Source organism: Pterocles gutturalis, unplaced genomic scaffold (assembly GCF_000699245.1).
Source record: "Pterocles gutturalis isolate BGI_N339 unplaced genomic scaffold, ASM69924v1 scaffold18720, whole genome shotgun sequence".
In the NCBI taxonomy this organism is placed as follows: domain Eukaryota; kingdom Metazoa; phylum Chordata; class Aves; order Pterocliformes; family Pteroclidae; genus Pterocles; species Pterocles gutturalis.
In genome coordinates, this window is record NW_010138739.1 from 617 (window position 1) to 64,079 (window position 63,463).

General features: G+C 41.4%; 1 protein-coding gene across 1 annotated transcript; it reads left to right on the forward strand.

Moving 5' to 3' along the window:
- Positions 1 to 3,294: 3,294 nt before the first annotated feature.
- ZZEF1 (zinc finger, ZZ-type with EF-hand domain 1) lies at positions 3,295 to 55,215 on the forward strand (the record flags this gene model as incomplete). Its single annotated transcript, XM_010083127.1, has 54 exons — positions 3,295 to 3,439; positions 4,531 to 4,725; positions 6,136 to 6,307; positions 6,993 to 7,192; positions 8,262 to 8,472; positions 9,944 to 10,060; positions 10,296 to 10,474; positions 11,421 to 11,519; positions 12,615 to 12,706; positions 13,641 to 13,789; positions 14,302 to 14,413; positions 15,910 to 16,125; positions 17,019 to 17,119; positions 17,455 to 17,624; positions 18,425 to 18,558; positions 18,863 to 18,933; positions 19,382 to 19,496; positions 20,109 to 20,268; positions 21,177 to 21,298; positions 21,385 to 21,495; positions 22,139 to 22,305; positions 22,888 to 22,969; positions 23,532 to 23,733; positions 24,713 to 24,861; positions 25,226 to 25,466; positions 26,995 to 27,074; positions 28,272 to 28,365; positions 28,938 to 29,454; positions 30,082 to 30,246; positions 31,465 to 31,584; positions 32,534 to 32,695; positions 33,355 to 33,484; positions 33,739 to 33,877; positions 34,078 to 34,243; positions 35,036 to 35,298; positions 36,310 to 36,479; positions 37,043 to 37,190; positions 37,757 to 37,896; positions 38,332 to 38,609; positions 39,668 to 39,842; positions 40,349 to 40,481; positions 42,152 to 42,348; positions 42,953 to 43,072; positions 44,335 to 44,523; positions 44,870 to 44,970; positions 45,503 to 45,638; positions 46,790 to 47,149; positions 48,957 to 49,100; positions 49,964 to 50,132; positions 51,916 to 52,014; positions 52,790 to 52,955; positions 53,939 to 54,089; positions 54,567 to 54,638; positions 55,141 to 55,215. Coding segments are annotated over 54 exons (8,571 nt in total), but the record flags the coding sequence as incomplete, so codon positions are not given.
- Positions 55,216 to 63,463: the final 8,248 nt, after the last annotated feature.

Below are 63,463 nucleotides of genomic sequence, written 5' to 3' on the forward strand. Positions count from 1 at the left end.
GCTTGTGTCTGAATTTCTTGCACGGCGTGCAGTTCCCGACTCTCCCCGGTGACTTCCTTCTGGCTTTGTATCGCTCCCGAGTAGGAGAATAACTCGGTAAGCTGTTAAACCACACATATGCTCCTTGAAATCAGTGCTGGAATATTAACAAGGAAACTGGGATGGAATTAATTTTGTTGTACAGAAAGGTATGTTCATACCAGAGTGTTTTAAGTAGCTTACTAAAGTGCTGCCTCCATTTCCAGCACTGTGACTAGAGCCCGTCAGGAGCACTTCTTCATTTGTAACGACAGTCTGAGTGAAATTAGTGCATCGGGGTTCTTTCTGTTCGTGCAAACAGCTGAGCTTTGTGGGCTGCAGAAGGATTTTGAGGATTGTCCATATTGCACATCCTCCTCTGCATGAAGAGTATAGGTTTAGGTTGTGTGCTTTTTTTTTTTTTTTTTCCTCCCCCTCCCTGCCCTTAGGAGTGGGGAAAAACCTTGTCAGAGGATTTGTCGTGGTGCGGATATGTGGTCACATCTAATCTGTTCTGCGAAACTGAGATGTTGGGAGTTGTGGGGAAAACCTGGATGTCATTGTTTCTATAACTGGCACTAGCCCATGGGCCGTCGTATTTCAGATTTCCAGGATGTACTTACACTGATGAGAAGTTCGTGTGTGGGTGGCATGTCAGTAGGTTTCACTTTTCAATGCTTCCAGAATCCTGACAGACATGGACTAAGTTTTGATCTGCCCATAAAGTTTTTCTGTTCTCGGTGTGGGGCTTGTGAACCGCACACTTTGAATGCTTTATGGACAACATGAACTTCTGTTTAAATGCAAAATCTGTTTTCTAGATAAACTGAACCTCTGAATCCTTTTTTATTCATTAGAGCTTCAGCAGCTGTCATCTAATGTGTGCGGCTTTTGTGTGAATCATTGATGTCTCAGTTCTGCTGGGAGCAAGGGATGCAACACCGTTCTCCTAGGTCAGACTGGAGGCATTCCCTCGTGCTGTCCGACTCCCGAGCTGCCCATGAGAGCAGGAGGTGGTGTTTGACGGGCGTGTTTCCTAGGGACTGCCTTAGCCGTCATTTCTCAGGAAAGATGGTTCATGGTTCTTCATGTTCAGGGTTGAACTGGGTGGGAAGCATGTGGACCTAATGCCTTTCTGAAGGAGCAGGAGGCAGTTGGGTTGTGGTGGAGCTGCTGCTGCATTCGTATCCTGTCCCAGTCACGAACACAACTCTAAAGCTCTGAGTACGGGTTGGCATGCTGATTTATCTTTTTTCTTTTTTTGTTTATACCCCCATTGTACAGGGCAGCTTGTCTGAGCAGTGGGAATTGTGTGTGTTTTGTGTCAAATATAGAATTTAAGTCATACTGAACAGTCAAAAAATAAAAATTCTAAGAATTCTAGGGTTGGTGCAATCTCCTGAGATCATAGAAAGAGTTTAAAAATAAAATAACAAAACACTGCAATAAGATGCAAAGAAAAGCCTATATGTGGTTCTCTCCTTACATGAAAGTGTAAGAAATGGGTTTAAAGCAGCTGTCGGCAGATCCGCCCTTGGCGTGTGCTTTGTTTTCACTAGTAACAGCACAAATCCTGCTTGCTTGTTCACTTTGTATTTTACTAATTGCACGGTTTGACCTCAAATATGAGGAGCAGTCGTCAGAATGGCAAGAATGGCGTGGTACAAACTGTACATTAATTTTTTTTTTTTGGCACCTGAGTTATGTTGTTAACATTAATTCCCTCTGTGTTGTTGTCCTCAAGCAAAGCTCTTTGGGTTTTGCTTCGGTATCTGCCTGATGCCCAGCACCAGCGTCTGTGCGGGCTGTGCTCCCTCCTGGATGCCCACACAGCTCCTCTGTGCTGCTGAGAGTAAGGTTTTTAAAGGTGATGGGTGTTAGCACGGGTTCAGCTGGGTGTTTAACAAGAGTTTATGAAACCTCTAAGCTAAACTTCAGATCTGTGCCGCAGAAGTCTGTTCAGCGTCTGTCAGCTAAAATCCGGCATCTCGGTTCTCTTGTCTTCCCAGGACTTTGCTCCCATTTAAGTGGTGTAATTATGTCATGGCTAATTGGCAGGTTATTTTGATCTAATCGTTTTGGATTATTTCTCTCTAGGATAGTGCTTTTAATGGTGCATCAAGATTGATAATCAGGTGAGGAACCAGGAGAGTCAACGTAAGCTTCCTCCCCAGCAGCAGGGGTTTCTTGACTCCGTCAGATGCTTGTGGGATGATCTGTTCCGAGAGGCCAGATTTGCTCGGCTGTGGAGCTGAACTTGAAATACCAAGTTCAGGACTGGGAGACTTAAGTCTTGCTTGTAAAAAAAAAAATATCTTTTGTAAGTGCATTCCCAATTCATATGAAAAAAATGGATGTTTCTGAAATAGTGCATTTCTGTTTGGGGTACATGAATTTTTTTTTAGGAATTAAACAGGAGTTTGTTTCAGAATTAAATATGAGTATAAAATATAGCTAGTGGTGAGTCACTGGATCATGAGTTCTCTGAAGGGGCTAGTTAAAAAAATTTACGCTTATGAGCTTGGTTCTGTTTTATAGGCTTAGCTGAATAAAAATATCTTGTACTTTTGTTATTACGAAGATGTGAAATGCATAGTTGTGCGACTTACATTTTATACACACCAAACACACCTTTTTATGTTAAAAATTAATAGTAGGGTCAAAGCTAATAAAGGTGGCAATGGTTCCCTTCAGTAAGGAAAAAAAATGATCTTTTCTGCTGCTCTCTGTTATTTTCACAAGCACTTGGACAAATTCTGTGAAAGTGATATTTTGTGTAGGAGGACAGTATGTGGAAGGAGATACACATCTGAAAAACCATTCTAGTTCTGAGGACACTTTCTTAAATAAAGGAAATATTTAACACCTGAAAGAACTGGGGTGGATGCGGTGTGAGGTGGGTGCAGTAGGGAGTGACGGGCGGTGTGGCCCATTAATGGAAGAGCTCTTGAGTGTTCTTTTGTGAGCACCTTCTTCATCCTCCCAGGTGTCAGGTGGATGGATGCTGCTGATTCACTGGTGTGGGTGATATGCGCTCTCCACCTCAGCACAGCGACAGTTGGCTTTCCTAGGAAGGCAGCGCAGGTGCCTTAAAGCTTCCTAAAGGCTGCAGACTTCCAGCCAGGCTGTTTCCTCTTGTCACAAATTCAATACTATGGAAAACAGATGATTTTGAGTGTTATTTAATGGTTACTGCTGTGGTTTCTAGGAAATACCTTGAATTTCTGCTTGAAGTAAATATGCTGAAATGAGTTTTTGTTCTTTGTTCCTCTTCAGGCCTTTGCACAATTTGATGCTGAAGGCGATGGCACCGTGGATGTGGAGAACATGCTGGAGGATCTCAAGAATTCTAGTGGAGCCAATCTTCAAGGGGAGCTTAGCCATGTAATCAGGCAACTGCAGGCTTGTTCCCTAGTGCCAGGTACGAGAACAGAGGGACAAAACAACTGGTTTCCCAAGTCTTGCTGTATGTAAGGAGCATTGCTTCAATAAATCACTTTAATAGTGGTGTTTGTACTAATCCTCTCAAAACCATAGTCCAAGTCATTCTCACTTCTCTAGGATCAAACAAGTGAAGTTGCTGTAAGTTAAAAATTTCCCATAATTTCCCAGCTAATTAATTTCATGAATAACCAACCTTTTATTTTCTCAGTGACTGGGGAGCTTCTTGTCCTTGTTTAGTTTCTCACAGACAGAAAACAGTTCCTTGCAGAATTTTGCTGAGTGTCTAACTAATGCTGTCTTGTACTTAGTGCCTGGAGGGGTAAATCCTCCATTGAGTCTGTTTCAGGTGATGAGTCATACACTTTATTATTGTTATATTGTTATTTAGCATTTGAAATCCTGCTAAAACATAATTCATGTTTTATAGCGTATGGTTTGGAAAGCATCACCAGAATTTGATTTCTGGGATAAGTATCAGTTACTGGCTTTCCTTCCAAGCTTTTGATGATAAGTGGCTAAAGGGGATTTGCCTTAGAGGATCAGACAAGAAGTGTTAGAATTGGCTAGGAGATAAGTCAGAGGAGAGTACTTACGGGGTAGTATTCTCTGCATCTCAATGCACAGTGATTCAGAGTACCACTGTTCAAGGGCTGAGATTTCTTATGAAGTTGATGGAAACCATTAGGCATCTCTCTGGGGATAATCCACAGTGCTAAAGTGAGACGCTTGGCGTAGGTCATGGTGAGTGATGGGAGTACAGCAGCTTGTTTCACCTGGATACTGAAGGTAAGAGTTTGGAACTTTTGGGACAGCAAAATAAGCATAAGAACTAGGATTTTTGGTAATTGTTTTGAACAACTTCAGGCATTTCAAGTAACTGGCAAAAATATTTGCCTGCACCTTTCACAGTCCTGCTGTAAAGGTTGCAAACTTTATATGGTGGAATGTAGGTCCAGTATTGCTTCCCTGCTTAATTTGGATTTAAGTCGTCATAAGATGTAGAGGAGGAAACAATGGCTTGGTCAAGTCAGATGGTGCAACAAAGGTAGAAATATTGTCTCTTCCTAGGTTTTATTGATATATTTTCTGAATCAAAAGAGCGTCTTGGACTTCATGCTTCAATGATACTGAGATTCTTGCACCGGAATCGGATTTCTAGTACTGCCATCCCTTACCCAGTGTTGGAGTACTTCAACAATATCTGTACTATGCGCTCGTCTGTGTTGAAGGAATCTTTAGATCAACTTCTCCTAAAAGAGAGAGGTACGTGTCGTGGTTTAACCCCAGCCAGCAATAAGCGCCACGCAGCCGCTTGCTCACTCCCCTCGGTGGGATGGGGGACAGAATTAGAAGAGTAAAAGTGAGAAAACACATGGTTTGAGATAACTACAGTTTGATAGGAAAAGCTGAACGCATAAGCAAAGCAGAACAAGAATTAATTCACTCCTTCCCACGGGCAGGTGGGTGTTCAGCCATCCCCAGGACAAATGCCATCACTCCGAACATCCCCCCCTTTCCTCTTCTTCCCCCAGCTTTATATGCTGAGCATGACATCACCTGGTGTGGGATATCCCTGGGGTCAGCCGTCCCAGCTGTGTCCCCTCCCAGCTCCTTGTGCACCCCCAGCCTCCTCGCTGGTGGGGTGGGTGAGGAGCAGAAAAGGCCTTGGCTCTGTGAGCACTGCTCAGCAGTAATGAAACATCCTGGGTTATCAGCACTGTTTCCAGCACAAATCCAAACACAGCCCCATACCAACCACTCTGAAGAAAATTAACTCCATCCCAGCCAAAACCAGCCCAGTATGTAATATCTTTCTTTTTTCCAGGATGGCTGTGTAACCATAACTTGGAGATAAAATAAAAAAACCTTTATTTTCTGTTTAGTCTTTAACAGACATGACTTTTTGTGGAGTTGATCTGCATGTTTCTGGGTGGTTTTCTGGTTTTTTTGAGGCACATAAATTGATTTCCTAGCTGCCCAGCAATCTGAGTAACAGTCTTGGGTGTTTTTCATCTTTCTCCTGACCTGTTGAAGGGTGATGATTACTAATTCGCAGTATTGTATATTCAGTCAAATATCTCTACTTGTTGCTGAAAACTTACCGTCCATGTGAAAGTGAATGTTTTCTGAAGTTGATTGTTCAATATTAAAAAATAATTTTTTTGTTTCAGGTCGAGGTATTGAATCTTTTATTGCGTTTCAGGTGTCCTGGTGGTCTCCCAAGAGGGAAGACTCCTTTTCTTCACAGCTTGACTTGATATTTTCAGATCTCTGCACTTTTATTCAAACAGATCAAGTTACTTGGGGAAACAGTCTGCTTTGTCCCTTCCCTAGGATAGCTCAACTGAGGTTTTCTCCATGGTACTTTACTTTTTCCTCTCATCTGTGGTTTGTCGTGATAATAATAAAGCGCTGATGAGGCCAGTAATGAAAGGAGGAGATAAAGGCTGTTGAACTCCAGGCACAGTAGGTGTTTCATACTGCAAGTGGTAGGTTGAGTTTATTGTGACTTCATCTGAAATGAAACTTTGCTGTTCTAGGTTCTGTCAGAAACATTTCTTCAGGAGCTGTGTTCCATGCCAATAAGTGAATTTTTACGAGATAATTATTATAAAGCTATAATAATTCTCAAAACCAAGCAGAAGAAGAATGTTGTGAGTGATTTCTTTGCAGAATACCCCAGTGACTTGAATGGTAACGAGGAGTCGGACAAACTGAAGTCTGTCACAAAGTGCTATACCCACATAGAAACCTCATCCAATTCTGCTGACATCGACAAGATGACAAACGGAGAAACGACGTCCTTCTGGCAGTCGGATGGGAGCGCTCGCTCGCATTGGATACGGTGAGCGACACAGCTGAGGTCGGGGGTGGTTAGTCCTTGGGTTTTACAGCCAGTGGTGTGTAACTGGAAAAAAACTGTGGAATTGATGAGTGACAGTTGAAAGCACATGTCATTGATCTCTGCCTGAAGCTTAAAGGCCTAATCGCCATGTAAGAGTGTTCACCTGTGAAGTGCAGCACCTTCCATGCTAACAGGTGCCCTTGTTTTGTGGTTAAGCTTTCCAAACTGTGTTACAGATGCGGTGGTGAGTAGTTGAATAGAAGCGCTTTGCCACGGTCTGAAAAGTTACTGCTCCATGGAACAGAAATGTTTAGTGGTTTTTCGGTAGTATGTCTAAGAATGTATACTTTAAAAAAAAAATTCTCATTTTGGTCATTATTGACACTACATTTTTTATTACTGAGGAATGATTTCTCAGTTGAAAAGGTGAACGCTAAAAAATTCTACATCCTCACTATCAGAGGTGATGGTCTTTTAAGTGAATGACAAGTTTTCCAACTTGTCCACCAGGATATGGGGTGGGAAGCATTAGGTAATTTCCAGTGGATTTATTTATGTTTGTAGAAGTGGAAACTAAGTGAAGCTTAGCTAAAAGTGAAGTGCTTGACTGTGGGCTTAAGCCACGACATTGACTTGTCTTTTTTTTTTTATTTGCAAGAACTGTTTTATCTTCTTTGCTTTGCAGTTTAAAGATGAAACCAGATGTTGTTCTGAGACATCTGTCCATTGCGGTGGCAGCTAACGACCAGAGTTACATGCCACAGCAGGTGACAGTGGCAGTGGGAAGGAATGCCAGCTGTCTTCAGGAGGTCCGAGACGTTCACATTCCGAGCAATGTCACTGGCTACGTAACACTGCTGGAAAACGCTAACATCAGTCAGATGTGTGAGTCAGTAAAGATACTGTTGGGATATTGTTTTGTTGCTTTTGTCGAAGGTGAAAGGTTGGCTAGATCACAGACCGATGTGTTGAAATGCCAGTCATTAGAGCAGAAACTTTAGACCTTGTCCCTGGGTCAGAGAAATTGTTTTAATTGTAGTTTAATTTCTAGCCTATGAGGGAGAGTCTCTGAGTCTTTCTCGGGGCATCTGTCTGTAACCTGGGCTAAGGGCTGAAGAGCTGGAATGACTAAAGATGCAGTTTTAGCCTCTCATTTTGAAGACACTGGGCAATTTTAAAATATCCTCCCTTGCAGAGTGAAAGCATATGTTGGAGGATAGGATCTAGCAAAAAATCTGCTTCTGAGCAACTTTTTTTTTTTTTTGGTAGCAAAATGCTGAAGTTGGTCAGATGGTTTTTGTAAAGCAGGTTTTATGCTAATGGTTTCAAAGAAGTGTTATTTTTAAGTCTGTTAGATCTATGGGTGCTATGTTGGAATAAATCAGAGGAAAGCTGCTCCTTGCTAAGGTGGTTTCTGCAGCTTCAGAAATTTTGTCCCTTCAGTTCAAATAGGCGCTTTTCACTAAGGGAAACTTTTGTGGCCACAGAAGCGTGCAGCAAGGATGTGGTTCCTCAGAAGTAACTAGGATGATGTAATCTGTGCATAATGGTCAAGAACTTAAGTGAAAATTTTTTATGTAACGTAAAACTTTGCTTTTAGGCTTTGCACTTTTCCCCTATTCTCTCTAGTACCACTCCCAAGACATGTAGGTAAGAACATACTGGTGAAATAATCTATCATCTGTTTTCCACTTTGAGGGTCTTTTACTGCTTCTTTCCTAATTTCTAGCTGTACAATATGTGATGGATCACATAGGCCATTCAACGGCTAAATTTCCCAAATGTAGGGTGCACGATGAAGAAACAATGTGTAGTATGTGGGAGTACTGTTACATAGCTGCTGCTATTTGTCTAAGAGGTTTTGCAGGAATTATTGTTTTGAATATCTGGATTCTTCTAGATCTCATCCAGCAGAAGAAATGGAAAAAAAAATTTCTATTTTATGTTTTGACAGATGTACAAATAAATATCAAGCGTTGCCTTAGTGATGGATGTGACACTAGAATCCATGGACTCAGGGCTGTGGGTTTTCAAAGAGTGAAGAAGGTGGGCGTCTCCGTGTGCGATGCTTCGGCTATCTGGTACTGGTCTCTGCTGACCTCTCTGGTAACAGCTTCCATGGAAACAAATCCAGCATTTGTTCACACTATTTTACAAAATACTCAGTAAGTACCAAACTTCTGTGGTGTGTGATTCATTTATTTATTTATTTAGTACTTCCAGCTTTACTAAACTAATCTACCTTGTGTAACTGGTTTCCACTCCCTCCTTTCAGGCGTTTAAACATCTCTTTAGCTGTCCCACTGTTTAAGTTGTGATATTTCTCTTTTATCTGTTCACACGTACACCAGAACAAGTGTCATTCTCCCAGCTCTTTTGTCTGATCTAGTTGTTAAGCCATGACTGAACAGACACAGAAAAATACATTTTTTACCTATCCTTTGGCTTGTCATATTTTTGAGAAGCCTAAGAATAGTTAAATTTTCCTTGTTAATTTTATTGATTATAAATATTGGATAGCTTCCAATTAAGGAGCTTAATTAAGCTTAATTTTCAGCAAATTTTTGCTTGTGTGATGCCCTGCCATGCATTGCGTGGGGATATGGTTGGGTATATGCAGTACCTCTGGGCAGATGTTTGTGGCGGTTGGATGTTTTCTGTGTAACGTTTCCTTGTTTGACTGCCAAACCCTTCTGCTCGATGACTTGAGGGATTGGAATCCTCATGAAATCGCTACACGCCCACATCAGCTTTTATAGAGCTTAGTTAGCACGATGCCACCGCTGGAGAACACGGCTGTCAGGAGGTTAATGAATGCTGTAGGCTAAAGTCCATTAAGCCTATCCTTAATTTGTGTCATCTGTGAAACCTCTTTAAAGTTTAAATAACTTTCTACATGCTTGCATCTGAGGGAGGTTCATCGTTCCAAGCTTCACTACAACCGAGAGCCTTCAGCCTTGCTACAGTTTAGATATTTATTAGAAATATAACCTGGATCCTGAGATAGTAAAGCCTAAAAAAGTTGTGAAGGAGAAGTCTTGACTACAAATATGCATTCGGGAATTACAAATTCAGTGTTTGGAATTATAAAGTGAAACCCCAAACCTTAGTATTGGGTAGAATGACTAATTAGACCGCTTCAGAATTCCAATTTTCAGGGGTTATTACATTATCGTAGGAAATCAAACAAAATTTCTCATTCTCAGCTGACAGGTTTCTCTCTTAGCTTCTGGAATTGTTCTGAAAGAATTTAAAAGCAATTTTCCCTTTAATAACAGGGCTGGTACTCAGTTCTAAAACTATTTAAAATGAAGCAGTACTTGGCCACTAAGCGGTTTCTAGTGCTGCTGCAGATGTAATTCAAACCCCTTTGATTTATTTGTCTCATTAAATCCGAGATGATGAGGCTAAGATCCAAGATGACCTCGCCATCGTTGAACTTTCCCACCTCGAACACAACACTGGTTTTACCTTTTGAACAGATTCTCTGTGTAAATAAATTTTCTGCATTCAGAATCTATTTGTAGAGACCTGCTGATATAAAGCATGAAGGTTCAAATGTCTCATTCATTTCAGAAGGCTGTTTGCTCGGATTCTGTGTGGTTTTCTGCTGTTACATCCTCTCCTTTTTACTAGGAAAGCACTGCAACACATGCCACCTCTATCCCTAACGCCGGGCTCCACAGATTTTTCAAGCTTCTTGTCTCCAAATGTTTTGGAAGAAGTCGATAGCTTCCTTATAAGAATAACAAGGTGAGATTGTGTTGGATGTATTTTGATGTAGCAGACTATGGTTTAGAAGAATTTGTATATAGCAAACATATCTAATTTTTACTAATCTGCTCTTTTTTTTACTGCCTTGAAAAATTAAAAGACATTAGAAAACAGGCACCTTAGATTTTTCCATGTGAGCATTATTTTTCTTTATTTATAAACAAAGTATCCTGAGTTTTCTTTTCATACTGTTTTATTTTTTTTCCCTCCCCAGTTGTTGTACTACTCCAGAGGTGGAACTGACACTCTTGGCCTTTGCCTTAGCCAGGGGGAGCATCGCTAAAGTGATGAGTTCCCTTTGTACGATCACTGGTCACCTGGACACTCCATACAAGGCTTCATCGCTTATCGCTTCCATGGCAACAGTTAGACAGAACCTGCTGTATAAATACGGTAAATGAATAATTGTTGGATCCTCTACGTACTTAAGACAATATGTGGCTTTCTGAGTTGTTTTACTTGTTGTTCTGCTGGGGTTTAAAATTATACAAGACTTCGAAATTAACTGTTATGAAGAAGATCTCCAGTGAAGCTGAGCTGCTTTAAAAGTTGGGGATTAAGTCGGCTTTCCATGATCTAGGAATTGAACCAGGTGGCATCAAGCTGGAGGGGAAAACATGAACTTTGTCGGTAGCGGCCCCTCTGTCAAGATGGTGATAGTGTCTGTATTATATAAAAGGCAAATGACATCAAGTATTTTTATTCTTCCAATAATGCACTTTTTTGTAGGTTTAGCCTCAGGAAGTGGTCTCTCTGGCAGACAAGTGCACAAATTTAAAATGTGTTTTAAATGGAATGTCATTAGCACCTATTTACAGTTCTTTTATTGTCACTTGTATAAATTAATCTAATAATAAGTGTCAACTTCTGAGATTATCATTAGTCTCTCAAGAAGAATTTTTCCCTTTGTTGGCCTTTTAGCATGCTTTGTCAGGACTTCTTGGCTTGTGCCAAAACATACAGTAATTATTTTATAATTATAATATCAGGGTTTGCTTTCAAAAGTTTTGAAAATTGCTTTGTTTTTCCCAGATTAGTTGCTGCTTTTTGTAAGACAAGTGTGGTGTTTCATGTATTGTGAATTCCAAAGTGTGCAAACAGTTGAAGGAACGTTGGTTGTCACGGTTTTTGTTGCCCTTCTGGCTGTATCTAAAACTTGAACTCTTTTAGATTGACCTATCTTTTATACTCCAGTTTCTTCCCCCTTTTTTGTCTGACAGTGGTAAAATTCCCATAGTATTGTAATTTTTTCCATTTGTTTTCTGTATGAAGAACTTTAGAAAGCATATTCTCCAGGTTTGTTTATGAATCTGATAAACCTGTTGATTTTCTTCCTTAGGAAAACCCTTACGACTAACTCTGCAAGCATGTGATGTAAAGGGGAAAGAAGATAAATCAGGGCCTGAAAACCTCCTTGTAGAGCCGTGGACTGGGGATGGTAAGAGCCTGGACTTAAAATTCACAATATTCAACCACATCCAAAGGCTGTTAACGAGGCTGCGATGCTGTTTCGTATATATTTATCTATATTTGGTGCTGCTCAGTAGTTTTACAATATGGAAGATCTGTAATTACAAAAGAAAAAACAAAGCAAACCAGCAACAAAATCCAAAAAACCCCAAACCGAAAAACCAAACCAAAGCCATATGTAAATTCTGTTTTACAACAAGGTGGATTTCTTAGGAGCCAGTTTATTGTTAAAACAAAGCAAACAGGAAAAAGATGGATTTGGGGGAGAATTATTTATATTCTATGTGGAAGTCAGCAATGAGCTGTTGCATAGAAAATTGTACTAGAGGACATTTTGTGGGTTGAAGTCCTGAATCATTCACTGCTAGTTTCCCAAATATTGATGGAGAGATATGGTAGAAATAATTAAAATTTTCACTGAGTGCATGTAGCTGTTTATTGTGCTTTGAAGCCTGTCTTTGTTAATGCAATGTTTTTATGTTCTGGATACAACCTAAACAAAGAGATTGGTGTTTCTTGACTTTCTTTTAAGAGAAATGCAACCTAATCTTTTTTTAAAAAAATGTGTATTGACTTGTGCAGTGCTTCTGGTAAATGAAAGCTATTGTGATAGAAAATCAGGCACATTCTAAATGCTCTGTTTGCTTGCATGTATTGTTTGAGTTTGTTTTTTTAGTTATTTTGTGGATTGTCCTCTGTTGTTTCATGGATGATAGTTTGGGGAACAGCGAGTTCTATCAGCGAGTGGAGCCACGAGCCAAAGTAATATTGGGGAGTTACTAATAACCTTGAATGGGAAAACTCTTGAAACTGCTGCAGATATTGCAGTCCCAGGAGAGGTGCTGGCTGGGGAGATCTGTGTATGCTCTCGTGGGAGCATATACCAACACTATACAATCTTTTTACTTGTCTCTTCAGTTTGGAAACATTTAGTAATGAGCATTTAACTAGAAGAGCGTTGTGGTTTTATTTGCCCCCCGTTAGTCCCCAGTCCTGGTATTCTCTTTCAAACAGCTTGCCCTAGCAGTCCTTCAACCTCATTCTATTCCCACTGTTGCCTTAGGTTTTCTTACTGAAACTGGGAAAACCAGAGCAAGTATCATTCTTTCTACTGGAACTGAATCTTCATTTCAAGTGACACAAATTAGGATAAAGGTATGTGGTTCCTCGATGCTTTTGAAGTAGGCGGCTTGCTTTTTTCCCTAGTGGTAGAATTGAATCAGAATCTTTTTTGTATGAACTGGAATTTTAAATTTATCATGAAATAGTGTTATTTTAGGGTTCTACTTTGGTGTAAGCCAGAGGGGACTTAAGGAAAGGGAGGTCTTAAATTGTTCCAGGGTGCCACAAGCATGTAGTAAAAACATTTGTGTTGCTTTTGCCTATATTTTGCAATACACTCAAGCCAGTGACTCTCAGGTGTATGGTTTCTCTCTAAAGAGTATTGATTTATATGTAAGATCTTATATTTAAAATAATTTTTTTTTACTCTGTGAATAGCAGGTTTCAAGATATGAGTTCAAATTAGATGTGGGTCACAATCAAGATCTTGTGATTAAATCTCATGGCCAGGACAAAACTGCAGTGAGATCTCTGCAGCTGATTTTATTTATTTATTTAAGGCAAAGCAGTAGTTTAATTCCTGGAACAAGGATGCATACATATTTCAGTGTCAAAGAGAATTAAACATGGATGGACTTTTGACAAGGAAATGCTAACTGGGGCTGGAGAGGCAGCTAAGCTGTTCTGCAGTGTGGTGATAGTGGGATCCATAATTGTGGTTTTGTTTCTTTTTTCAGATAAAAAAGGCGTATAAAATTAGAATAAGAATTAATATGTGGAACTCTAGTTAATGTTAGGGTGCTAGCAGGGTGATGAACACAGCAAATATTAACCGTGCATGTGATCCTGGCTCAGTGGGTTACGAAAGCTTTCGTAACACTTCCCTAAATGTCTTTCATTTTTCTGTGCAATTCCGGAGATCAGTGTTGTTGGTACTTAGCTACTTTCCATAATTTTTTTCTTTCTGTGAAAGCAACACCTTCTTCTATGGTCAACTTTTTAATCCATTGCTCTGGATTTGCTCTAGGTCCGAAGAGGTGCCATTGGGGCCCAGTGTGGGCTGGTGTTTGCTTATAACAGTCCTTCGGAAAAGTTCCACGCAGATGAACACTTCCGAAGGTTTGAAAGCTATGACAAATGGAAGCTGCGGGAATTCAGGCAATTTTTAAAAAACAGGTATAGTGGACTTTTTGTAATCAGTACGTGGAAAATAAATCTTACATTACATCTCTTCGCAATGCCACTTGAACGGCTGAGAATTGTTCTTAAAGATGATGCATCATTGACTTGTTACTTTTTTGATTTCCGTGAGCCTCAATTTGATATGTTTGAGAAAATATGTATATAGCTGTTGTTTTCAACCTGTTTAAAAAGGGAGTTAACAAAACTTTCTACCTGATGTGCAGATCGCTGATAACAATTTATGGGAAGAAATTAGCTTTTATTAAATTACTTTCTCAGAACTGTTGCTTAAGAGTGAGGGGAGGTTAGAGACCATGATTAAAAGACTTCCTTAATTTTCTTACCCTGCATCTGATGCAGTTTGGGTATGTGAAAGTTTCTGTTCTCTCTCTTCTCATCTGTATAGCTATAACATGCTAAAAATATTTTGTTAGAATATCAACAGCTTTGCACTTTCTCTAAACTTTTTATTTTTTACAAAGTTTGTTACATTCTTTTATACGTAGAAGCAGTCGTTCAAGTGACGATTTGGGAGATGATGATCCTATTGGCTGGTTCGAAGTGGAAGAAGAATGGGATGAAGTTGATGTCAAAATGCACCAATGCAGAATTTCCCAAGTAAGAACCCGTGGAAACCCATTGGCCCAGTCACAGTGGGCAGAGGCTCATCTCTGTGCTTTGTTGTAATGACAGCTGAAATAAACGGAACCCTGTTTGGTGCAAGAACTCTTCTCCATCTTTCTGCAGGAGAGATGGGGAGGCACTCTTTACCAGGGACTCTAGCGGTAGGATGAGGAGTTTGAAGCTGGAAGAGGGGAGACTGAGATGAGATCTGAGGAAGAAATGTTTTCCTGTGCAGGGGGTGAGGCAGTGGCCCAGGTTGCCCAGAGAAGCTGTGGATGCCCCATCCCTGGAGGGGTTCAAGGCCAGGCTGGATGAGGCTTTGGGCAACCTGGGCTAGTGGGAGGTGTCCCTGCCCATGGGAGGGGGTGGCACTGGGTGGTCTCTAAGGTCCCTTTCAACCTAAACCGTTCTGTGATTCTGGGTAGAGGTAAAATCCATGGGCTTCTCGTTAAATGAGTAATTCAACCTTTATTCGCTGATTTTTTTCCTTGTATGTACACATATAACTGTAGTTAAATGCTGCTTCAGGATCAAGTTTAATGCAAGATTACGTGATAACACGCAGACTACTGGTTTTATAATGAGAAAATATTTCTAAACAGGATGACATGGTTGTTGCTTTATTCTAATATCTAGATGAAGTAACTACTGCATAGTTACGCCATTTATTCTTTCAGAGCCAGGTTAATTAACCCTTGTTTTAAGGGACAAAAAATTACTAAGCAATTCCATCGGTTATTTTGATTTCCTTGAGGAATGTGGGACTTTCCTGTTTCAAGAGTAGCAGAATGTGGGTTTTGATTTGTGGTGCTTAAGCAGGAAACTTTGTTTTTCAGATCCTGCATTTTTCTTGTTTCTCGAGTCAGCTGTTGGTGGTTCCTCAATTCTTTTTTGTACTGTGAAAATTAGCAGAAGTGGTGCCACGGTTATAAGTCAACTGGGAATTTTTTTAAAACTGTCACTGCTTGCTGAGACATTCTGCTGCTGTTGGTGTCACCCTTAGTCCCCAAGGCTTCGGAGTGTGCAGGGTTACTAAGTACATTCAGATGGTAGAACTTGCTGTTCCCTTCAGCTTTGCCTTCTGTACCTCACTGGATTGCATAAAAGTATGTTTTAAATATTACATATTGATCATCTGCTTGCTTTTAAAAGCAGCTGATAATTTTTTAACCTGAAAAAATACCATAACCGTAGAGCCAAAGAATAGAGTATACAGAATGAATGAAACTGATAATGAGTTAACAACTGTGCAGGTGCTTGGACAGGTCACAGGACCATCACTGTGACTTTGCTGGACATGGGGAGAGTTCAAGCTTAGCCTGAATCTCAGGCTCAATATTTTAAATGTCTGGCGGTGATTGTCAGGGGACAAGGCTTGCCCTCCCTCCCCCACCTGCATTCTCCTAACGTATGTGCACTCACGTCTTTTAAAAACCAGATTGGTACTGACTTCTAAAACCAAACCTTGTGCTGTGTTTGTATTCTCCTAGTACCTGATGATCAAGTTCTTGTGCACAAGACAAGACACAGCAGAGCGGCTCGGAGTTCAAGGGCTGAGCGTTCTTGGCTATCTGCGGCCCATGCGAGACGAGCCCAGTAGGAACATGAGCTGCTTGCGGTGCAGGAGGACTGAGGATGATACAGTTTGTGGCACAACTCTTCTCCTGAAGACGCTTCATTTCGTCCAGCAGCTGGCACAGGACCTGGTATTTTCTTTTCTTAGTTCTTTCTGAGTGTGTTTGTACCATGCTGAAAGTAATTAGGCTGTGCTAACGGTGATTGCAAAGGGATAAAGAAAAGTCTTGCTACTAATTAACTGTTAAAACTGTCCTGTGGAGAAAAAGATGGTTTCTGAAAAATACCATTCAGTGTATGTTTACTGAAGTTGACTAGGAACATGCTGGCTTTGGGTCTAGAGGAGAGCTCGGCACCGCTTTTCAGCAGCAGGTGACAGTGCTGGGTGAAGTGCATGCAGCAGAAGGGTGCTCTGCTCTCCGTTGGGTGATGCAGCTGTTCTGGAGCAAGCATGGGGAAAAGTGCTTGGAGAGGTAGCTAGAAAAGTTGCATGGGTTAAAATAAGTCCTCTTTTTATCTGAAATAATTCTGTAAGTATCTAGGTTGAAATGCATACAGTGAAGAGCTATGGCTGGTGCGTGCTGATGGATGTCAGCAGGATGTCTCCTGCTTCTGAGGATACACGTCAAAACCACGTCTTGTTCAGACAGTGCATGCACCTCTGCCTTGTCAACTTCCTCTGAGCCGTGGGCAGGCTCCTTTTGGCTATTGCTCACTTCCAGTCAGATGAGATGAGGAGTAGAGGTTGTGAAGTCTTCTGGAGGTGGAGGACGACAGGGGTGGGGGACTAGACATCTGGAAAGAGCAGAGAGAGTCCTTGTGAGTAGCTCTGTGAAGGGGAGGGAAAAACTGTCACATTTAGACACTGGAATATCCATGAAAGAACTCCCACTGGAATTCATGTTAGCTGCACATTCATAGGAAACTACACTACTTTAAGCCCAGTGCTCAGGGATTTGTTTTTTATAAATGTGTTCTGTATAGAGTTAATTTTCCAATCCTGCATTTTCTTTGCCTTTTTAAGGTTCAACAGAAGGAGAGTGGATTAAAATACAAGTCATTTTTAGATTTCACAGGCCTTGATTTGCAGCTGTTCTGGAATTTTTACAATAAACTTAATCAAAAGTAAGTCACTTCTTTACTATGTGGTGAAGCACTAATCTGTGTGTGTATGTAGCAATAAAGTATGCTTGCTTTAGCTGGAACAGTTTCTTCCTAAACTACATCATTTGCATAAATAACATTTTCCTCCTGCTGCCATATGGGGTTTTAACTATCGTGTTCTGTAGAAACTTGAGATGTAGATTAATGTAGCTGGTAGCTATCCTCCTTGTGGCTATGTGCTCTCTACTCGGTGTTTTTTATCTGTCTGAGGTAGCGACTTTCACAGCATTATCTATTTGGTGCAAAAGGGCTTCCTCTCCAGTTTTTGCTTCTGTTTGTTTTATGCTTTCTTACAGCCCAAGGGAAGAATGTATCTTTGCTCAAACACTGCTATTGCAGCTTCTCCAGAGCTGCTTTTCTGTACTTACTGGAGACAATAAAACTGCTAAACCTCAAGAAGCTTCTCAGAGCAAACCATCTGGTCACGCAGAAGCTGCAGAACAGCTTTATAGACATTTGTGTGAAGGTAATTTCTATTGATTAGATGAACTGTTTTGTCTGTTCTGGCTTACCAGTGTGTTACAATAGCTGCAATTTGGGAAGAGAGATTTATTCCTAGAGGCCAAGTCAGCTGCTGTTCCTTTGTTTCTTCCTCAGGTCAGTGTGTGCTAATCAGTCAGTCTGTCACAATGACATTTTCCTTTGACCCTATGAAGTAGTTTTATAGACTTTCTGACAATGTGTAGTCTGGAAACAGCTACAGAAGAGAACTTCGTTCAAACAGGTCACCTGCTTGAATGAGCAGGAAATGTGAACCCTGAACTGTAATGCTACTGGGGTTCGTTTGTTTCTGATATTTCATTTGAATGTAATGATCTTACGAGGAGCCTGTAAGGTTTGCAGAAACACAGGGAAGATTCTGGAGCCGGTGAAGAGAGTGGGAATTGCACATAGATTTCACTGGGAGTAGGATGGCATCCTCTTTATTCAAGTATCTATTTTTTTTTGGTAATTATCTAACAGTCTCCTTAAAAGCAAGCTGGAGACAAACTATTTTATAGAAACTGTCACGTCTTAAACTTGATTGGCTTTGATAGTTGTCAATTCTTAATGTTCCTAGAACTAATTTACTCAGTGACTAAATATATCCTTAGAAAAATCTTTCTTGCTAGAAGTCAAAAAGTTTCCCCTCATGTTCTGTGTGTATAATGGGGTTGCAAGGGCTTGAAGTTGTGTAAAATACCACATTTAATGCAGTTTGCCTCTAACATGTTAGGTGGAGTATTAATTTTAATTTGTAATTTTGTTTTCTTTTTGTGTGAACAGTAGTGGATATGGGGGACAGTAACTCTATGCCAATGAAAATGCTAAAGGAGGAAGTTAAGAACACCTTACTGAATGGAGCAGCAATCTTTTTCCCAGATAGACAGACCAGGCGACACCAGCTCTTCACCATGATGGTAAACCATTAAATGAGAAATGGATTGCTTAGCACCTGCTTTCTTTGTGCAGAAAATAGGACAAATCTGAGTTCTTGTCATCAAATAATGTGTACTTTGTCCCATTAAAGTAAAAACCTTTTTTTTTTCCTTTTCTTTACCTCTTTGTACTCTCCCCCTTCTCTCTCTCCGCAGCTTATCCACAGAGGAGCTAACCCTGCCATTCTTACCAAAAATGGATAGTAGAGCACAGAAATTTAGAATTCTTTCTCACAGAGGAGGGAAACAGAACATATCATAAAAATAAATCTTTTTCCTTTTCTAGAAAAGCATCACAGAGCAAGAACATAAGCAATCTGTACATCTTGCCTTCAGATCCTTGTGTATCCACTTCAGGTAAGGGGTCTTGAAATTGAAAATAATTGTCTGATACCCCACATCTGTTAACAAGTTCAGATTTAGTCCTTTTTAGAAATGTTATTCCCCTGGAAATTAATTCTCCACAATAATCAACTGGCTTTGCTTTAGAAAGGAGAATACTGCTCCTTAATATGTTTATTAACCGAACGACTACGTAAAACATTGACCGAGGTTGGTGCTGAAATCACAGTATATTGCTCTTAGACTTCTCCTAGGCTCTCTTCCAGTTTTTTTTTTTAAGTGATTGTTTGTCCATGGTGATGACTGGTATTGATTTATCAGTCTGGAGTCATCAGAACCCAAACTTTTTATTTTCTTAGTAATTATACAGTAGGATCTCTACAGATTTGTCATGAGGATAATGAAATTTGTGTTTTGGGAACTGTGCTGCTTGTTGGTTAATAAGATCATCTTTGTTTTGCAGTGATCAAGATCCAGGTGGACTTCTGTTATTACCAGAGAAAGGAGTTTCTGCAAATTTTGACATAAGTGAAGTGCTGTCGGTCATGGATACCCTTCTGCTCGTAGCAGCACGAGAGGTAACTGTCTTTGCATGGTTCCTCTTCCTACTTCTTGGCCATGATTTTTGTACGCGTTCAAACACAAGCTGCATGCCTGAGGTGTATGCTAAAGAGCTAGCTTTCCTGTCCTGCTGGATAAAACTATTCATGGCTATTCAAGTCTGTAGGATTAGATTTTCCAACCCCTAGAGGTATGTTCCTTTAAGCATTAACATTTCATTATCGTAGAGTAAGTAATGTATAAGATGAGGTATTTCTCCATAGCGTTGAGAAGACTTCACGGCACCTTATCAGCGCTAAGAAACAGAAGCAATCATCCCATATTGAGAGGTTAGAGTTGGTCATTTCGCTAAGGGAGGTGTAAATGGAGGAGGGTCATTTACATATGCAGAAAAAATGTGCTGAGAACAGTGAGTGACTCATATGTAGCTATTCCTACTTAAAATTGTGATTTATCAAAACAAAATACATTGGTTGCTTCACAGCTTTACATACTGCTTGGCAGTTGCACTGAGTCTCTTTTTGTGGGGCGAGTGGGATGATGATGTCCATCACAGTTTACTTAGTACATGTTATGCGTCATTCTGCAGCAGAAGAGGATATCCTTTGGTTACATTTTTTATTTTTCAGTGTGAAATGATGATGCTGGATGTTGCGCAGCAAGAGAGCGGCACCGTCTTGTCTTCCTTGTTCTGGTCGGTTCAAGGTAGCCTCCTTTCATGGTGCTACCTGCAACTTAAGGGTAGCGAGAATTCAACCAAGGATCTTGCCATAGAAATACTTAAAAACTGTAAGTGCTGGGACTGAACAGAGAATTAGATGTGCTGTAATACAGGACTTTAAAATGTGATTTTGCAAATTATAGTGTAATAAGGGTTCGCCAGTGGTTGCCTGAGGCATACTCATAGCTGTCATAGCATTTCTAATGTCTCTAGGAAGGAATTTTTAGGCATATTGAGCAACTTAGAATTTTGACTGTACCAATAATTTTACGTTGGGAGAATCTTCAGAAAACATTTCAGTAAGTTTTGGGTGTCAAATACTGGGGAAAAAAAAATACAGACTAAATTTCCCTTATTTTTTTTAAGCTTCTGTGTGATGGTATATATTTTCCTAGATGCTTGTAATAGCAAGAAAAAAAGAAATTAAGAAGCTGGACATTTCTAAGGAGTGTTTTGCTGCAGCAATTTTTTTTTTTAATGCAGCAGCTCAATATTGATAGTTAATTGGACCAAATACTTAATGGAGATGGAATTTTTATGTGAAATTACTTCATACTTATGTTATTTGCGTATAAATAAGTTTGTTGTGTTCCTGTCTCATGTTTTAAAATGGGTTAGGGCTATAGCTACAAATTACTAGCCTCATCTGTTAATTAACGCTGCACGTAAGTTTACCCAGAGAGGAGGCTCTTAGACACACTGAGATTGTTGAAACAATCTTGGAGTGTTCAGTTAAATTACTCATCACTTTTTTTTTTTAGTATCGTTGATAAGCATGACTTGTTTCCCCAATAGAAATATCGCAGAAAGCTTCTCTGAACTGTTTTTTGCTCTTGAATGTCACTGCCTTGGGGCAGCAGATGCCTTTCCTGCTGTCTGTCTCCTTTTGCACATCACCATGCGCTTAGGTGTTTGATAAAGCAGCTTGCGGTAGCAAATCCATAAGGAAGCTATTAAGGGTTTTTTTTCTCTTTAGATGTGGGCCAGTTCCTGTCAAATATCAGAACGATTTTGCAGTCACTTTTATCTCAATATAGTGGCAAAACAATAGTAGAAAAAATAAGTAACTCTGTCTTTGCTATGGCAACTCGTCAGCTGGTAAGTGAGCGTCGGGATTTTGTCCTATTCCCGGGTAGCACAGCTCTGGTTACAGGAGTTTTCATGAGACCTGTGTTTTCTCCTAGGTCATCTTCTTGTTGGATTTTTGCACTTTAGACATTCCGTACTGTACGCTGCTACAGGGATTCAGCACTTTGATAGAACCACTGAAAAGCCTCTGTAGTGAGCCTCATAAGGTAACTAAAGATACAGGCGTTGTTACGTACAGTGAAGCAAAACCAGAATTGCAAGAAAGACATAGAAAACTCAGGTGATTCTTTGAGCATTTGAAAGGAGCTGGAAAGCTTCTAAAAGCATGGGATGTGTAAGGAAATACTGAGTGAAGAACTAGAAGGATATCTGTACTGATAGGGAAGATGAGCAAAGTGACCAGAAAGTGCAACTGGAATGAGAAGCCTGGAAGATAGATGGGAAGGAGGCATTCTGAGGAGGAAAGAGGAAATGTGCTTAACATCTCTAGCTTCATGGCTTGTGGTGAGGCAAAGAAAGTCTGGATGTCTGTAGTACAGATGTTTGAATCTGCATTGGTTGTCCAGACTCTCTTTTGTTATCACTGGAGACTTTAGGCTCTTCTGGGGCGAGACTGTCTCCTGCCCCGGTAGACTGGGTGAAGTTTGCTTTCGAAGTGGCTCTCCACCGTGATTATCAAGGTGTGTTTATAACTAGTTCAGGTGTAAATCAGCGCTGTAACCTCTTAAATGCGACTCTGTCTGTACATCTGGCAACTTGAAAGTATAGACACAAAAATCCATTGTGGTAATTTGATTTTTTTAAATGGTTTTTACATTTGTATCTCAAGAACGCGTTTTTGTTCTCCAGATGGAAATGGAAAGCTGGCAGCAGGAACAGCCTGTAGTGTTGCGAACGTGGACAATGGAATCGCCTCATAACTATGAAAATAATTGCCATGAGGTCTCGGTCTTCCTATGTCATGGGGCAACTTACTTTGAGGTGGAATTTGATGATAAATGTGAAACTGAAAGGAGGTAAATTAATCTTGTGCTGTGCTAGATTCCAGTGTCTATTTGCAGAGGGGCAAATCATGTTTCAATGTGCAAGGAATACTTCTCGTGCTCCAACCATACCATTTCAGTTTTTTCATTGCCCTGCATAATGTACCATGTGTTATTCTGAACGACTTCTTGTGCGGAAAGCCACTTCTCCTGGCGAATGTACGGACATGCTGCTCTTTGGAATTTTGCTTCCTTTGGCTTGGATCTGTTTTGTAATATTGCTGTGGCCACCGCAGCTTGTGCTTGTATTTATTTTGCCCTCTTTAGGCAAAACTATTGGCTTAGTTAAGGCATATGGCAGCTGTTAAAATGAGCACCCATCTCCAGTTTTGAAGGGTTGGGAAAGTTCTGCGGGAAGGCAGGTCTGTGTTTGCTGGGACCATTGCATTGAAACATGAATAAATCCCTTCGCCTTCACGTGAAGCAATGCAGGTGTGGTTCAGAGAGATGTGACAGGGCGCTCGGAGATGCAGCACTTGTGAAAATCCAAAAGCAAACATTTTCCCCCAAAACCTAAAACGTCAATTGGGAAGTAATGAATTGCAATTTTCACAGGTATGATTACCTGGAATTTACCGATGCCAGAGGGGCAAAAACTCGTTACGATACAAAGGTTGGCACTGAGAAGTGGCCTAAGGTGAGCACCTTTAAAATTCTGAACCAAGTGATATATCCAATCTTAGGAAATTCTTACGATTGTCTAAAAGCAGGTGTGTGTTTATTCCCTCTCAAAGTTGGGGGGCAGGAGGTGGGGAGGAAAGTCTGCAATGATGGAAATAAAAGGATTGAATAAGAAAAGAATTCCTCTTTGTTGCTGTTACCAAAGGAGCAGTTAGTCAAAATGCAAAGTGATAATCATGTTTAACTGCCAGTAGCTACATGGGTAAAACTTATTTGTTGACATTCTACCCTCACAATATTTTACATTGTGAGACAAGCGTATGACACCTTCCGTGACACCTAATTAGATGGGATGCTCCTCTGGTGTTTTGTGGCTCTTTTAAAGCTCAATCATCTATGAAATTTCTCATTAAGCTATTAAATAGAAATTTTATCTGCTTAATATTGTGGGTTTGTCATTTAGATGGTGGGGGAAAGTAGATCTGTTATGGACAGAACATAATACTGAAAAACCCCCGTTGCTGAAGGATATTCCTGTCGTGTACACTTGGCAAAATGACTGTTTTGTTGCTCTGTAGAAAGTGACCTTTAAGGCTGGCCCACGGCTGCAGTTTCTCTTTCACTCTGACAGCAGTAATAATGAGTGGGGCTACAAGTTTACCGTCAGTGCTTACGGCCTCCCGGATATCGCCGTTTCTTGGGGCTTGGATTTACAGCTGCTTGTCTCCCGGCTGATGGGGCGCTTGGCTTCCCGAAGCATGGCACTGAAATCTCTGCGAGGTGAGTGCGCTGCAGAGCTCCAGCAGTGGTGCTGCCTCAGGACCTGCTGTTCTGAATCCCCTGTGAAAATCAAGTTCCCTCTGTATTTCCCTCCTGGCTGAAGATGGAAGACTTGTTGTTATTGCTGCTTAACGGCGTTTGGTCGTTGTGCTGCTTGCATTTTGTGTGGCCTCTGTGCAGCAAGCCTGACCGCTGCTCTGCGGGACTGCTCCCAGGGATCCCTGTGATAGTCAGCCAATGTTAGGAAGAGATGGACACCTGAAAGTACTCATACTAAGCTGAAATACATTTATGGAGTAATATCAGAGTTTGCCCAATCAAATGAAGTTTGGCTAACTCCAGAAGTTAAGCATGCTTAGGATTTTGGTCACTAAAGAGAAGTGAAATATGAAATGTGAGATAAATGCCATAAGAAAAAAAAGTTGTTTATTCTTTAATTTGAAACTAGAACACTTCTAGCTGGCTTCCTAAATCTGAATTCATTCACAGCTTTTAGGAAATTAACCAAAGTTAAAGAGTTCTTGCTCTAATCAGATGGTCAGTATTTACCTTGGAAAATGAGGCAGGTACCTGTGAACATAGGGAACTAATTGAGGTGTTCTTATCATAGAAGATTTTCTTCCTTTGTTAATATGAACATGCTTACATGTAGCAAATCACTGTGTCTTTAGTAGGAGAAAAAGCTTTTAAACACTCTAGCAAATTGGGGAATGCCTGTGGTTATAAGTACAGTGAGAATGTTTAAAGTCCTTCCATAATGTAACATCATGCCACTGTAAGGTGTTGATGCTGTCATTAAAGAAAGGGTCCGTGGGTTTTCTGCACCACGTTAGAGAAAAAGAAGTTAAAACATGTTGTTAAGTTACTTGTTCAGTCTATTTGCATTACCTTTTTTTTTTTTTTTACCCCATTTTCATTAATCTGTAAAAACGAACGGAAAATGTAGTAACTGGAAGTGTCTGTTCTCAATTTCTTGCAGAAGTAGGTAGCGAAGCAGATTTGCCTCCTCTGAAAGTAACATCAGTTCTTAATTCTCCCCTGTGGAAACCTGTCTTCAGGCATCAGATGTGTCCTGAGGCACCGCCAAGGGCCAGTCAAAGCAGTAGGCTGCACCAAGATACAAGAGAGGTACGTACTTACACCGCTGCTTTTGCTTCGTTGGCATGACTGCTCTGTATCACAGTTTCATTCAGACTTAATTAGCTCATACATCCTGAAGCATGGGCTGTTGTGTTACAGTTGTCCTAAGTTGCACCGTTTAATTCAGTTATCCAGGAGAGAAACTGTTATTCTGTGCGCTTTTATTAGCTTCCATTTTCATAGAATTGTGGAATGGTTGGGAGGGACCTTCAGAGAGCGTCTAGTTCAGCCCCCCGCCGTGGGCAGGGAAGCCTTTCGCTAGGTCAGGTTGCCAGTTGATTTAATTGTAGAAATGAGCTGCAACAATTGTTCAGATAGTCTTAAAGTAAATGTTTTCTAATGTTCTTTCCAGGCTAGGAGCTCTCACCAAGATTACTGCCGTAACTTTCTCATCGACTTTGCAAAATCAGATCCTGCCCAGGATTTCAGTGGGCAAAAATCTGAACTTTTCAAAGGACTTATACAGGCATGTAAAAAACAGAACCCAAAGACAGATATAGTTGCTGGTTCTACTGTTGATCAAGCTGTGAACTCAACATTTGCTGCTTTGGTGTATCTCACTCCAGATTTATATGAGAAGCTTCAAAAATATGGTAACTCTAATATTAGACTACCTTAATAACGAAGACTTAAAATTTGTAAGAGGCTGTCTTATATTTCAGGTTATAAACCTTGAAAAATCGGTTTAGTGTGACAATTTTTAAAAAGATGTTCAGTATAAAGAAGTCATCATTTAGGTAGACTAGGTGAGCCTTATCTCTAGAGTGTTTATTTATTATTAATATGTGCTTTTATCTTCAGAGCTCTGTCCAAATACTAATAACCCTCATAAACGACTGCCTAAGCCTTGTGAGGATTTACCCAAAGGGAGTGGTGGTGGCCTCTGGGCTGTTGATTCACTACAATGGGGCTCTCAGGGATTAGAGGCTCTGATGTTGTTTTCTACTCTTACATCTTTTCTAAAAAGCCAAGAGCAATTTACATATGTTTTTAAATATTGGAGGTGGAGGAGGTGTGAATTACCTCCCAAAATGTTACATGTGGAAACTAACCTTGGCATCCTCACATTTTCTAGGAATTTATTTTTTAAAATAAAAGGTAATGTTTTGCTTTTAGCTAGTGTAATGTCCATTCTATTATAATGTATATATTTTCAGTAGGTAAAATGAACAACTTCTCAGCTTACACCATCCTTCCATTAAGCTTATTGTTCTGTTTCGAATATTGGATAATAAGGTCTTCCTTGATTTCAAAGGGTTTAATTTTAGGCTTTCACTTTCTGTCACAATTTTGAAGCTAAACATCTTACTTTCTGAGCTACGAAGTTACGGTAACAGTGATTGGCACAAATACTGACTTGACAACTAAAGTGCTTGTTGCCGTTAGTCATTTTCTCTGTGTCTGACAAGTGATCTGATTTTCTGAGTAAGACTGAAAACTGTAGTAGCTCAGGAAAATATTAATGAGTGGATAAAAGATCCATCCTACCGTTACGTTAGTAGCTTCTTCTGTCGGTCTTGCTGGGGCAGACTGATTTCGGGACCCATGCTGACCTGTGCCATGTGAAGCATGTATGAGTGGTGCTGAAAAGAAGAAGGAAAAAATTAAAAAAAAAATTGTGAATGAGACAGGGAAGACCCTGAATAGGAATGTTTTGGTTTTTTTTTTTTCCTCCATAGTCATTGTGAGGCCAGTTTTGATGGAAACTGTTTTGTTAAGCCTTTCTTTTTTTGTAAATTGATCTTGAAAGTCCATTCCAGAAATTCATAGCATAAAACAAAAGAGAGCTTAAAGGTAGTACTAAGCATTTCTTGATCATTCTGATATCTGTTCACATTTGTGTAGGGAGAGGCTTTTATTTTCCCTGACTGCAGGTGTCAATTTTGGGAAGAGACAAGAAAGATATTAATATTTAACTTTGCAAATAACTCTGTCAAGGTGCAGTTGATGTATTTAAGGCGTATGAAAGTTGGCAGTTCTTATTCCCTGTTTTTCTTACAAGTGTAATTCTAAGGATTGCCTAAGAGGTGAAGGGAAGGCTCGAGCATGCTGTTAGTCAAATAGTCGAGTTGTGTGGCAATGGAGCTGTAACTGAACAGGACTCTTCTTTCTCATTTTCAGTCAACAGTGGAGGCAAGGTGCCTTTGAGTGAGGAGTTTGCCCAAGTATATTCCCTGGCTGATTCCATTAGAATATGGATGGTAAGAGCACTCTGGAGGGTATCTACAATGTCATTTACCTGCGTATTTTACAAGGCAACGTGAAGGAGGGGAGTGGAAGAGTGTTTTCCTTCAGTGGTTCTAGGTTGATTGTTTTCACTTAGGAGGAACATATATTCACTTCTAAACTTCAAACATTGAAATGCATTCTTATGCTTCTCTCCTTCCCTCAGCCCCCAATGTGTCATCATGAGTATCTAGGGCTGAATTTGACTCCGAATCAGTTATTTGTGTTATTTCTTCCAGCAAGAATATGTGTTGTTCATTAGGAAGATTCTTACCCAGCAGTGGGAGTTCTTTGAGGTCTAGCATAGAAAGACGTCTGTCTTAAACGTCATTTTTACAGTAAGGCAGAGCTAACAGGAAAGGAAATAATTGCTGCTTTGACAAGCGCTTAAGTAACTGGCTGCAGTACAGAGTATGGTTTTTGCCCATAATTTTCCTTGAAACGTAAGCCTTATGTCAAGAACTGGTGTCACCAGCTCCCAGCCTGGGGAGAGGTGTCTGTGTCAACTCCTGCAGCTGCAGAGAGTCTAAATCCATTCGGATTTCACTAGTCTGCAGGAGATTGTAAATGTGAACTATGTGGCCTTTGAGAACAGCTCAGTCAGTCTACAGCCTGCTTTTCTGCTGCTCCCGTAAGCCCTTCGGATGGGGGATGGCCAAATTAACTGTCCTGCTATCTTGTGACCTCCCTGCCTGCAGGAATTCCTGGCAGCTGGATACACTAGAGATGCAACGAGTGCAGATGCATGATAAGACGAGTAATTGCATTGCACCCGTTGCGTGACAGGTGATGTTTGCATCTGCCAGTGCTCACTGGTTAGGCGACACGATGCTTTTGGAGAAGCTTCTCTCATGATGAGCTGTGTATCTTTTCCTGAGAGCTGGGGGGACTCTTCCTTCCTGTAGGGCTGATGCACATCCAGTCACAAGTCAGGGAAGGGTCTCAGCCTGCAAACCCTGAGCATCTCAGTATGAGGCTGTGCTGTCTGCCCTGATAGTGTAGGTACTGCTCTTCTAGACTACTGGGTGGTTTGTTCTGCAGTAGGGGTTAGTAAACACTGCCATCTGTTCCTGAGATTAAATTCCTGTAATGCAGTGCAGTCTTTGTACTGCCTTGCTGTATAGATGCACAGGAGGAGTCATATTTTAACTATTGTAACATCCTGTCTACAGTTGGAAATGAAACAGAAATCCCTGATGGGTAGGGGAAATGATACAGAGGAGAAACAGAATGCAGAAGCGAGTGGAGTGAACCCAGAAACTCTTGGTAAGTGTTGCCTTTCCAAATGTATAAGCAGTCCGGGCAGTTTCCTAAAGCTTTGCCTTGTAAATCTCAGACATTATTTTTGCTGTGAAAGGTAAGTTAGCAACTGGGGTTACTTTTTAATACTTTAAGAGATAAACTAGTGTACGTTACGTGAATTGGCTGGGATTGTGTTCTGCTGTTCCTTGCAGGAAATAGTACATGAGAAAATTCTGCAGGGAGTGGCCTCTCACTTGGGTCACCTGGGTCTGAACTTAGGTTCATCTGGTTTTGTACATGCCTGTTACTACAATTAACAGTCTGCTGCTACGCTAAAATCAGTTATTAGGATAAAATGTGTTCTCATTGACTACTGTGTGCTTCATATGGTTCAGTGTGATTATTCAAATTTATCATTTGGAAATCTAGAATTAAGTAACCGATAGCGTCATGATCAATAGAATAAGAAAACCAGTATTTTCTGAGCTGCCTTGGCTCAGGAGGAACAAGATAAATCACTTTCTTCCTGAGCAGAAGATAGCAAGTTTGACGTTCCATTGTTGTGATTTTAACTCGTCTAATTTTTTATGCTGCAGCAAAACTCTGTATGCAGAAGAGCCTTTTGTTACTGAATTTTTTGCCTATAAGAGCAAAGACGAAAGATTCTGCTTCAGACAGTTTGGAAGCCCAAGATATTGATAATATCCAACAGCACGTCGGTGATAAATGCCAAAGAAAAGGTTCTGTTGTGGACACAGACTTCCAGGCAGCACACACACAGTCTTCCAAGGGAGTAACTCATCCTGTTTCAAAAGAGGGGGGCCAAACGGCACAATCTGATACAAAGACTAGACAAGTTCCAGACCCCCACCAAACAGAAGCAGCATCTGCATTTCCTAGTCAGCCTGCTGAGAATCCAGTGTCACAGCAAGAAGATGTATCATCACCTCCTTCCACTCCTACACGAAAATCTCAGTTCAGCCGCGGAAGACTAAGGCTGCTGTCTTTCAGATCAATGGAAGAGCCGAGAGCTGTGCCTACCGTGAAGGAGAAATATCCGATATTGAGAAACATATTAGACTTTATTAAGGATCAATCACTTTCACATGAAAGGTAAGCCAATTGAAAATGTTGCCGAATATAAAATACAGAAACTTGTCTTCAGACCTCTTCAGATGGAATAAAACATCTTTTATCTGCAAGATAGCATTGAAAATCATTTTGTACATAAATAGTTGTCAATCTTCAGTTATTCACAACCATTTAGGGACTCGTAGAGAGTGTGATTTCCTTTGATTCACTTCTGTCATGCAGAACTTCAGAATGTGTGAACAGTTACTTGGCTGTTTCTTGTCTTGCTTATCGAGATCTGTTTGCAGTGGTGTTTTGCTGCTTACGTCCAAACACTGGAGACATGGTATAGCGGAACTAGATAGAAATCCGTGATACCAAATATAGATTAGTTTAATCTCTTACTAAATTACCTGATATTCTGAACAGGTAAATCAAAAGAGATTTCCAGTTCTCAGCTTGTCTCTAAACCTTGGACAGGTGGAGGAAGGGCTGGGTTCTGGTTGAAGCTTTATCACTCACTCCAAATGCAATAGAGCACTGCTGAAATATAATTGACAATTTAGATACCAAACTGTTGTTTAACTAGTTAAGTGAATTGTGATTTATTTGGGTTTTTTAAGCACGATGCTTTGAAGTCCTCATAGATGTTGTTTTTTCTCTTCTTAGTGTTTTAAAGGTTCTTGCTTTGAGAAAATCCCAAGGGCAGAGTATTTTGGAAGTGCTCAAGACAATCCACCATTGCCTAGACTTGCTTGGGCAGCCACACTGTTTTCATCCACCGTGTGTACTTTTTCTCTTAGAACTTCTAGCCTGTCAGAAGGATTTTACAAAGTAAGTAATTGTTTAGACAAGTCTCAGTCATGTGTTTTAATCCTTGTGTTCTCCCAGTCATGTGAATTGAAAACAGTAGAAAGTTGCTGCTTTTTAATCCATATGGGTAATAAAAATATGACCTGAGGATTTGTTTTTAGTCTACTATGTATATCTTGCATGCTTCATTTTAAAAAAATTAATAATTATTTTCAAGTGGGACTTAGTTGCACAGGTATTTACAGCAGTAAATATCAAGTGGTCGAATCACAGTGTGGATACCTAGGAACATCTTTACTGTTCCACTCAGATCACAACAAACTCGAAAAGCTTGTAGAGCCCTCAGTTATTGCTTGAGTTTAAATTCCTGTCTAGTTCTAGGTTGGTTTCTTCCTCATCCGGTAAAGCTATAGTGATCTAACCGATTCAACTTGTAATTGCACAGCTTGCAGCGTTGTGTCTTTGTAATTTTTGTGGACTTACTTTGTAAATCAAGATAATACCCATCTGGCGGAAGAACTTAGTCTTAGTATCTTCTTAGTCAACCGTTTCCTTGTTCATACATTTTCATAACTTTGGATGTGATGCCTGTACAAAACAGACTTTGCTGTGGGGTGGTATAGACTCATGTCAGAGGCTGAAGTGATGGACGTGCAAGCCAAGGTCCCTGTTCTAGGGCATGCCTGTACACACAAAAGAGAGGTGAAACTATCATACTGATTGCATGCAGGTGCAATTGTTGTGCTAAGTAAGGAAGGATAATTTGGAAGCTTTTTCAAGTTTTGTGTACAACTAGAAAGCACTCCAACTTGAAAGCACGTTCTCAAAGCAGGAGCAAATACTCTGCTGTTGTGGTTCGTTTGGATTTAGATGCTGCCTGAACTCTGCGCTGGTTTCTTGCTTGTCAAGAGCTTTTCATGGTCATCTTGCAGAGCACTGATTTCCTTTAAGAACTTGATTAGATCTTTGTACAGCACCTTTTTAATTTGAAGGAATGTTCTTTCATGTGTGCCATAAGAATATTCTCTTTGCCTGTTTTGTCTTTTAACTCCTGATTTCTGGTACTGGATTCTTTTCTTTTTCTTTGGAAATGACAGATGGCATTTTCAACAAAGCTAACATCCTTCCCACTTGCGGGCAGTGTTTAGAAGATTGTCTGTTTGCAAAATTTGCACAAAGCGTGCTACCTGGAATGCAGCGGTGAATACCAGACTACTAAACTGAGTCTTTAATTTCTAGCTACTTTGGAAACTTGGAAGGCTGTGGTGTGGAGCTACACAAAGAGATTCGAGAGTCCTACTATCAGCTTGTTTTGTTCCTGGTAAATTCTGTGAAGGGATTTAGTGCTATTAATGACAGGTACAGTGCAATGCTTGCATTACTTATGTGAGATTTTTTTTTTCTTGTTCTTCCTCACTCTTCCCATTTAATTTGTTAATTATTGTTTAATGCCTTATTCAATTTGACTATACTTTGCATTATTTACAGAACTAAGTAATGCCTCATCCCTGGAGGGGTTCAAGGCCAGGCTGGATGAGGCTTTGGGCAACCTGGGCTAGTGGGAGGTGTCCCTGCCCATGGCAGGGGGTGGCACTGGGTGGGCTTTAAGGTCCCTTCCAACCCAAACCATTCTGTGATTCTATAAGGAACCTTGATCTTGTGATACTATGCAGGAAAACACAATGTATTTGTCAATTTTAAAACCTGGACTTATTGCATTTTGAAGTTATAATTCTGCAATATGTTTTTGAAGCCTAACAGTAAAATACTAGAAATAGCAAATTTATTATGGAATACTTTGGCAAGAGTAATGCCACAATAAATACCACAATTCTGCAACCGTCATTTTAACATTGTTGTTAGAATTGTTGGGATTTATAGTCAGGTGTCCTAAAGAAATTAAAGTTTTGTGACTTAATGTCTGTTTCCCTGCTAATAACCTCCAAGTCCTCTGTCCAGTTTCAAGTGAATGTGGCAGAGATTTCAAAGAGGACAAGTTCCTGCAAATGTCGAGAAAACATACTGCAGAGACAAACCCTCTCACTAAAGCTCAGGCTGTAGCATAAGCTCTGTTCCAGCTGGATCCGTAAAGGAGAGCATCTTTATTTCAAATTGCATTGGCTATGCTTCCTGCTAAATTTCATAAGTTTCTGCATTAGTAAGCCTGGGTTTCTGGCACATAGTTGATTTAACGCAGAGTAAAGCCTGGAGATCAGTGCTCAGCGATTGTCCCCACTTGCTCCCCAAATGTGCTGTTTTGACTTGAGGTTGGAGCTATCGTGGTTTATTGTCTTGTGTTTTTATTTAGATCATTGCTTCCTGCCTTATCATGTGTGCAAACAACTCTGCTGCACCTTCTGGATATGAGCTGGGAACCGAGCGATCTTTCCTTCTTCGTTGGGATTCAGTTACCGCAGCTCCTTATGACGACATCACAAGAAAACATAAGTGTACACGACAGTGTCATTTGGTGAGTCGGGAAGAACACAACTTTCATGTAGTAGTACGTGTTGATACTATTTTGACTAAGAAAGGCTCATGAACTGGCTGGAACAAGCGGTGAAAGTACTGTTGACAAGTATGGCATAATTTTGGCCAGTATCCAAGGACTTCACTGAAGTATTTCAATTTTTTTGCAGCATTACTAGTGCAAAAACTGTTAAAATTTCTTATCTTTAACCTGATTACTGCTGGAACACTTCTTGTTTAGCAGTGTAGCAGAAGGTAGATAACGCTGTTTCTTGTCTTGATAAATATCAAATATTTTTAACACCTGCATGTTGCAATATTATAGTAGTTGTACTTCTTACACATGGGCAAATGTGAAAGCCCAAAAGCTTTTAAAATGTCTCATCTGATCTGCCAGCATTACCAAAATCCGTTTTGTAGCTGTAGATTTTTCTGATTTTGTATTATGGTTCCCATGTGTGTTTAAGAACTTGTCCCAGAGGCAAGAAGCAGGTGTCTATATGGTCATTTATTAACCAAGGGATCTGGAGTTCCCACAATTCTGATTGTATTAACATGTTATAGCACTTCATTAAAAAAAAAATAGTAGTATCCCAGATGATGTTAGAGGAAGCCTGATTGCATTCAAACTTAATTTTGAGCTTGTTTTTCTTTTTTTAGTCAGTGGAGTGAAGAAGATGAAATTGCAGACTACAAGCAAAACTGTGAGTGGATGGATGAATGTCAGGATGTGATGTTTGAGACCTGGTATGAAAAGATAGCTCAAGCTGACCCGGAGAAGCAGAGAAAGGTGACCTCATGATTTGCTTATTTATCTGCAGAAGGGGTAATGGGGACACTTGCTTTTAAAAGCACAAAGGAGAGAAAAGAATCTGGCTTAAACTGATTTTTTGTGAGTTGGATCTCTGACTTCCTGTAGGTCTTCAAAAGTCTAAAATGATGAAAAGATCCCCATCCATTTTTGGCAGGGGAAGTGTTCTGCTTTCTGCCTAAAAAGAGCTTTCTCAAAGTCATCCAGTAAACTGTGTCCATTTATTGCTCTAGATGCACATGTTTGTTGCTCGTTACTGTGACCTGTTGAACGTGGATATATCCTGCGACGGCTGTGATGAAATTGCGCCATGGCATCGCTACCGTTGTCTGCAATGCAATGACATGGATCTGTGTAAAACTTGCTTTCTTGGTAAGAATTGTTAAAAAACCCCTCAAAACCCTATACTTGAAGCCAAAATAGTGTCTTCTAAATTATTTGTAAAGTGAAAGACTTTTCTTCTGGACATTTTAGAAATACTAGGCTTTTCTTGTCCTAATCTGAACACGAAATTAAGAAAGATCCTTTAGCAAAAAGGATTTACAGGGAAATCTTAAAATATTTCTTTACAGGTGGAGTTAAACCCGAAGGACATGAGGATGACCATGAAATGGTTAACATGGAGTACGCCTGTGATCACTGCCAAGGAGTTATCATAGGTCGGAGAATGAACTGCAACGTGTGCGATGACTTTGATCTTTGCTACGGATGCTATTCTGCAAAGAAATACTCTGACAGGTATTAAATGTGTGATTCTGTTTCCCCCACGGTACTTGGCAGAGAAGTGACATTAGCAACTCCGTACAGTCAGTCCTTGTCGTGTTGCTTCCTGCAAGGTTGTGTCTGGCATCGGAACATCTAGTTGGTGTCCTTTGGAGAGACATGGCAAATATAGGACTGGTTCAGCAAGAATTTCTGACGTTCGGAAACCTGCCCCAACCTCTGTAGTAACTTGGTAGCAGGTGTTTTCTAGCCAGGGCTCTGGAAGTTGGAGAAGGAGAGTTACCAGCCCTGAGTGACAGGACAGAAGAAAGCTGGGGAGGGACTTTTTACAAGGGCATGTAGTGACAGGACAAGGGGTGAGAGTTTGAAGCTGGAAGAGGGGAGACTGAGAAGAGATCTGAGGAAGAAATGTTTTCCTGTGCGGGGGGTGAGGCAGTGGCCCAGGTTGCCCAGAGAAGCTGTGGATGCCCCATCCCTGGAGGGGTTCAAGGCCAGGCTGGATGAGGCTTTGGGCAACCTGGGCTAGTGGGAGGTGTCCCTGCCCATGGCAGGGGGTGGCACTGGATGGGCTTTAAGGTCCCTTCCAACACAAACCATCCTGTGATTCTAAGAAATGGACAGTGCTGTCGTTAGACAACAGAGGTTTCAGCACATGACCCTAAAGATCTTAAAAAACAGGTCCCCAGTTGGAAACTCTGGAATGCACAGGGTTTTTCGCAGTTTCCTGTAAAGGTGCTGTGTGTTCGTGGCTACACTGGTTGGCAGGAGAGCAGCTGCATTTCAAAACTCTGTACCTTCTTCTTCCAGTCACTTGCCCACTCACAGCATCACAGTGTATCCCATGGTGACGATTCGCATCAGTGACCGCCAGAGGCTCATCCAGCCGTACGTCCACAATTACTCCTGGCTGCTCTTTGCAGCTTTGACTCTCTACAGCGCAGACCTGGCAAATGGGGAGGAAGTAGCAGGAGAGAAGCTAGATTCACAGATCCTCAGTCACGCCAGAACTCTGCAGCATCAGTGCATCCAGCTCATTGGAGACTGCTTGATGAAGGCACAGCACGGAAAAGGTGCGTCAGCTCCTCCTCCACCGAAACAATGGTTTCTAGCAAGTGTCAGAGAAGTCTGTGATTACTCACTTTGAAGTTTCCAAAGGAAAGGGGAAGCTACTGTGTACTTCACTGAGAATAACTGTTTACGTAGAAAGCAAATGTAGAACAAGTGTTGTTCAGGGTCATTGGAACATGGAAAATAGGGTGCTTGAGAAAATTAATTTTATGCTTACATAAATGTTGAAGACAACTTGGCAACTCTTTGGTTGGATTTTTTTCCATCTTAGTTGTTGTCAAGGGATCAATCAGTAGTTTCGTGGTGTGTTACTAACATGTCACTGACAACTGGAGGACTTGAAGGAAAGCAAATAACTTGGTGGAAAATGGTTTTTGTTCTGTATCTCTTGGCAAGGTTTTTTTAACCTTATTAGTGGTATGAGATCAGTTTCTGGAGATGATGTCCCTTTGTCTGGAAATGAGGATTTCTGTGAACTAAGACCTAGTACAGAGAATAGGGTGACACAATAGAGACTGTGTAGAATGCATCAGAAATTCTAGACTCAAATTCAAAGTAGTTTACTGGTGGGTTTTTTTTTTCAGCAACTCTAATACAGCTGAAATACCACCGCCATCAAATACTTTACTAATTGTTTAATATGTTTGTTTTTGACATACAATTTCATAGTATAACTAAGTGATCAGAAGATTAAAAGCTAAGACAAATTTCATGTACCTTTCCTCGTTTACAGGGTTGGGAGGTATCTCTAACACTTTCTTAAATGAATTAACACTTCTGCCCTGGTGTTATCTTTGTGAGGTGGAAAATGTCAGCACCCGTTGGTCACAATATTGTTTAATGGAACTATGTAATTTAGTGATCATCGTGGTGAACATATTTTTGATTGAGTTGATATTCAAAGGAAGAGTGCGAGGGGAAGTTTGCCGTTCTCTTTCAGGATGTTTCAGTTCTGGGCTTTGCCTCTCTTGCCTCTCAGTAGCTGAAAAATTTTATAACTTTCTTGCTTTCAGGTCTGAAAAATGTAGCTCTCCTCTGCATGTTACCTGAAGGTGAATCCTTCCCAGAGAACGACACTCGTCCACTCAGTCCTCCCACAGATGCTCCAAAAAGTCATACTGGTGATAAAGCCGTGAAGGGAAGGGATGAGGAACGAAGCACGGGCTCTTTTGTGCATTGTAACGTAAGTACCCGTTCTTCACAGAGCCCCTGGTGTCAGTTAGATGGGTGGATTGGATCCTGTTCTGGATACAGAACGGAAACGATGGATAGTTAATGGTCTCCTTTGTAGGGACAAGTTGGGGAGCAAGGGCACAGTTGTTGGTTAGTTCATTTTTTTATTAGATGCAGCTGATCAAAGACAAAGGCACCACCTTATGTTCTTACAGGCAACAGATTCACAAAAGCATTGGAGGGAAGGGGCGAAGGATGTGCTTTCTGAAAGAGCTGTTTCCCCTAGCTGTTAGCATTGTTTGGGCAGGAGAAAGAGTCTCCTACAGTTTTATAGTGTCTAAACTATTACAGTGTAGTAATTGTATGTCTAGAGATATAAGCTAAATAGAAAAATGTCTTTTTGCTGTATGGAAGCTTGAGGCATATATATCGAGAAGTTCTTAACCAATAAAGGTTTTGATACTCAAGGAAAAATGTTTGTCGAATGCAGATGACTGTCTGCTTCCTTCCGTGGCTGTTTCTGCAGGTATTAAATTTTGTTTTAATCTTTTAGTGTCTTTGTTTTATTTTTAGGGGAAAGGAGATGCTTGCAATGAAATCCATTCTCCTGCAGAAGATAAAGTAGGAAAACAAGGGAGTGAAAGCAAAGCTGTCTTTGCAGAGAAAGCTGTTCTGAGACAAGAGGCAGACTTGTCTGCGGGTGATCATGTTTCTCCAACAGGTAAAAGATTATTTCTCATTTTCCCTGTCACAGAAATATCTATTCATATGCAAAGAAAACAGCTGTATTTTTTGTTCCTAACCCATTTTTGTCTATTTGCAAATGGCTTTAATGCGAGTGAGCTGCCAAGCGGACTGCTTTGAACAGCTGCTACCTTGCAATCAGTTTAAAGGATTCTAGAAATGGGAGTAGAATTCCATATATATATATCCATGTGTAGAGATTATAGTTCCTGTTGGTCTAACACAATACTTGTGAGTTCCTGCATACTTGCAATGAGAAGCTAAGTGTCTTATTCTATTAAAGGCTAGTATTGTTAGAATTGTGATAGTAAAATGGGTAAGTCTGTAGTACTGTCCTTGATGGTTTTGAATAGATGGTGTAAATCTCATTGCCTACTATCTTTTATACACGCTTATAAAGACTTGCTTTTCAAATTTTAATAACTTTTTTAAAAAATAGTTTTTGTCCTTAGATTGTAATTATAAAAATTAAGCTATCGTGCTTTTAAAATTTATTTTGAATGTAATTTGGGGGATTTTCTTCTTTTGTTTTAATTTAAAAAGCAGATGACTACCTCTCAGAGGATTCAGCCCAGAAGCAAGCAGAGAAGGTTTTAATTCCTAGCCAGGAGCAAGTTTTTGCTGAATGCTCTCAGAAGAGGATTCTAGGATTGCTGGCAGCTATGTTACCACCTTTCAAATCAGTTAGTTCTTTTTACTTTCAGTTTGTGTAGTTTTCTAGATATCACTAATAACATGGATACAATTCATAGTGAATTAATTGTGGGAGATGGGCTCTTGATGCTTACATGTTGTAAAATGGGAATCAGAATGTCTAAGACATTTCACGTTACTGAGGAATGTAAGGGCTTGTTCTCGCATGGGGGAGGAGGGAAGGGAATTTTCTCTGTAAAGCAGTTTATTGTAACTGTCCAACACCTGCAAAGTTTAAACCATCAGTTTAGGTTTACGTGTCAGGTCAGCTTAACAGGTGAATGACAGAAGTAGGAACCTAGTTTCTCATTTCCTTTGTCCCTTTGAAAGACCATTACAACAGAAGATTTTTGTATGTGCTATGACTTTGGCTAAAAGTCTTGTTTTCTTTCCCTGCCTTACTGAGATTTTTTCTCTTTCCGTAGGGCTCCACAATGTCTTTGATTAACCTGGAACAAATCCTTCCACTGATGTTTCAAGTTGTCATCTCAAACGCTGGCCACCTAAATGAAACTTACCATTTAACATTGGGACTTCTGGGGCAGTTAATCCTGAGACTTAAGCCTGCAGAAGTGGATGCTGCAGTGACTAAAGTCCTTTCAGCCAAACATAATTTGTTTGCTGCGGGAGATGGGTCTACCGTGCCAGAAGGCTGGAAAACAACTCATCTTCTGTTCAGTCTGGGAGCTGTGTGTTTGGACAGGTGCTTTTTACTTTAAACGATGAATATTGATTTTCTTTCATGTGTGCCTCATGCATAGGGACTTTTTAGTAGACAATCAATTAGACCTGTACCCTGATCAGGGGAAGGGTTTAGCATCTGCAGCCCTTGTTGCAGGGAGAATCTTTTAATTTCTTTCCAAAGAAGGCTGTCTGTTGAAGAGTGACTTAAATTCCTGTGCTTACCTACATAGCATGTTATGGTGGAAGAAGTAAGGCTTTGAAACCTCGAGGAAAACCAAAATACAGTCCTATCTTTTTTTTGTAGGGCGTTAATTCTCTCCCTTGAGTTACCTATCCCTTGAGTAACTTGGGAAAGGAGGAGAGCGTGTCCTGTAGTGACTGTCACCAGTTCTGGATCTGGTCCTTTTACGTACGAGGGAGAGATTTTTGTATAATAAAATTGCACTGGAAACAGCAAGGAAGGGCAGGGCAGATGTTCCGTTTTCAAAATCTTGAGAAAGCTCTCAAGCATTCTAACATTAATATCATGCTTGGTAAATATGGCAGTGTTATTTTTTCATTGTAGCTATGTTTTATAGGAAAGCTCCATAAGCAAATAGAAAAGCATGTGAAATGTAAAGAGAGAATATCCACAGGATCAGCTGAGAGAAAGGAGTTTCTCAAAGACTAACTTTAAGAGCAAGGAGACTAGTCTCATTAGATTATTTGTGTAGTCCACAGAGAGAGAGCGGGTAGTCACGTACGTGGGGAAGTAAACCACTTGCTGTTGTGCAAAGAAAAGCTTCTGAGATCCAAACTAAAATTATCAATTAAAGGTGATAATGTTCAGGCACACTTTGATTTGGGACTGTAAACTTGTTAAGGAAAGACACTAGTATTTATGCTCTAATGATGAAAAACAAAAGAGAATTCATATGTCAGCTGACGTGAAAGCTTCAGATGTTTGGCAAAACAGTTATGTAATGATATGAAAGCTATAACTATGGCAGATTAAGAGTGCTACACTGTCTCACCTGAAACTATTGTTCCTGAAGTCTGTAGTCAGCCCTCCTAATGCAGGCTGCTCTTGCTTTCCAGTCGGGTAGGTCTGGACTGGGCAAGCTCCATGGCAGATATTCTTCGCTCTCTGAACTCCTCTGCGCAGTGGCACGACGTGATCGCTGCTTTCACGGACCGCTGCATTAAGCAGCTGCCCTTCCAGCTAAAGCACACCAATATCTTCACTCTACTGGTGCTGGTTGGGTTTCCTGAGGTAAGTGGCCTATCGGTACTAAAGGAAGCTAAATTGGTTAGAGCTTTTAGGTTTCTGTTTCTAAATAGTAGGGTTTTCATCATCTGGGAACGTGTGTTATAAACTGGCAAAAACACGGGGTATGTCAGGGTTCCCATCTTTCCACTTGCGCGCAGTGACTGTTTCTCTAATGAAGAATAACGCGGCTGGTTTTGCCTTGCAGTTCTTTGGGTGCTTAGTACTTTTGAGTATCAAAACCAACTTTTTATACAGGCAAAACAGTCCAATCTCACTCTTGATAGCCATAACTCTGAGATATTGCCTCCTGAGTTGGTTACTGTAGGCTTTTTTTTTTTTAATAGAACTGAACTGCCATTTTCTAAAGATCAGCACATACCTGGCAGCGAGCAGATTGCTCAGCTGAAAAATACGGTATCAAGGATAAGCAGATGTAACCCATATAAAAGATAAGTGTATTTACAAATAAGTATTCTAAATCATAACTGAAACTTCTGCTGCAATTTCAGGTGCTGTGTATGGGGACTCGCTCTGTGTATGTGGACAACGCTAACGAGCCTCATAATGTGATCATCCTGAAGCATTTCACGGAGAAAAATAGGGCAGTGGTAGTAGACATCAAAACTCGAAAGAGAAAAACAGGTTCTGTGACATTTTATATTTTATTTATATCACAGGGTGTTTCCTTGCAGGTTCTTGTGGATACCCAAACGTGTTTTAACTCAGCCGCTCTGTGCAGGTCTGCAGGGTGTCGACACCATTGTTAGTAAGTCGCCTGATCTTCTGCTCACAGGTGAAACCAAATTGTGGAGCTTCTGCAGGAGAGATTATGGAGACTCATTTTCTTTTAAAACTCTGGTATTTATTCAGAAAAGGATTTAAGAAACTGTTGACTGCTTTATTGAGAAATCTTAGAAATAGGTCTTTGATGTTTCTGGTTTGAGATTTGCTTACTGCTTGTGTCGTATCCTTTACAGCCATCTGCTTCATGTTTTAAAACAATGGCAGATTTCAAAAGTGCATATGATGCCTCTTCGTAGTTAGGTGCTGCTGTACAAAGGAAAGGTGCTCAGAGCCTTGAACGCTTTTGGGGTAGTCCATTTAGTTGCTCCAGAAATACTCTGCGTTTTTCTGATGTGCCTGTTTGCGCTGTGTGCAAGATGTGCTGCCTACTAGCGAGCGAAGACTCCAGAACAAACACAAACATACCCCTTAGCGACTGCTTGCTTCTGAAATGATGTTGCTGGCTGGTTTCCCTGATCCTGTGAAAAGCATGCCACGAAGCCGGGCCCAACTTGTTTAATGATGTGCTTTATAAAATGTCAGGTGTCTGGCTTCTCTGCTTTCCTGCTCTCTGGAAGAACTTTTCAGAACAGTCTGCATACCCCTAAAATTTGAGATGAAAATGTAAAAAGAGTTATACAACATGAAATAGAGTATACTGCAGGGAACATGTCTAGATATTGTAGAATAATCCATTCTAGGGCATATTGGTGGAGTGTGTTAACTGTTATGATGTCTAAAGACTATTAAAAAAAAAAAACCCAACAACACAAACCACCAGAAAACAAGAACAAAAATCCAACGGTAGACGTTACCTCCTGGGTCCCGTTCATTGTACCAGAGAGAGAATTTTCTTCCTGTATTTCGCCTTGTTTAAATGTTCAGTCAAGCTAAACATTTAACATCTAACAAATCAGTTGGATTTCTAGGAGCAAGGGCTTTCAGCTTTGGCATACATGACCTAATATTATGAAGTTAATAAAGCAAAGGTTGTCCTAAGATTTAACTATTGAAGTTGTTTAAAATACCCTTGGAAAAATCAACAGACTAAACTGCTTTTTGATATTGAAGAAAGATCTGAATATAAAAGCTTTTTTTTTTTTTTACTGTTGACATTTGAAACAGTAAGATCAGCAAGATTTATTTCATCATATCAATTGCAAGTCAGAATTTTTCCCTTTTTAATTGTAAAATACCGCACATGCTGCTTTGTGTGCTGAACTGTTTATGTGCAAACGTGCAGACAATCGGCTGTTGCTGGAAGTTACTTAGTGGTTTTTTAATTTGCACTGAAAAATTAAATATTTTCTTGACTGTTCAATGAATCTGAGATAATTTCAGCGTAATTTTGCTGCAGCAAAGCAGATAGGGGGTTGTGTTACAGTCTCTCTAGTATGACTGTGGTTATTAGAATGTACTTCACGTATGGATCATGTTTACATCCCAGCCTCCTCGTATCTGCTCATAGGAGATGATTTCACAGCATTTTAAGATGAACCTAGTGAATTATATCTTTTTTTCTTTTGTAGTGAAAGACTATCAGTTGATTCAGAAGTGTGAACAAGAAGGCAGCGATTCCCAGACCCAGCTGAGACAGTACCTCCAGCACTTTGCTCTTATATCCACCCACCTGCTGCAAACCAGCATGGACAGCAGCTATGCCGAGGCGGTGGAAGCCACTTGGGTCTTGTCACTCGCTCTAAAGGGGCTCTACAGAACACTTAAGGTATCTTTTCCCTGACACATAGAATGTGATACATAAATAAAAATTCATCTTCTGTCTTGCAGAAGAGGAACTTGGGTATTGACCAAGCACACTGAGAAACAAACACACGTTCATTTCTCTCACAGCTGGCTCCTTTTATCCTCTGTCTATAGGGGGCTGAAAGTGCTGCTCGGCTTTAAATAGCATTTGGGAGTCAGAGCTGAAAGTTGGATTGCTTTTCCTTTGGGGGGGCTGACCATTCATGGAGGCTGAGGAAGAAATTGATAGGGATACCACTGTGTGGAGGGAAGCTCACTTCCCCCTTTTCTTACTCCTGGAATATTTGCAGAGGGCATCTGTATTTTTTTCTTTTTTTGACTGTCAGAGCAAAACAGACATCCCAATAGTACTGTGTGTGTCATGGATGATACTCTTAAGGTATTTGAAGTGGGGGTCTGTATTTTGGTGGGTTTTTTAGGGAAATGAAAGAAAAAAAGATTCCTACCATAGTTGATCTGGGCAGGAATTTTCTGTGAGGCCATGGGATAAGGCCTTGCAAGCATTGTGATGCATTGTTCCCTTTTTATTTATTGATTTGTATTTATCTGTCTGCTTGTGTGTGTAGATACATGGTTTTAAGGAGATCCAAGCTGCCTTTCTTCAATCTGGTTTACTCAAGCTCCTAGTGAAGAAGTGTAGCAAAGGAACTGGCTTCAGTAAGACCTGGCTTCTCAGAGACTTGGAGGTAAGAAAATCAGTTACGTTTTGTAAACAGTCAGGCTTTAGAGAGCGGCATGAAAGGTTATGGCACTGCACGCCCCTCTTGTGAAGAAAGTCTCAAGAATATTTCTAATTAGTCTTCATAAAAATGTTCACAGAACTGTAGCCCTGAGTCTGCTTTCCTCTGTCCATCATCACTGTGCAGATAATGGTCCAACTTCTTTACAGCAGGAGCTGATTTCAATTCATCTGTTTGTATTTGGAAGTAATTTGCTAGATGAGGCATTAATCACCTACGCAGTTTCTTTTCCGAATTTTATTTAGACTGTTCTTGAAAATTCCATTCTCCAATTTAAAAAATAATAATTAGTCTCAAAAATATTATTTGCATTACTGGCTGACATGTACAAGGTATGACGGCAGTGCAGCATGGGGAGGTCAGTCTGCATGGGGCACGCTCTTTCTGAGTGTTCAGTTGCTGGAAGATAAGTGTGGTTCAGCTGTTGGTTATGTTTTATCATAGGCAAGTCGTGTTTTATCATACACACTTAGGACAGTAGCAACAAGAGTAAAGCCCTGGAATTCCTCTAAAAAGTTGTCCCAGGTGGTTGGTTAGAAATATTGCGGAATCCAGTCTGGACTGTAGGACCTTGCTGCCTCCTGCCCTTGGCTCGAGGTGTCCCACCGTCCTCCCATTTGGGCAGCATGGTACCAGATGAGTGCTGGGCCCTGAGCACTGGCATGTCTCCCGTCGCTCTGCCTGTGTTAACCCTCTGAACTGGGGATGACACAAACTGGAAGACCAAGGAAGTGTGTAACACTATTTTCTTCCTGTTACCAGTACCAGTGGTGTTGGCTGTGCTGGAGCCAAAGGCGTGTTTTTGAAGGAGGAGAGTGTGTAGGGATGTGCACTGGCTTTTTGGTGATACTCAGCTCTGCTCTGTTCTTATCTAAGGAGTCTAAAACCCTTGATATACTGAAATGGTTAAATAATTCTCTTCTCTCATTCTATTTTTTTTTTTTTTTTTAACTTTGAGCTAATCACTTAAGTTGTCTTTGTAGCAGCCTGGAAAGTGTAAATCATTTGTGAAGTGGGAAATGGTTTGGTTTTGTGGTTTGGGTGGGTTTTTTTTTTTTTCTTTTTTTAGGTGTGGCTTTTTTTTTTTTTTTAAGAATAGCCTGTGTTAAGCGCTGTCCAAGTCTATATTGTTCTTATAAAATGCTGATTGCAGGTACACTGATCATATCTACAGCTGTCACACCACATACTACGTTTTTTCTGTGCAGATTTTGTCGATAATGCTGTATTCCTCAAAGAAAGAGATCAGTTCCCTGGCTGAACGGGAGGATACTGAGCTGGAAGAAAGGGAACAAGATCAAGATGCGGAGCAACCCGTTGTTGGTCCTGGTGATGTAGAGCAGAACAAGCTTGATCCTCTGGAGGGTTTGGATGAAGCCACCAAAATATGCTTTTTGGTACTTAACTTTATCTCTTTTAAAGTTACAGTGAATTTGCTGGTTGCATAAAATATTTGGTATTTTATAATGCTGTTTTTCTCATAAATTTACACAAGATGGGTCTATGATTTCAATGTGTCATTATCTAAAGAAATAAACTAGAACTGCAGTAATGAACACTACAAGATCATTATAAAGCTTTTTGCTAAATTAATTTTCATTTTTACTAATCCAGATATGAACTTCATTAATTCCACCCCTGTGACAAGTGGGAAAATAATACCTAGGTCACCCTTAAAGAAACTCATCTTTCTTTTTCCCTTGTAATATCATCCTCTTTTTTTTTCCTCCCCTCCTTGCTCAGATGACACACGATGCACTCAATGCACCTCTCCATATTCTTCGAGCCATGTATGAGCTGCAGATGAAAAGAACAGATTCTTTTTTCCTGGAAGTTCAAAAGAGGTATGTGAAAGACGGGGTCCAGCAGAAAAACAAAGTTCCGAGGTGTGGGTAGTAACCTGAAATCTAATAGGTGCCAAACAGAAAATGTTCCAAGGACAGGATTTGGTTTTCATGTGTGAAAAGGTCAGGAAATAAATTCCTGCTAGGTTGTATTTATGGAAACAAGTCACCAGCTTCTGAAATACATTGCATGTTCTGTTCAGTATAATAACTCCCATATGATGATCTGCTGTATTTCTAAATTTTCGTGACTGAGGAAGAACGGAGAGCTTAAACGTGGCTTCTAGTAATCAAAGCATGTTGTGGAGCCACTGTGTTCTCCTGGAGGTGAGCAGTTTTATAGCGTGTAAAACCTTTGACTTGTTCGAACATGGAAGCTAGTTAACATGATATGATAAAAGCAGGCAGAGTTTAATGAATCTTTCTAAAACAGAAGGTGGGAAGATCAATTTGCATTTCATTGCACTAATTTAGTTTGTGTTACTTTCAAAACACATCTGTGTCTTTCTTTTTTTCTTTTGCCTCCGTTAAGGTTTGATGGAGATGTAATTACAACAGATGAGAGGATCCGAACGCTGGCTCAGAAATGGCAACCCAGCAAGCGCTTGAGGCTGGAGGAGCAGAGTGCAAAAGCAGTCGATACAGATATGATCATCTTACCCTGTTTGGTACGTACGCTTCCGCAAAAAGTCGTTGTGAAATAATTAATTTAGGCATTGAATAACTTCAGTTTTGCTTAGTAACGTCAAACCTGAGTGTTGGGTTTTGCTTTTTTTTTAACATCTAAAGTAATCTGTTGTTAATGTTTTACATCAAAATGAATGAGCAGGTACAAGAAGCAAGTATTTCTTCCTTGTAATTTATTCCTTAAGGAAGTAAGAGAACTTGATTCTCAGGTCAGGAGAACAAATTGTGATTGCATGCTGCAATTTCCTCTCCTTATACAGGAGAGATTGTATCTAATTACTGTAAGGTTATGCCCAAGGGTTACTGTTTTGGCAAGTTATTGTTATCTTGCAGTAATCTCAGCAGAACAAGGAAGCAATGAATTTATCTTGTAAAGTAGACACTACACTTGCAAGCTTGAGGTTTTGCATTCAGTAGCACGATCCCACAGCTCTTGATTTCTTCTGGGCGCTGATTCCTGGCTGTGTGGTATTGCCAGCACTGTTGTCTATCAGTTCCATAGCAAACTGGATCAAGGGCTTCCTGAAGTAGTTTCACATAGTTATAAGAAGAAAAAAAAAAAGAAAAAAAAAGGCATTGCAACAGCTTCTACAGAGGCTGTGAAATATCCACCCCTGGAAACTTAACTGGGCAAAGCCTTGATTTTGAAGGTGGCTCAGCTGTAAGTGGGATGTGGACCAAATGATCTCCAGAGATCCCTCCCAGCTCGCCTCGTTCAGTGTCACAAACAGCACGGCACTTTGGTGCTTTGCCTCTGTAGGTCAGCTTCAGTTAACGCTTCAGGCTGGGATTCTAACTGCTGTTCCTGCTCCTGTGTACAGGCGTGAATGCATCAGTGTGGAGCGAGGGCTGTGGAGGAAAACGGGCTTTTTGAGGAATTCTGTCCCTGTAGGTGTGAGAGGTCACGCTTTTGTGTTCTTTGATCTGATTTTCAGTATGTAAAAGACAAATTCATTTTGGGGGAGTTGGACTAGACAACCTTTAAAGGTCCCTTCCAGCCCAAACTATTCTATGATTCTGTGATTTGTCAATTCAGGTTGCAGTCTGGACTGGTCAGATATCCAAAGATAAGGAAGTAAATTATTGAGAGCCTATTTTCCAACTTACATTTCTTTTTTTTTTTTTTTTTTAGTCAAAGCCTGCACTCTGTGATAAAGCAACGGAAGAAACCAATCCAGTTGCCCAGAAGCTGATAACCAACACGGAGAGTGATCTCCAGCTTAGTTATGCCAAACAACGTCGCACCAAGAGTTCAATACTCTTGCACAAGGAGCTGGACTCGAGAAGTAAAAAGGCTGTGAGAGACTACCTGTACCGTGTAAATGAGGCGACTTCTGTTCTTTACGCCAGGCACGTGCTGGCATCGTTGTTAGCCGAGTGGCCGGATGATGTGGCAATAAATGAGGAAATCCTAGATCTTAGTGGCCCAGCCCATATGACATACATCCTGGACATGCTTATGCAGCTGGAGGAGAAGCAGTTATGGGAAAAAGTAAGTGGATTGCACTTCTGTCTGTGAACAAGCCCTGTGCCTACGTGCCATGAGACTCTGATTAACAAAAATGCTTGCTGTTCCTTTTTTAAACTAAATTGAAACTCCAAAATTTAAATTAGGGCTGAAGAAGCTGTTGGAATCTGTCAATGTCTTAATGTACTGATTTTGTTAGCAGAAAATAGAAAAACTAGCTCTGTGGAGACAACTCTCTCAGCTCTGAAAGAGCTATATGGGAAAATAAATCTTATAGAGATATTGGTAAAATAGGCAGTCCGATTTGAAGCTGCTTTTTGTTAGATCTCAGTGTGTGTATTGTCATACCTGCTGCTCCGTTGGTGAGCTGTGACCGTGGCGGATGTGATCTTGGAATGATAATGGAATGTTGCAATGAAAATGTCAGCTCAAAATCGAGTGCTGGGAATCTTCAAAGAAGGAATTAAAAATAAACCAGAAAGCATCGGTATGCCACTGAACCAGTAGTGTGCTCTCATCTGGACTGCAGCGTGCGACCTGCCTCCCTCATCTCATTGAAGAAAAAAAAACAGATGCAGTCCAAGTGGCAGAGGTCTGGAGAAGAGTGGCAGGAATTGTTACAGCCATGGATCACTCCAGTATGAGGAACCAGCTGGTTTCCTTCATCCCAGATCTTTGCCCTGTAGGGACGCAGGGGGAGGAGGAGTAATGAAAAAGTTTGTTCCTCCTTCTCTGTAGTTTTAACACAGTGAGCAGCGTAGGACAGCAGGTATTACTCACTGGCCCTCCCAGTAAGGAAACAAAGGAGTGTCAGGTTAAGGTAGTAAGTGGCAAGTCCAAAACAAACTGAAAGAACTCTTGACACAGAATGTCATTGAAATTGTTGCCGCAGGGTGTTGATAAAGGTTCAGAACCTATGATGAACTGATACAATCAAGATCTGCCAAGGCATATTAAATACAAAGACACAGCCTTTGCCTTGGGCTGTTCTGCAAGTGTGTGCATTCAGGGGACCGTGCTACGTCCTGCCTTTGGCTTTTAAACTCCTTTCCCCAAAGAAACCCATTTCTGACTGATGTGGAGGTGAACCTGTTGGTCTGAGCTTGTGTTACTTTTTGCAGGAGGGGTTAGAAAATTGCAGATGAAGAGATGCGATCGGTTGCTGTAATGACCTGTAAAGGGCCTCAAGTAGCAGGACTCCCTGTTAGGAGCTTTTGTGGACTTCTGAAAAATAAGAAAAAGTGGAGAATAAAGTTCTGAATTATCATGTAGTGTGTCTTGATAGATTAAATGGCATTTATTTGTATTTTTAAAGACACAGCTCTTGCATCTGGTGCTTTCAGACACTGCAGCCACGGAACTGACCCTTAATCATTCCTTTTTATACATGGAGTTGTACATTTTGAAGCTAAAACAGGTGATGCATTCTGTTCAAATCAAAACCTGTAGCTATAGGAGGTAAAGGTGTCTGGTTAGTATGCTGGCAAACTTGTTTATCTTCCTTGTTTACAGCTTTAGTTTACTGTTAATTACTTTACGGATTAGCCTTGATTCTAGCGTTTGTGGAAAGAGATGTAGCTAATAGCTCTCACTGGCCTCTGTTTCAGAGCTTTCAGACTTTATCTGATAAAAACAGTAAAATCTTCTGCACTTATGGAGATGACACCTGTAGGCATCATTTGTGAATTGGTCTCGTTTCTTGCTGGCAGCTCCATTCTCTCTCCCAAAATGCGTGGCTAGAAAGGACCCTTGGGTCAGTCCTCAGCATGTGAGTTTGCAGATGTTGTTTTGATAGCAAATGGTATTTATGTGACGTGTTGCTTCTCCCCAGATTCTGCAGAAAGTGCTGCACGGGTGCAGTGAGAGCATGCTGGGGACAATGGCGCTGACGGCTTGCCAGTTCATGGAGGAGCCCGGGATGGCAGTCCAGATGCGTGAATCGAAGCATCCTTACAACAACAACACTAATTTTGAGGTAAGTGATACAGGTGTTGCAGTGATTTGCATGGTTTGAAGACTAGTTGAAAAACGTCGAGGTGGTGGGAGCAGAAGGCTCACAATGTTCCAGGTGGGTACCCATGGGACTTGTGTGCTTGCAGCACCGGTGAGTTATCTGTCCGGCCTGGCTTCGGAAGGGGCTGATGCCCTGCCCTGCAAAGAAATATGTTCACTAAGGCACTTGAACGTAGTCCTAATTCAATCCCATGAAAAGTACATAACTTAAATGGTTTTACTATGCGTGTGTTTGAAGCAGATAATATACTTAAATGGTTTCAGCGTTTTAATGAGCAAATACTTCTACCCTTTCATCCAGAGGTCTGTTTCACTTGCCCTGTTACTTCCTTGTGCCATTAGACACAAGGACTGGAGTCTTTCTTGCCTTCCTCATTTTCCACACTCTGCTCCTGACACAAACAGCTTCTGGTTTTCTTTTCTTGGTATGGTTTGACAGCATTTTTCTAATGTATTTTGGTAGGTACTTATCGCCTCTAGGCAGTCTTGGGATTTTTTTTTTTTCCCCTGCAGCTCTCACTCTTCTGATTTTTATTTTTAAAATGTGTCAAAACCTTTAGGATGTGTCAGTGAGAACAATATCAGCAACTGCTTCTAAAAAAGCAAAGCATTGCTAGTAATTAATTTTACACCCTTCACTGCTAATGCAAGCAATAGGCTGTGCTTTACGTTTGTTAAATTAGCTCCTGATAAAAATATGAAGAGTTTTTTCCCATGGAGATGCTGTACTATTTGTTCTATCTCCCTTGTTTGTATGGTGAAAGTTAAGTAGCTTCTTGGTAAGGCGGTGTTACAGTATACAAAGATTGTATGTTTAATTCTCAGGATAAAGTTCATATTCCTGGTGCTATCTACCTCTCAATCAAATTTGACTCTCAGTGTAACACAGAAGAAGGCTGTGATGAGTTGCTCATGTCCAGCAGCAGTGACTTCCAGCAGGATCGGCACAGCTTCAGCGGGTCTCCGCAGAAGTGGAATGATTTTGAGCTCCCAGGTGAGTACGCCGTGTTGCCAAGTGCAAGCGTGCAGGCATTGCTGGTATCGAGGACTCTTGACGGAAACTACTAAAAGATGTTCCTGAGATATGTGGGGAAAAAAACCTCCTTTTCTTGTCCCAGTCTGTTTGCTCTGACGTGCTGCCCTTGCATTTGTTGCTGAAAAGCAGGCTTATCTCTTCTTCTGCTTCTTGACCTTTTTTTTTCCATGCCTCAGTCAAAGCACGCACTTAGCTGCTGGAAACAAATTTTGATCTTGATTCTGTTCCAGCACAGTCCTTGCTCTGCACGATAGTCACTTACATTGTTTCTGCCTTGTCTTACTTTCCACAGGAAGCACATTTTTTTAAAAAACACAGAACCAGATAGGCTTATCTCTCATCTCTGTGCTGTACTAGTGCTCAGTGCCTGCCTCCAGTTGTTGCTACAGAGGAGCCGTAAAAAAAAAAAATAAATCAGTCTTTTGACTAACGACTTCAGCGTGTATTCTCTCAGCACGTTTTTTATAGCCCGATGCCAGTGAGCTGAAGGGATTTCATGGATTCTTATGTTGTTTTAGCCCACTGAGTGCTCTGGCATTCCAGGAGGATTTTGGTTGTGAACACCGTGAGTGGCTGTAAAGAGATGTAGGAACTTCCTTAGCAAAGCAGTTTGGGTTGCAAGGTGCTAGTCAGAAACAAATGTGTGCTCTGTGGAAATATTTTGGATCTTTATAAGCTTCTTTCTGTCCTTTTCCGCCCAAATAATTGCAGAGGTTTGCCAAGAAGCTGAACTTTTGAGGCCCATTGTTTTGGAGCAGCCTTGGCTGTGAAACTTGAGTTTCACCTTGTGAAAATTAATTTTCCAGCCAAGACTGTCTGGATTAAGGCTCTTGATTCCACTTAGAGGGCTTGAGCTGAAAGCAAGCATTTGAAAGTTTTTCATGTGGTGGCAGGGCTTTCTCAAGACTCCCGGGAGCAGGAAACAGCATGCTGATTTCATGATTAAAAGTGGAACAGATTTTTAGATTTATTTTTTTTTATCCTAAAAAGTGTTTTCAAAATTTTTCTTTTTTTGTGAAGCTTTGAAAATTCTGCTTCCTAGCATGTTTGTCCCAGGGTGATGGGATTTTACATGGAACAGAAGGAAATTCTGAGTTTTGACCAGATCTGATATTCCATAGCACAGTACGTCAGGATGCGTTACAGCCAGCTCCCAGTGTTTGCCTCTGTGGATCTGTAGATGCTACGATGACAAGACCTTCTTGAATGTTCTGCTGCCTGACTGTCAAATGGCCAAACATTTTGATAGTTCTTCCACTTTTAAGTGGTCAAGCTTAAGAAGTTTGTTTCCTAGAGTAATGGTGCCATTTCATTTTCTGACATGTGAAAGCAGTGCAGCTTTACTTTCACGTGGGTTTTTTTAACCCTTTGTTTAATGGGCTGTGAGCTTGCCTGCCTAGGTGGAGGTTCTTTTTTCATAAATCATAACTGATCCATAACACAATTGGAAAAGTGGAGTTTAATGGTGTACAGGAGAGAGTTTCCTTAACTCCCTCTTCTACATAGTTGACAAAAATGTAAGAGGCGTTATCCTTATGTCTTTATACAGAGGAAACCATCCTGTGCTTTGCTTCAGCCTCCTGTCCGTCATACTGTTCTGAGCATTTCATAATCACCAAAAAATAAGCAATCGCGTCTCTTGAAAGACAATATTTAGGATTTTTCATTTGTGTTGTATTTGTGATAGCAGAACTAGCTCAGAAGGTAGTAACAGGGATTTTCTTTCTTCCTCTCTGCGCAGGAGACACGCTCTACTACCGATTTACTTCCGACATGAGTAACACCGAGTGGGGTTATAAGTTTACAGTGACAGCAGGTCATCTTGGAAGGTTTCAGACAGGTAAGCACTGCTCAGAATGTATCAGAAAGGACTTTTTGGAGTTATTTTGATGAGCTTTGACAGACTTGTGGTTATCCTTTTTTTTTTTTTTTTTTTTTACTTAAAATTTGCTTTCTCCAGTGTTTTGGAATTAACTTGATTAGTTCTGTTCAAGTTGAAACTTGACTCATGTCTCTTATTTGCTGTGACTTTATGCTAGAAATACCAAATCTTCACAGACTTGGAGAGAACAATTATAATAATGTTATTGCGTTCAAAGTCTCATTATATGACAGTAATTACACACAGGATTTAGTAAACACTCTGAGGTGCCATAATTGGAAACAGAAATAATTGTAATTGTGTTTTCACAAAGTAGTTATCCACTCAGATAGGCTGGTTCTGGATCTAATTTCTAGACATACAATGAAAAGTTTGGCAGTTTATTTTAGAGTTTAAATATTTTTAATTAAATTGAGGCTGATGGGTGATTTGCAATCAGCAAAACTCTACTGCATATCATCTAATAGTGAGGAGCTGTATTTTGTTTGTCTTATTTGGGCAAAACTTTAATGTCAGATAGGATTCTTTCTAATTTTCATCTAAGCTTTGCCCCAGAAAAGACTTGAGATATCAGGATGTAATCTGAAATCATCCCAGATTTTTGTTTGGTATTTTTCTTCGCTATTTCTTGCTTACCAGAGCAATACGTAGTCTATGGAGAAGAGAAAACTGAATGTATGAACGAAATGGGTCCCTACAGAAGTAACAGCTGTTTGAATTTTTTTCTTCCCAGGGTTTGAAATTCTAAAGCAGATGCTGTCTGAGGAAAGGGTAGTTCCTCACCTCCCACTGGCCAAAATCTGGGAATGGCAGGTCGGGGTAGCGTGCCGGCAGACGGGTCACCAGCGGTTGAAGGCTATCCACTTGCTCTTGAAGATAGTGCAGTGCAGCGCCCAGAGGTGAGTCACTGTCCTGCATTGTGCGCTAAAAGGCGAAGGGCAGGAGAAGAAAAAAGGGACTAAGTAGGTACTGTTAATTTGCCTTTTGGATACAATTCATAATGCCTTGATGGTGGAAACTTATAAGGGTATTTTTTTAAAAAAACATTTTCTCTTCTTTCTTGGCTTTTAAAAAGGTCCAATGAATTCAAATGTTGTTGTAAAGAAAAAAATCACCCTGAAACAGGACAAAAAATAGATTTCCATTAATTTTCTAGAAATTTATTCTCTTGTAATCAGATTTAGTATTTTTTCAAGTTCCCTTAGTTCTTTTAATCAGAAAATCTCTGCTTTGTCATGTGAACAACAAATCTCAGTGCTAAAAGATTGTCTCCGTTGTGCTTGTACTATTTAATATTTTTCTTGTGTTAATTGATAGATTCTGAAATTAAGTTTCCCCCTTTCCCCCCTACTGAACGATATTTGTCATCGTATCTGTACAATAAGTGCTGTTTGGGTTAGCTAGCTGTAACTCAGGAGTAGGAAGGAGGCACGGTCGGAATTGTTTGTGAAGCTATATATTGGTTTTTGTCTCTCTGCCCTATACAAGGGCATCTGCTCAGTGCTGTAGCTCAGGATTGTATATTTTCAAGCAGTGGAGCTAGAGCATTTAGCAAAGTGATGTATATGGTTATTTTAAAGTCCTCATTTCAGGAGGCCACTCAGTTTTAGAAAAGTCATTTGGATGTATTCATGGATATGAGGTTTTCTCCACTTCACTGATTCAGAATGAAATGCGGTGTGCTGAAACACCTGGCTGAATTTCAATTTGAAAATGCTTCTTGTGTTTCTTCCTTCACTTATACATCTATCTGTCAAAACTGGATGGTTTTGTTCTCTTAAATTTGTTTGGGTTGGTTTTTTTTCCCCCCTCCCAGAAATAGATGTAAGATCTTGGTTACTCACTATTTCATCTCTATTTCATTTACGTTGCCTTTTTCCAGTGACTGTGACCTCACCTTGTTGAAGCCACTGTGGCAGCTCTTCACCCATATGGAAAACAACTTGTGTCATGACGTGACCAAGCCTGGTATTCTCCTTCCTCTTCATCGTGCGCTTGCAGAACTCTTCTTTGTTACAGAAAACAGAGTGACCGTAAGCACTTCTTGTATCTATATCCCTCCTCTCCCCAGCACTGGGAACGATACGTAGTTCTGTGTTAAAATAAATGAAGTTTTCCTTTATTTTGCCAAAGTACATCAGAGCTTTAGAATCATTAAATGCTTCAGAAACATTAACAACTTATTACAAGAGTAATAGTCATGACTCTTCCATGTGTGATTAAGGCAGGAGGCCCTAAACCCACTCTTTATTTTGAGAGGAATGCTGATGTAATAATTAATTTAAAGGTATTTGACTGTGGTTCTCCTTGAGTTGATTTTGAACATCCCATATGGCCAATCTGTACTTACCCGATTTCTGTGGTCACAAACCGTGTCCAGGAGAGTCTTGGTTGTATTCCTGGTACCTCCGCTTCTGGGGGCTGCTGTAGTGATCAGCATTTGACGTTAATTAGTAGGATGATACTTCTGGTAGAAATGTTGGTGCTCATTGAATGCTTTCTGGTTGCAGGAGCTTGGGTCTCTGCAGGAGTATTTGCTTGCCTTAAATACTGAAGCTCATCTTCATCGCTGCACAGCACAGGTAACAAGATTGCACAGCCCCAGAGATGGGTGGTTTGGGGATGTTTTTCTGGCAAACAGAGATAATGAGTGATTTCTGATAGCCCAGTGGAGTTTTATGCAATAGATATGAATGTACTTGGGCTTTACAGCACTGGGATGGGCCTCTGAAGTTAGTGAATGAGCTACACACAGATGCTGTTCTCCGTTACCAGTCGGATGATGTGCCGCAGACCGGCGCTGGGGTGTAAGCGGGTGCATCTGCTTCACGGGATTGACGTCTCGGCTGCCGAACACGGGAATAGCGAAGGGGGCTGGTCCCTCAGCAACTGGGAATGCAGCTGCCTTGCTGAAGCTGCCTGGGTGCGTGGCAGTTACTGCGCTACCAGGAGAGGAGCAGGGGGAGGCAGGATGGTTATTATCTACTTCTGTTTGATTTCATACAAGGATTTTTTTTTTTTTTTTTTTACGGTTTTGGACCGGGGAGTCTTTGATGTGACTTTGTTTTTCCTTCTCTCTTCTAGGCCCTGAAAAACATTGCTGCTATCAGCCTTGCCATTAACTACCCAAACAAATCAACAAGTTTCTGGAATGTTTAATACTGGCTCAGGCCAGAGTGCATGGGATACAGCGGTTTGTCCATAGGAACCTTGGAACAAACATCTTCAGGAAAAGCTCCTTCAGCTTCAGTGTACGAGCACTCTGCAGCCTTCCTTCCTTCCACCTTGATGTAGAATTTGTAAAAGTAAAAACGCACTTCAGTGAGAAAGCACACCTTGAAGTAACTCACGCGTCGCCTACAGTTATGTATGCACCTATTGTAGCATGTTAGAGTAAACAGAACAATATTTTTTTTTAATTCAGATATTCAGAGGAAGTAAATGAAAGAAAGTAGCTGCAGTGTGAGAAGGGAAGGCCCCCGTGTTGGTAGCGTCTGTTCCCAAGGAAACTTGATTGATGGAACATGACAGCTTTGAAAATATTGCTGAACTCAGATGGATGCCGTCAGCAGCGTCTCTTACATATCATTGAAGTGAAACAGGCCAACCAGAGTCTGGTGGGCTGGTGAAGAAATGGTCCATGCTTGGATCCTGTCATGTTTTCTTTTGCTTTGAAGGCTACTACCCGAGTTAAAGAGCTTTAACTCTTACTAAACTACAGGTTGTGAAACAAATTCTGGGTGATTCATGTAGCAGTTAAAGGATTTCAGTTTCAGAGCATCTTCATGCAAGAGGTTAATGTTTCTTCTGGTTTTGATCTGACCAGCTCCATCATCTGTTCTCCCCATATCTCCAGTGTGTCGGTCTAACTAACCCGTTATTCTAGTGCAGAGAGCAACGGCTGCCCTCTGTTCACAGAGCAGGGCTCGTATGAAGAACTGGGGAACTGCCATGTTTCTCAAAGATCACATCTTTACAAGAAATTACTGATGAGGCTTTTTTCTTTTAATGATTTTGATACTAGTGGCTTAGGGGGTCTTTCTTGGCAATGTTCAGAACCCGGACTCCTGGCACTCAGGGTGGGGGTGAATGTTGAGTCCAGTCTTAGAGCAATAACTGCATTACTCTTAGCGAACCTGGAATGAATTACAGACCTTCTGTGCTGAAATAAATTGGCTTTCTTCCTCTTAACTACACTGGTTGTTCCCTTTCCAAAGAGTTAAAAGAGAGCATGGAAAGATTTGGGGGTGTGTTTGTACACCCCCATACAGTATGTAGAGCTGGTCTGGTCAAGTATGAATTCAGAGAACTTCTTATGCTCATTGTTTTCTTCTTCCCTTCCTCACCTCAACATTAGAATGTGAAAAAGGCGACCAAAAGCTTCAGTAGTAACTAAATGCAAGTTATCTAAAGGCAGTGGCTCTGTCAGAAGAGACTATTCTTGTCCAAAAGCTGAGTGGAGCCCAAACAGTGATGTGCAGCTGGCACAAGGGCACTGCTCTGGGGGATGATCTCTGCACTGATGGTCTCATCGGCCAGGGCTGGAATTTGGAGGGTGGTCCAGTGTCCCTCTGAGAGGGAGCTGTGCAGTAATGCATCCCCTTTTTTCAGCTGGTATCTGGTGCTGTAGCTACAGCTGTTTTGACTTCTTTCTGTTCAGGCGGGTGGGTGTGAAGTGAATGCTTCTTCAGGGGATGAGGTTGAATCAGAACGTGGTTATTCTGCCTGACAGACTTCAGACTGAAGACCAAGAAGCACTATGTCAGAGCCATTGCCTTCAGGAGTGGAGTGGCCCTCTTAGCAAAAGAGAATGGCAGAATTCAGGGAAAAATGTGCTATTTATCACAGACTGAAAGGCAGAGAGACGCTGCTCCGAAACGCCTCCTCGCACATCCTGCAGGGGAAGGTTACAGCTCTCCTTCCCTCCAGCAGGAGATCCCCAGGGGAAGAATTATCAGAGATGGGGCATATCTTTAATGCACGGATCATTCTGTTCCCACATCTGAGTAATGTATCTGGATTTGCAGTCTCACTGTCAGGGTGTCTGAGAAATCCCGGAGGAACCAACTGTTCCACACTTTGTAACAGCACGAGCAGATCCCGGGAGCGGGGAGTCGCTCCACTGGAACGCGACATTCTTACGTCTGCTTTAGGGAGTCGTGCTGATGGGCCAGGTGAGCCTTTGGAAATGGCTCTGCTTGAGCAGCAGGACTTTGTTTCCTGCCTCGGTGTGAATCCCTGGCTGAGCAGTCAGGGGTACGCACCAGGCTGGTTGCGAAGGCGTGCGGCATGCTGCTGAGACCCGCCTGCTCTGATCAGAGAAGGCTTTTTTCTTTTTTCACATCAGGGATGAAGACTGTAAATAAACTGTTCAGAGAACCTGTCATGGCTCTATCATATTCACATCTTTTTCCATCGGACTGTCTTTTTGCTTTCTGTATGAAGACAAGAGGCTGTGAGGATAACCCAGGAGTGGCCAGCGGTCCTCACTCGGTGCACCACTTCACTTACTCTACCAGCAGTAACTGGCCATGTGAGTTGGGCATCTTGCCCCGAAGGGACTCTCTAGGAACAGTGTCCACTAAATAGAATTTCTACCCACTAGATGGAACTGAAGGACTGTGACCTGAGCTGACACTGAATCTGATGCTGCCTTACAACTCAATCATTCATTATGGATTTTTTAAGAGACAAGAAACACTGATTTTTTTTTTTTAATTTTTTTTTCTGATAGTTTTAAAGAAAGAGGAAGAGAATACCAATAATGATTCTTCATGATCAATCACATTTTGAAAATCCTACAGCAGTTCCAAGTGGATGCAGATGATATATTGAATAGTATAAAACTGTCTGGAAACAGGTATGCTGAAAAAATGTGCCTAATATTAAAAAAAAAAAATTGTCCTGCCTGAATCACCTATAATGTGTTTAAAACAAACCATATTGTTCCTAACGATGCATTTGACTTGCTTTCATTAAACACTTAAAAAAGAGAGTTTTATAATTTCTTTTCTTACTGGTTTACTACTTTGCAATTTTTATCAGTTGTTTAAAATATGTCAGACCTTTAGATTTATTCCAGTTCAGTTCAACATGTAAAAAGAAAGATACAGATGTGGGTAAAATATGCAAATGAAGAGAAATATATTGTAAAAGTTCTATAAAAACAACAAAGTACAACACAGTGTCTGTGTTTTTGTTTGCTTTTCTCCTCTCCTCACTGAATGTTTAATGCTTGAATTTGCAGTGAGAGCCAGGGTCTTTCTTACAAATCTTTGTCTTCAATGCCTGGGAGCAAAACTGCTTTTCTCCCTGTGGTTAGTACCTGTCAGATGTTGTATCAGACTTTCCAGGATCCATACTGCTGGAGTCATTTCTGAAATTCCAGCCCTGCTGTTTACATTCCAGTGGCCTTATCCTAAACCCACAGTTTTTCCATGGGTACACACTGGTTTCAGTACCTCTGTTTGTTTCTTTTCAGACCTGAAATGCACATCTGGGGCCCCAGATGTTGTCTCATGTAAAGCTGAGATTTGTCGTGGTACCTCTCAGTTCTAATTAGTGGTTTATCAGCCAAGGTGCGTGTGCCTACCTCGGCCCTGGACCCAGTTTAAAAGCTTATTTACTGTGGGTCTGGCTCAAGGAAAGGGTTGTGCAGGGAAGCGTAAGTGAGGAAGTCGATGCCGTTCTGTATTTACCCAAAACTGTAAGTTGATTCCATGTGCTCAGGGAATGGTCTTGGCAGGTGATTTTATTAAAGGCAAATCAACAATGTGGATTGTGAAGTTGGGGGATGGTGAGGACCACTCCCTGAGACAGCCAGGTTTGAGGTTTCAGCCCGTGTAAGCAAAGTTATAAATCTAACACATCTGCTGTTAAATTTAGTGTGGTCCTAAGCCCTGGAATGGAACAGAGGTCACAGCTATAATGTTTGGGAACCGTTCTTCTACAGATTAAACGAATCAAGTCTAGTTTTTCTTCCAGGCTGCAAGCTAACTTACAAGTGTGTGGGGGTTTTTTTTTTGTTTGGTTTTTTTTATGCTTACTTTTAGGAGAAGGCTCTACTAAGTTTAAAGCAAAACTGGCCCCAGTGCCCTGAGTTGTCACACCCTAGCTCAGACAGAACATTTCCAGTGGGGCTTGGGAATTTTTTACAATTGATGTTGGCAAGCATCAGGGCAAGACTCACCCTTTGACACCATTTTCAACCTGGAGTGACCGTCCACAAATCCGTGAAGGTACCCTGCTATGAAATCTGGGCACGTTGGAGCAGAGTAAATCCAATAATCTAATTCTAATGATGGGTGTTTTTTCTTGCAACCAAAACCATGGTGCCCTGTTTGCTCCGAAGGGAGCGGTGTTGGGTATCTGCTGGGGAAGCCACCGGCACAACCATGGGAGCCTACAAAAAGCATGACGTGGTCTTTAGGTAAAGCTGTGAGAATGCTGGAAAATACTAATAGATGTAAAGAGGATGCTTCTCGCCCCTCGGCTGGTTAGGCTAGAGGAGGCCAGGCTGGATAGAAACTGGAACAAAGAACGTGCATTGGTAGAAGGGCCTGGAAAAACAGGAACTGTGCTGGGCTTTGTAGGGGAAACAGAGATCTGGCCACCTCTGAGTGTAAAGCAAAGTCAGTTCCCATTCGAGTGAATAGGAGAGAAATCCACTGTGAATAGGGAAGGAATTAAGTAAGAGGTGAAGGAAGGAAGATTAAAGCTCATTCTTTCCGTGACGGTCACGTCTAAGTTAATCAGGTCTATTCTGCAATAATCTTTCTTAATTTTTACCAAAGAAAGCACAAATAATAAAAGCTGGTATCCCGCTCAAACCCAGCTGCAACGGCATGGGAAGACTGGTAAGTGGGTGGGCAATCGAAGGAGGAACAAACACTCAACACCCCCAACCTTGTTTCTTCCACCGGGAAACCCAACGAGCATGCCTAGGCAGAAATCTCAGTTCTGTAGTGGTCCTTAGCATTTAGAGATTCCTTCTTTTTATAGTCAAGGGCTGAGAATGGATTTAGGGAACGTAGGAAAAGAAGTGGAGGCAGGATAACTGGGCTGGCTCAGAGACAGGGCTTTCCCACCTAAGTGTTAGGAATTGGCTGGGGAGATTCTGCTCGTGCTTTTCTGACAACTTTAATGATTTTCTTTTTTTCAAGCTGGCTTCTTGCTTCCATTCTTCACTTTACTGTCTGACTTTCCATAATTTTTATTGCTTTTTTAACATTTGCAGTGCAAATAAGAAATATCTAAGCTTGCATTGCATGCAAAAAAAGTCAATTTTATGAAAAAACAAACAAAAGGAAAATTAAAGCACCTGCAAATATTTGTCAGCAGTACATTCTCTCACAGGTTGATTTCCAAACCAGTTCATTAGCATCTCCTAGCACCTGTATCATCAAACGTGTTTACTCAGAGCCAGTTTGATGCCTGCCTGTGCACAAGTGGGTGCTGGCTGAGCTGCTCCGTTTCACAGGCAGGGTGTGGACCCTCCCAGCGCTGAGCACCCTCTCCTCTCTTCACAAGCATGCTGGCCCGCGGTCCCCAGCTGGGCTTGGGCTCCCTGTGCTGAGCTCCACTCCTGTATTTTCTTTTCTGGTGACTCTAGGCAGTGACTATGGACAGAGATGTTCAGTTCTCTCTTTTGGGACCTGCTGGAAGTTCCCACCAAGCCGTGGTTGGTGGCTCCTTGGCTTGGCAGAGAGGAGAAGCCCCTCGCTGCTCTTGGGCGGTGGCTGCTCTCCTCCAAGAGGTGTTGGTAAGGTTGGTGCACCTTCTTACTCCTTTGTGTCTGATATTTGGCACGTAAAGCGCTTTTTAGCTCTTTATAAGGTATAATACAATTACAGGATGGTTTGGGCTGGAAGGGACCTTCAAGATCATCAAGTTCCAACCCATGGGCAGGGACACCTCCCCCCAGCCCAGGTTGCCCAAAGCCTCATCCAGCCTGGCCTTGAACCCCTCCAGGGATGGGGCATCCACAGCTGCAACCTGGGCCACTGCCTCACCCCCCCGCACAGGAAAACATTTCTTCCTCACATCTCATCTCCATCTCCCCTCTTTCAGCTTCAAACCATCACCCCTCGGCCTGTCCCTGCACCCCCTGATCCAGAGCCCCCCCATCTCTCCTGTAGACCCTTTCAGCACTGGAAGGTGCTGGAAGGTCTCCCCGGAGCCTTCTCTTCTCCAGGCTGCACACCCCCAGCTCTCTCAGCCTGTCCTCGCACGGGAGGTTTTTGCTTCCTCAATGCTCTCAGCCATGTAGAATTTCTAGGAAGCAGTAAATCATGGAATCAGAATCACTGAGGCTGGAAAAGACCCTTAAGGTCCTTGAGTCCATACGTTAAGCTACCACTGCCAAGCCCACCCCTAGACCATGTCCAACACCTCCGCTGGACTCCAGGCGAGCTGCTGCTCCGCTCAGCTTCATGCCCTGGTGATAATCATTTTACTTAAATATATTCCCCGTGATGAGCTTCCTCAGACTCCAGGACCAGAGTTCCTTCTGGGCTGTTGGACAGCTGCCGGCGCTGCTCCAGGGGGTTTGCAGGTCGGGGTTGTGGTGCCCATGCTGCCATCGACCGCGGGTTATTGGAAGTCACTCTGAATTTCTGGGTGACAGATCCCATGTTAGAGCCTGAGCAAGCACAGGAAATATTTTCCTTTATGACTTTAATAGGATGCTTTTACTGATTGGAAATATACAGATATTTTTTCTTTCCAACAAGTCTGCTATGGTCCAACCCCTATGATAGGAGAACCTCAATATGCATAGGAAGATGGATATTTATTAGGGCTTCAGATCATCACCATGCTTATCTTAGATTCAATTCAATATGGAATTAAGGTTTTTAAAGGGAGGCTTTAAATAGGCTCCAAGGTAACAAAACCAAAACCGGCCCCACTGTTGGTAAGACTTTCACAAATTGTACGGCAAAACCTGCAAAGGGAGAAGAAAAAAAAAAAGATGAAATCTTGAGTCAGGAGAACTGTTGAGTCAGGAGACCTTTAGTCTCATCAGCTTGCTTGAGAATATCTCATGTCTGTGTTCCTTACCCTTCTCCTTTACATAAACCACCCCCAGAAAACTCGTTCATCAGAAACGTCAACGGTTTCACAGGAATCCCCCCGCTCACACCTTTGGGCTTTTGTCTCTCCATCAATTGTATTTTTCTTTTTTTTTTTTAATATTTTTGTTCCTTCATGCTGTGAGTGTTAATCTTTAAAGAGAAAAGAGCGTTTCATCCTGTGTGGGGTTTTAAATGTGCTGGATTTTAAATGACATCACTTTGCCTTCAATGTTTGTCCCTCTTGCCTTGCTCTGAAAAGTTGCATTTCCTCCCCTCGTCCATCGGTCTCAGAATACACCCTGATGCCTTTGATCTTTGGCACCTTATCTTTTTCTGCAGATGATGTCTCAGCTTCTTCAAAGCTGTGGCTTCTGCCTTCTCATTCGTGGGAGGCAAACCTCCCGTGGAGGCAGGACCCGGGGAGCTGACAACAGCCGCTTTATGTACCAGAAACTCCAAGGCTTTCTGAGAGTCAGGCAAATCCCTCCTGAATTTTGCACTAATAATGCTTGAAACCAGCAGAGCCTGCTGCTGAGAGGCAACAGCTTTTCTTTAATTAAATCTGCACAGAGGTGAGGGGGGATCCTGGGATGCAGAGCATGGACCGATATCCCGCTGCTTGTGCTTCTTACAGGAATTAGAGATCCTGCTCCACTCTGCCTGGTCCCCTCCCAGCCCAAATCGGTGTCAGAAGGGCACAAGGAAGATCCCTCCAGCTCCTTGGGGGCTTTTCCTTGCTGGCTTTCCTGTGCCTCCTGCACCTCCGTGCCCCCTGCGCCAGCAAAGGCTGCACGGTGGCTACACGAGGTATAAGAGCCGCCGGTGCTATTGCCCGTTACCTGATGAGCGGCTGGTGCTGTTTGAGGATTTCTTCTGCAAAAAAATCCCACTTTTACTTCCCAGCTTATTGCCTCAAGCACATCCCGAGCCTTTGCCAAGCAGACGAGCGCTGGGGCTCTCGGGTTGGGAACAGCGTGTCCCGTCACGGGGACGGGGAAGCGCCTGTTCTTGGTACAGTGACAGTCACGGCAAAAAGGCGCGCTCCCCCCCCCGGACCGCCTGCCGGCGGCGCTCGGTGCTCTCTGCCAGCTCTGCCCAGCTCCCGCAGCCCACAGGGGTCCAAGCGCCCATCAGCTGGAGATGCAGTGGCTGCTGGGGCTAAAAGCAGCTCTGCAGCTTCTCCACGTTGCAAACCCCGTGTGCAGCACTGCTGGGACAGCTCTGCCCGTTGCAATACGTGTTTTCTTCCTGGGCTCCTGAGCAAGACGGGCTTGCTTCCCCTGGGGGGATGTCCTGCTCTTGTTCAGAATCACAAAATCACAGGATGGTTTGGG